General features: G+C 39.0%; 4 protein-coding genes, 1 non-coding gene and 2 pseudogenes across 5 annotated transcripts; 1 reads left to right on the forward strand and 6 right to left on the reverse strand.

Moving 5' to 3' along the window:
- Window positions 1-4,988: 4,988 nt before the first annotated feature.
- Window positions 4,989-5,095, reverse strand: LOC146903875 (small nucleolar RNA R71). Its single transcript, XR_015020766.1, has one exon. It is a non-coding gene; the product is annotated as a small nucleolar RNA R71 (small nucleolar RNA).
- A 13,390-nt stretch (window positions 5,096-18,485) lies between these two features.
- LOC146903876 (uncharacterized) lies at window positions 18,486-21,691 on the reverse strand. The gene is made up of 2 exons (XM_085728169.1): window positions 19,226-21,691; window positions 18,486-19,031 (listed from the first exon to the last, which is right to left on the reverse strand). Exons 1-2 carry the CDS (start codon window positions 21,594-21,596, stop codon window positions 18,655-18,657), a joined length of 2,748 nt encoding a protein of 915 aa, XP_085584295.1. The 5' UTR covers window positions 21,597-21,691; the 3' UTR covers window positions 18,486-18,654.
- Window positions 21,692-23,456: 1,765 nt separating this feature from the next.
- Window positions 23,457-27,177, reverse strand: LOC146903877 (uncharacterized). The gene is made up of 5 exons (XM_085725657.1): window positions 26,908-27,177; window positions 26,508-26,805; window positions 24,693-26,387; window positions 24,069-24,526; window positions 23,457-23,954 (listed from the first exon to the last, which is right to left on the reverse strand). The coding sequence occupies exons 1-5, from the start codon at window positions 27,175-27,177 to the stop codon at window positions 23,457-23,459; spliced, it is 3,219 nt and encodes a 1,072-aa protein (XP_085581783.1).
- A 15-nt stretch (window positions 27,178-27,192) lies between these two features.
- On the reverse strand, window positions 27,193-30,739 carry LOC146903878 (uncharacterized; annotated as a pseudogene).
- Window positions 30,740-32,614: 1,875 nt separating this feature from the next.
- On the forward strand, window positions 32,615-40,136 carry LOC146903879 (uncharacterized; annotated as a pseudogene).
- A 1,128-nt stretch (window positions 40,137-41,264) lies between these two features.
- LOC146903880 (MDIS1-interacting receptor like kinase 2-like) lies at window positions 41,265-44,577 on the reverse strand. Its single transcript, XM_085728178.1, has 2 exons — window positions 42,180-44,577; window positions 41,265-41,871 (listed from the first exon to the last, which is right to left on the reverse strand). The coding sequence occupies exons 1-2, from the start codon at window positions 42,970-42,972 to the stop codon at window positions 41,486-41,488; spliced, it is 1,179 nt and encodes a 392-aa protein (XP_085584304.1). The 5' UTR covers window positions 42,973-44,577; the 3' UTR covers window positions 41,265-41,485.
- Window positions 44,578-58,926: 14,349 nt separating this feature from the next.
- On the reverse strand, window positions 58,927-60,014 carry LOC146903881 (uncharacterized). The gene is made up of 2 exons (XM_085728182.1): window positions 59,663-60,014; window positions 58,927-59,570 (listed from the first exon to the last, which is right to left on the reverse strand). The coding sequence occupies exons 1-2, from the start codon at window positions 59,989-59,991 to the stop codon at window positions 59,072-59,074; spliced, it is 828 nt and encodes a 275-aa protein (XP_085584308.1). The 5' UTR covers window positions 59,992-60,014; the 3' UTR covers window positions 58,927-59,071.
- Between the last annotated feature and the right edge of the window lie 1,219 nt (window positions 60,015-61,233).

Here is a 61,233-nt window from a genome sequence, read left to right on the forward strand (position 1 = left end):
AGGAGCGTATTGCCTTTAGAATCGTCTAAGCTTCATTTTCATTTGCTCTTTATTTGCTCATTCAGAACCAATTAATGTTGTAACTTTTTAACTGTGGTCCTGTACACTTGAACAAATATTAGCTAGTCCAATTTACAATTTTTAATACCTTGTTATCATCAAAACTCTTTGAGGTTCATTGTTAAACAGATTTTGTTCCAACAACATCAAGCTAGTGCAAGAACCAATCATTGATGGAGGCCAAAGCAAGAAGCAGTCTAACAGTGGTGATCTTTTCTACTGGTGAAAAAGTTTTAAAATAGTCAAGACCTTCAATTTGACTATACCCTTTAGCAACCAATCTGGCTTTGTATCTTTCAATGGTGCCATCAGAATGATACTTGATTTTGAACACCCATTTGCTCCCTATAGGTTTGACTTTGGGAGGAGAATCAACTAATGTCTATGTACCATTCTTTACTAAAGTCAGGATCTCAGCATTCATTGCCTCAACCCAGTACTCAAATTGCATAGCCTCTTCAAATGATTTGGGCTCAGTGTGGGAAGTAACAGAAAAAGTAAAATGTGATTGTGAAGGAGAAAGAAAATGAGAAGAAGTAAAATTGGACAAAGGATATAAACTACCTAAAGAAGATGAAGATGGTTGATCTGTGAAAGAGTTACAAACATAGTCTTGAAGCTTAACAGGAACATTTTTGACTCTTTCAGACCTTCTAAGAACAGGTTCAACATCATCTATAGGATCAGGTAAATTAGGTATATGAGGGTTTATAATAGGAGAGGAAGAATCATTATGATTGATAGGAGGAATGGGGAGAGAGTCAGAGAAAGAATCCTGATTATGATACGCTACACGTGGGACAGATGCAGGAAAACTATCAGAAGCAGAAGGAGGATCAGAAGCAGAAGTAGGATCAGAAGCGGAAGTAGGATCAGAAGCAGAAGTACGATCAGAAGCGGAAATAGGATCAGAAGCAGAAGTAGCATCAGAAGCAGAAATAGGATCAGAAGCAGTTTTATAAGGCAAAACATACTCATAAAAAACAACATTTCTAGAAATGAAAAGTTGATTAGACTGTAAGTCAAAGAGAACAAAACCCTTGACACCAGTCTTATATCCAAGAAAAACACTCTTTATTGCTCTAGAAGCAAGCTTAATTCTGTGAGAACAAAGAGTAGAAGCAAAACACAATGAACCAAAAACTTTAAAACTATCAAAATCAGGGTTTTGATCAAAAAGAAGTTGATAAGGAGATTTTTCCTTTAAAATGGATGAAGAAACTCTATTTATGATATAAGTGGCATGCACAAGAGCATAAGACCAAAATTTTTTAGGAAGTTTTGATTGAAAAAGAAGAGCTCTCCCAACATTCAAAATGTGCTGGTGTTTTCTCTCAACCCTCCCATTTTGTTGGGGAGTTTCAACACAAGATTTTTGATGTAAAATTCCTTTTGAAGCATAAAATTGTTGTAAATCAAACTCAGGACCATTGTCACTTCTGACAGTTTTAACCTTGCAATCAAATTGATTTTCTGCAAAAAATATAAAGTTTTGAACTTGTAATTGAACTTCTGATTTTGATTTCAATAAAATGACCCATACAAATCTACTATAATCATCCACAACAGTCAAGAAATAACTATGACCATGAACCCGGCAAATTTAGCAGAACATAACCAAAAACCCGGCAAATTTACCAAGATTGAAGCAATTTTCAAAAGTTAGGGTTTCGATCAAAGTGATGAAGTTGAAGATGAGGTAAATACGAAGATCTTATGCAGAAAATTCACGGTGAAAACGAAGCTTCCATGGAAATGGTTGGGGCACTACAAGAAACATTACCTTTTGCCAGGGGCAAAATCCCTGAGAAAAGGACAGAATCCCTGGCAAACTGGACGTTTGTGAGGGAATTTCCCAGGGGCATAAGCACTCGCAAAAGCACTCGTCGCTAACCTTTTGACAGGGGTTACACCCCTGGGAAAAAAACGAGGGGCTAAACCCCTGGTATATGGCCTGACATTTTCCCTGGCATATTCCCTCACTTTCTTCTGCAACTTTGCAGGCTCTGACTCCGACTGCGATGACTGACTGACGACTGACTGATGGAAAGTCAAGTCAGATCCCCAAAAAACCAGGGACTTGCGAGGGGTTTAACCCCTGGCAAACGTCCATATTATTTTTTTTAAAAAAAATGTTTTATTTATAAAAACGTATTTTTTATTAATTAATTAAATATTTTAAAAATAATTTTAATTAATAAAATGCATTTAAATTAATTAAAAAATTGATTTTTTTAAAAGTTGTTTTTTAAATACAATTAATTTTTTAAAAAATCATTTTTTTAAAGAAATATAATTTTAAAAATATTTAAAATTATATTTTAAAACACAATTAAATGCATACAAATAAAGCAACATAACACATACAATATTGTATTGTTTTATTTTATAAATTGATAAAATATAATAATAGATTTTAATTTATCAAAAAAACAGATTTTAACATAATTTTAATTTTAGAAATAAAACTGATTTTTAATACACTATTTTTAAAAAATGTTTTCCAACAATAAATTTTTTTAGTATATTATTTTTTATGAAGTATTTTTATTTTAAAACCAGTTTTTTAAATTAGAAAAATTTAAAAAAAAAAACAGATTTTTAACAAACAGATTTTATTACACAAATTTAAACAGATTTTAAAATTTTAACAAACAGATTTCATTTTAAAAAATTTCAGATTTTTTTACTACACTACCGATTTTGGCTAATTTAAAAAAAAGTTTTTAAAACCAGTTTTATTAAATTAACAGTAGTAATTAAAAAACATGCATTTTTTAAAAACCGATTTTGGAAAAAAAAAAAAAGGAAATTCCAAATTATTTATTTCTATATAACATTCTATATAGTTTTCTTTATTTATTTAAATTCCGAATTAAAAAAAGGAAAAAACGTTTATACATTTATATATATTTAAATTCCGAATTAAAAAAAGGAAAAAAAATGTATTCTTTAATTATACAATTTTAAAAGTAATTTTCTTTAATTTAAATTAAATTAACAGTATTATTATTTTTTTCTTTAATTATACATTAAAATAATTTTTAAAATTTATTTTAACAAATAAAAAACTGATCTTGGAAATCCAGAGAAGAACAAATTTACTAACTGATGAGTCATAGATAGTATTATTTATTGCCTTATTTAGTTTAGTTTTATTTTAGATTTGATTTTATTTTATTGCATTTTATTTTAGTTTAGAATATTTTACTTCAAATTGTCTTTTATTTTATTTTAGGAATAAATATATGGTGGAAGGTGCCTTGGAGCAAAAGAAAGAGGACTGGAGCAAAATACAGCGCAAGAATACGAAGATACGGGGCAAAAATACATTTCCCCTTACCAGAAGCTTGGCACGGCCCGTGCCAACATGTGGCACGACCGTGCCCGTCCCCAGAACCACTTTTGCTGCTTTTTCTTCAAGGCCAAGTTACCCTGTTGCAGCTTTACCGTTTTATCCTTTTAGTTGCTTAGTTTCTAAGTCGAATGTAAAGCTATAAATAGAGTAGCTCTCCACCATAAACAATCATCCTTTACTTTGTTTATTTCAAGTATTATTTTAATAAAAGTCTTTATTTTCCTTTTACTTTCCTCGCAATTTATTTTACCGTATTTCTCTCTTCTTCCTCCATGTCTACGATGAACATGAGTGAGTAGACTTCTTAGTCTTAGGATTATTGGGGAGTCTAATGACTCAATCCTAAACAAAACATGTCTAAACCCTAATTTCTATGTAACCCTAATTTCTAATCTAGATTCACCGTCTTAACGTGGATTAACAATTATCAAACTGTGGAAGCGAAAGCGGAGGGTTTGATAATCGTTAATCCATCATCCCAAACATCAATTCATAAAGCGAGAGCGGAGTCTTGATGTTGGAACAAGTGAATCTAGACAATAGTTGCAAAACAGTGAAATAGTCTTTGCAACTATTGAGACAAAGAGTAGTTTCAATCCTCTATGCATCTTCTAGTAATCATGTCAGTGAAATAGGCTTGGTTGCTAGAAGTAAACTCTCACCGGACTTTCATCGGAAAGGTGAGGGGCTAAGGGAAACCGGTCTTTAGAAATTAGTGTGTAAACCATGAAATTAGAAGTTTAGGTTTTGTCTAGTGAAGGATTAGTTATTAAGATGAACCAATGATCCTAAGGCCCCTTTATTATTATTGTTTTTACCTTCAGCAATCAAACCCTTTCTAATCAGCTTTCTCTTCTCTAATCATTCATTAAAAGTTAATTAAATTGACCAACTCCCTAGCGGAACGATACTCTACTTACTACTATTACTTCGATAGGCCGTGCGCTTGCGGTTTGGCTCTATCAAGTTTTTGGCGCCGTTGCCGGGGAGTTAACTAATTTGATTAGCTTTTTCTTAGTGATTAGAATTCTCTCTTCTTCTTTCTCTTTTCTTTTTATTTTTATTTTTACCTTTTTATTTTTCTGTTATCGTTAACTTCTTGGGTTCTCAACCTTGTATGCGAAGAACTAGAAATCAAGCGGTATTCATACCCGAGATCGAAAGGTTCTTACATAGAAGGAGGAGAGCAGCACAAAATAACACCGCCATGGCCAATCGCACTCTCAAAGAGTATGCAACGCCGTCTACGGCTGAGCCACAAGCTGTTATTGTGTACCCAACGGTTGAGGATGACAACTTTGAAATCAAGCCTGCCCTACTTAACTTGGTGCAGCAAAACCAATTCTCGGGATCCCCCACAGAGGATCCCAATCTTCACATCTCTGTTTTCCTACGAATTAGTGGAACCATGAAGGAGAACCAAGAGGCCGTAAGACTTCATCTCTTTCCCTTTTCCTTAAGGGATAGAGCTAGCGCTTGGTTCCATTCCCTCGAAGTCGGTTCCATTACTTCATGGGATCAGATGAGGCAAGCATTCCTTGCCCGTTTCTTTCCACCATCTAAAACCGCTAAACTTAGAGACCAAATCACACGGTTCAATCAAAAAGATGGGGAATCTCTCTATGAGGCGTGGGAGCGTTTCAAAGAAATGCTAAGACTTTGTCCCCACCATGGCCTAGAGAAGTGGCTTATAGTCCACACTTTTTATAATGGCTTGTCTTATACCACTAAGATGTCTGTTGATGCAGCTGCAGGTGGAGCACTTATGAACAAAAACTACACGGAGGCGTATGCCCTAATTGAAGACATGGCTCAAAATCATTACAAATGGACCGACGAGAGAGCCATCTCTAGTTCTTCATCCTCCAAAAAGGAGGCAGGTATACACGAAGTCTCTAACTATGATCACCTTGCCTCTAAAATTGATACACTAACTGAAAAACTTGAAAAATTCAATGTTAGTGCTATCAATTCTGCATCTACTCCTTCTTGTGAAATATGTGGTATAGCTGGTCATGCTGGTGTTGATTGCCAACTAGGTAGTGCTACTAATGGTGTTGAGCAAATGAATTATGCTCAATACAACCAAGGGATGCGACAAAATCAAAATTTTTTTAAAAACCAAAATCTCTATGGACAAGTAGCACCACCCGGTTATGCAAACAACCAAAGATTCACTCAAAAATCCAATTTGGAAATTTTGTTGGAAAATTCTATTGCCAACCAAAACAAACAACTCCAAGAACTTAAAAACCAAACTGGATTTCTGAATGATTCTCTTTCCAAGCTCAATACCAAGGTTGATTCTATTGCTACTCACTCTAAAATGCTTGAAACACAAATCGCCCAAATAGCCCAACAAGTGGCTACATCTTCCCAAACACCGGGAGTCTTTCCTGGTCAAACCGAAGCCAACCCCAAAGCCCAAGTTAATGTCATATCTTTTAGGGGTAGTAAGTTAGGTGAAACTTTTGCTAAGGTTAAAAACATTGGGAAAGAAAATGTCAAGCCCTTAGGTGATAAAGTTGTGATAGAAGAAGCTAAACCACTTGAAGAAAACAAAACTCCATCCCCCTTAAATCCCGAAAAGCTTAAACTAGAGGGTAAATTTGAAAAATTTGTTAACATACTTAGGAAGATTTGCATTAAACTTCCCTTTGCTGAAGCTTTGTCTAGGATGCCTCTTTATGCCAAGTTTTTAAAGGAAATTTTTTCAAAGAAAAGGGCTATAGAGCATAATGAGACAATAGCCTTGGCTAAGGAAACTAGTGCAATCATCCAAGAAGCACCCCCTAAGCTTAGAGATCCAGGTAGCTTTGCCATACCATGTGAAATTGGGAATGAATCCATAAACAAAGCCTTATGTGACTTAGGAGCTAGTGTTAGTTTGCTGCCTTTGTCTCTGCTTAAAAGGATAGGGATAGGAGAGTTGAAACCTACCGAGATGGAATTAAAAATAGCTGATCGTTCTACCATGAAACTTGTAGGATTTGTCGAGGACATACCTGTTAAGATAGAGGGGATATACATCCCCACTGATTTTGTAGTCGTTGACATTGAAGAGGACGATGACGTCCCTATAATCCTAGGTAGACCGTTCCTCGCAACTGCAGGAGCCCTCATTGATGTTAAACTTGGTAGGATTGTCTTTCAAGTGAGTGATAAGATGGTAGGATTTGAGTTGGAAAACGTTATGAAAGGTCCCGCTCTTTACTCTTGTTGCATGCTTAACGATCATGTTGTGAAAGAACGTTTTATAGCGCCATCTACACAACATGATATCTTTGATCCATTCTAAGGACTCTTTCTAACCGTCAAGCTAATGACATTAAAAGAGCGCTTCGTGGGAGGCAACCCACGCATTTAATTGTTTTTGTTTTGTTTTTCTTTGTTTTAATTTGTTTTGTAGGTAATTGTCCAAGTATGATTCGAGAAAAATCAAGAAAATGAAAAATTTTGAAGTCCCTCTGACCAGAGTGTTGGCACGGCCCGTGCTGGATCTGGCACGGCCGTGCCAGTGTTTTTGAAGAAAAGAAGGTTGGGAGCCACAGAAAGTTGGCACGGCCCGTGCCAAGGTTGGCACGGCCGTGCCCGTGTTCTGGCCTTTTTAAACCAAATTTTTCTTCTTCTTCTCCATTCATTCTCAAACCACAAACCTCTCTCTACCTTCAAACTTCTCTCTAAACCTCCATAACCTTCAAACCTTCAAACCTCCATATCTCACTCAATTCTTCATCAATCTACTCCATTCTTTCACCAATCAATCACAAACTTCATCCAAAACAAAAATCACCAATCAAAAACAACTTTCATCCACCCAAACCCATAATTCACCAAAACCCTAATCCTTCAAAACCTAACCCAATCACCACAAAACCTCAACCAATCTCCATAACTAAACCCATAAACCTTACTTAAACATCCACCCCAACCCTAAACCAATCCTTTCCACCAAAAATCTTCCCAAACCCCAAACTTTCATACCAACCACAACCAAGGTCAAATGGCTTCAAGAAGAAGAAGTGGAAAGGAACCAGCAAGTTCTTCCGGTCCTCCCCCAAAGAAGCAAACACAAGTCAAGAATCATGGAATTCAGTTCAAAGACAACAAACAAAGGGACAGGTACAAAATTCTTACTTCTAAAACCTTACATCCCTCTAGATATCCTGATTCCTATGATTTGCAAGTGCTAGGGCTTAGAGATGATGTTTTTAGGTTGATAGGTAGGCTAGGTTGGACTGATATGCTAACACCTTTGAGGGGTTATGAGAATTTTACTTATGAATTTTTAAGCTCACTTGTTTTCACTAAAGATAAGTTGAATTTTGATAACCCTAACCATAGAGTTGTTTTCCGGTTAATGAACATTGATTATAATATGTCTCTTCAGCACTTTTGTGAAGCCTTAGGTTTTGTCAATGAGGGGTATATTCATGATCATTGGGATGATAGTCTGAAACCGGATAACTATGACCCAGCTGCCTTTTGGAACCGTATCACCGGCCTTGATAACTATGTCCCTAGAGCCAACAAAGCTAGCAACATTCACAACCCCGTACTTAGGTACCTTCAGAGGGTCATGGCTTGCACTATTTGGGGAAGAACCGAGCTAGGAAACACTAGAACCGATGAGTTGTTCATGTTATGGGCAATGCTCTATAACCACCCCGTCAACACTGGCTTTTATTTGATTGATTACCTAGACTTTGTAGCTACTAGACCAGCCGGTAGGGGAGACATAGTGGTGGGTGGCATCATTACATACATAGCTCGATGTTTTGGTGTGAGTGAGGATGAGGGGATCAAACCAATTGAGGGAAACAATAAGCTTAACCGGGAAACCCTCATTGCTATGAATTTCATTAAACATCGTCCACCACTACATTACCAACTTAAGCTAAATGTGCCAATCGTGTTTTTATTGCCTAACCCATCTCGGACTACCACCGAGGTGGAAGAAAATTGGTTGTATGTTGATGATGTGCAGGTTCTAGAACAACAAGATGATGAAGGAGAGGGTGCTAGCTTGCACCATGATGAAGGAGAAGGTGCTAACTTGCACCAAGAGGGGCACCATGGCCATGAAGCCGATGAGCTTAATGAAAATCAAAGATGGACATGGATTCACAATGAAATCGAGAGGATGAGCACCGAGCAACAAAGGCAAGGTGTTGAGATCTCCGGCCTTCGCAATGAAGTTCAAAGGGGCAACCGTGTCAATGATGAAAATAATGAGATGCTCCGTCGGATGATGCAACACCTCCAACTTCAAGGTCCTCCTTACGGACCTCAATAAACAAATGTGAGCTTTCCTCTTCCTCTCTTCCCTTCTTCTTCTCCCTATATCTCTCATTATTCTACTCATCTCCTTCTTCTACCTCCTCTACTCCATCTTCTTCTTACTTCTTCTTCTTCTTTTAATTTCTTTTTCTTTTGAATCATTGAGGACAATGCTTCCCCTAAGTGTGGGGGGGGCCTAATAAAGTCTCTAGAGTCGTAGTGTTCCCAAACTCCCTTGAACTTTATTCTTTTGTTTTGTTTTTATAGCAAGAGGCATGACTAGTAGCTTGTTTTTAATGTAAATATGGCATGAAAATTTTTGTTTTGTCTCTTTCTTAAAGGTTGCCTCTTGTACATGAAAGTAGTTTCTTGTGTTTCTTATGTTCTTGCTATACCCATGTCATGTTTTATTGTGAAAATCTCCAATGAGAAAAGCACCCAGTTGCAATCCTTGAGTAAATGTATGAATAGGTATTTTAAGGAACACGTTCTATCTTTAGTGTTAACTTAGACCCTTTAAAGTCTTAAGAGTAAAAGTAGTATAAGTTTGTGTGGGAAAATTAATCAAATTGTTCTTAATTGTTATATTCTTATTAATTTGTTAATGTTAAATGGGGCGGGAGAATGGCACCAACATATGGGGGAAAGGACAATTACATCCTGACTTCCTAATTGTGGTGGTGACTCCTTAATTTGAACTTAAAGTGAAACAAATTCATCAATGCTAGGGGGAAAGGACAATTACATCCAAAAAGACTTCCTACGCGGAGATGAAACAAATAAATAATTTTGCAGCACTACTTAGGGTGATTTTGAATCTAGGGGGAAAGGACAATTACATCCGAGAAGACTTCCTACGAGGATAGATAGCCCCTAAGCATCTGCAGCCCCTTTGTGCTTAATTGTTATATCTAATCTAATTTTAACTCAAATTCCCATCACTCTTATATGAAATGAAGAAAGGACTTTTCTCGGTTACTTTAGCACTAAGGATAGAACCTATTCCTCATAATATCTGTCTTATACAGGAGCAAGAAAAGGGTTGGACTGCACACACACACTCACTTGAGACTTGATGTTGGGTAGAATAGGTTCATGAGAAGTGTTTGAAATTGAAATTAGTGTACTTGAGGCAAAACCTTTCTTTGAGACTTATGTTCTTAATATTGCCATAAATCAATCTTCGTTGCTGCTATGTTTGCTGCCTTTTGCTTGAGGACAAGCAAAGATTCAAGTGTGGGGGAGTTTGATGAGTCATAGATAGTATTATTTATTGCCTTATTTAGTTTAGTTTTATTTTAGATTTGATTTTATTTTATTGCATTTTATTTTAGTTTAGAATATTTTACTTCAAATTGTCTTTTATTTTATTTTAGGAATAAATATATGGTGGAAGGTGCCTTGGAGCAAAAGAAAGAGGACTGGAGCAAAATACAGCGCAAGAATACGAAGATACGGGGCAAAAATACATTTCCCCTTACCAGAAGCTTGGCACGGCCCGTGCCAACATGTGGCACGGCCGTGCCCGTCCCCAGAACCACTTTTGCTGCTTTTTCTTCAAGGCCAAGTTACCCTGTTGCAGCTTTACCGTTTTATCCTTTTAGTTGCTTAGTTTCTAAGTCGAATGTAAAGCTATAAATAGAGTAGCTCTCCACCATAAACAATCATCCTTTACTTTGTTTATTTCAAGTATTATTTTAATAAAAGTCTTTATTTTCCTTTTACTTTCCTCGCAATTTATTTTACCGTATTTCTCTCTTCTTCCTCCATGTCTACGATGAACATGAGTGAGTAGACTTCTTAGTCTTAGGATTATTGGGGAGTCTAATGACTCAATCCTAAACAAAACATGTCTAAACCCTAATTTCTATGTAACCCTAATTTCTAATCTAGATTCACCGTCTTAACGTGGATTAACAATTATCAAACTGTGGAAGCGAAAGCGGAGGGTTTGATAATCGTTAATCCATCATCCCAAACATCAATTCATAAAGCGAGAGCGGAGTCTTGATGTTGGAACAAGTGAATCTAGACAATAGTTGCAAAACAGTGAAATAGTCTTTGCAACTATTGAGACAAAGAGTAGTTTCAATCCTCTATGCATCTTCTAGTAATCATGTCAGTGAAATAGGCTTGGTTGCTAGAAGTAAACTCTCACCGGACTTTCATCGGAAAGGTGAGGGGCTAAGGGAAACCGGTCTTTAGAAATTAGTGTGTAAACCATGAAATTAGAAGTTTAGGTTTTGTCTAGTGAAGGATTAGTTATTAAGATGAACCAATGATCCTAAGGCCCCTTTATTATTATTGTTTTTACCTTCAGCAATCAAACCCTTTCTAATCAGCTTTCTCTTCTCTAATCATTCATTAAAAGTTAATTAAATTGACCAACTCCCTAGCGGAACGATACTCTACTTACTACTATTACTTCGATAGGCCGTGCGCTTGCGGTTTGGCTCTATCACTAACTTGTTGAAGCTTGATATGAGAGAAGAACAAATCCAGAGAGCAAGTTTAGCAAGGATCCACAAGAGGAGGCAATACTTGAACACTGATGCAATAAAATAATTTATATATCAGTAAGTAGTAAAAAATAAAAACACAAATAAAATAAAAGAATAGATTTTTACCAAATTAGAAAAGTTTCTTGATGTTGAATAAGAGTAGAGTGTAGAAGTGAGTAGAAGTGTATGAAGAAGATTGAGTTGTATAAATTTTTCTAAGTCTGAAACAAGGGCACAAGGTTACGTTGGTTTTTATAGAGGGAAATAATGCCAGCGGTTTTCCCAGGGGCTGCCCCTCACAAATGGCAGTCAACTCATAGTTGTTTCTAGGTGCAGATAGGTACATAATGGTAGGAAAAAAAACCAGGGATTTGTGCAATATCCCAGGGCTTTAACCCCTGGCATGTCAACTTTTGCAGAAGCTTTTCAGGCTCATGTCAAGTCAACTGAGAAATTGCAGAGATTCATCACCTTTTTGTCCATCCCAGGGGCTTTCCCTGGCATATTCCCTCGGTTTTTGCCTGACAATCACCTACTTTAGTCACTTCAAGCCTGCATGCAACAGATTCTTGAATTTCAATTTCCCGCCTTGCAATAAGTGAGGGGTTTTGCAAGGGCAAACCCTTGTGTTATATGCCAGGTGTTGTCCTTGGCATTTTCCCTGGCAAATTTCCCAGGGGTTCCAAACCCCTGTCAAAATCCCTGGCAAAATGTCATATTTCTTGTAGTGGGAACAAGTGAAAGAGAAAGTTAAGCGAATTTCTTTGGTGAGAATGTGTCTCTGATAATTTTTAAAATAAAATTTCATTGTTTTAATTTTTCTCTTTTGTACTACTAAACTGAGTAAAAAAAACAAATTAATAAACTAGTACAAATAGGGAACGGATTTTATTTTTCAAAAGAAAAAAATGTAACGAATTTCCATAAGTGTTACAAACATGTGTTACCAATTAAGAATCAGTAACAATTTTTTAGATATTACCGAAAAACTGTTACTGAATACCATATATGTCGTAGTGCATGCTGAATACCTCTGTCAGCACTCTTTCGTTAGCATCATAAGGTGATGCCACTCTATCATATTAGTTATTTAACTGTTTTTTAGAGTCATTTAGGGTGGTTAGTAGTCAAGTTTGTTTTATCTTGGTTTTTCGGGTGTCAAACATTGATTAAGTTTGAACCTTTTTAACCTTTGATATCTCATTTTTTCTTGGGAAGGGAAAAATAAGAAAAACGCTTGAGAATCGAGGTTCGGGAGTTGTTTTCGTTATGGGAAGGTGTTAGGCACCCATAACGACTATAGTATCCTATAGGAACCGTCTTTACTTTCTACGCGCGCGCTTTATTTTTAAATGCTATTTGAAAGTGTTATTCATGCCTAAGGGTTTACTAAGTGAAGAATTGGAGGGAGAAGAATGTTTGAATTTTTGTTTTATTGGACTTGGAGAGGTTTTGACCCCTTGCCTACATACCCTTTTAAGGGATCAAACTCCATGTAGTTCTCTTCCAAAAAATGTTTTTGTTTTTGTTGGTTGATTTTAATTCTGAAAATGGGATTTTGAAGAATGAGAGAGAGAGGCCTCAAGGGCATAAGATTGTGAAAATATGAGGTTGAATTAGTCATTTTGCAAAAGAAATCCAAGTATGATTAAAATTCATTAAGATTTTTGTTTAAGAAAATGAAGGGAAAATTCAATAGGATTTTGATCCCAAGGTTTATTTGGAAAATTATTTGAGTGAAGTTGTTCATATTTTTTGGAAAAAAGAATTTTTGTCTAAGTTTCAAAGTTCCTAAACATACATCTAAGCATACATTCCCTAAACATACATCTAAAGCATGCATACCCTAAACATACATCTAAAGTATCCATGTGATGTGTGTGCATGTGTCGGTGCTTGTGTCGGTGTACATCATTAGAGTCCATTGTCCTTTACATATGCCCTAGTTTACATGCTATGGTCTTGCAAGAAATTAAAAGCTTAAAGTAAAGTACAAAGATCCCTAAGTTTTTACATGCAAAGTCTTGGCATGAAAATTAAAGTGCAAGAAATAAAAGCTAAGAATATAAGATGGAGGATGAGATGCTTATGGATGAATGAAACATGAAATAAGAGGGTTAGTAGCATAAGACATAATAGGATAGAGATTATAAGCAAAAAGGAATACTAAACAAAGTAGCAAAAACTTGACAAAAAAGCAACAAAACTCTTAACATAAAAGTAGCAAAATATACGTAAAACTTATCACAATGTCCAAACAAGTGTATGACCTATAATCCTCATTATCATGTCAATTTTTCAAAGGTTTTATTACAGCAATAATATTGAGAATTATAGGAACATATTTAAATCAAGAATTATGATACATTTTAGGCATATTTGGCACTTTATTTTCACAAACAATTATTTATACGACTTGTAAAACAAGTAATTAATCACACATATTCACATACAACAAGAAACACATTCAAACAGTGACAAATCCATCACCAATTCACACATCACAAATCACAAACATGTATCAAAAATTGGGATCAAAATTATGCACATTTTCACAAGTTTTTAACATAAAATTCAAGAAATAAAGCAAAACACAACACATTATTTTTATCCATTTTTTAATACAAAAATATCATACAAAGGTTGCAAAAATAATAAGAAACATTCACAAATTTTTATAGAATTTTCTAAAAGATTTTAGGTATGTCAAGAGTGTAAAAACCACAAGACTGTGTGCAAATAGCAAGAAAATCAATAAAAACGAAAAAAACAGTAACACAAAGCCCAGACCCAAGTATATGTTGGATCTGGATCATCTAACAACCTCAGAGGCATTGGATTGATCCAACTCCTTCAAAACCCTAGATCTAAAGGCCAGGAACACGTGGTGCACCACAAGTCAAAGAAGGAACACACAATAACTAGATCTACACCATACACGCAATTAAGAAGCAGATCAAACGGCCAAAAACGAAGAAGAGACCGGTTTGGGAGTGAACCAGCCTGGTTCAGGTGAACTGGTCCGGTCCACCCCCTATAAAAGCTTGTGAGCCGGTCTCACTTCATTTCCAACCGATCTTTCTCTTTCTTCTTCTCATATCTCTCTCGTTCTCTCTTCTTCTTCTCCGATCTAACCTAACGGCGCTGTAAGGTGGAGGAACAATGACAAGTACGCTGTAATCTTTAAAGAACGACGGAATTGTCGTCTTCTCCGGTGAGAAAGACGGATTCCGTCCACTCCTCTTTTATCTTTTCTGAAAACGAAGATTAAACGGTGTATTTCCATTGTTCTTCGTTCTATAACCCTAGATCCATGAAATACGAAGCATAACAAACACACATCACATCCTGGAAATAGATTTTGAGAAATTAGGGTTTACCGGAAGTTTGATCGGAGAAGAGAGTTGCAGAACGCCGTAACACTTTACGTCGTCTTCTTCATCTTCTCTGGTAAGTGCTTTCACTGGAAATAAACCAGTTATTTTCTTCTCTTTCTTCACCGGTGTGATTCTGCTTCGTTTTCACTTCGATCCTCTTCTTCTCTTCCTCAGTCTCCTTCTTGTGATCGCATTCGTGCTTGAATTGCAAGAAAAAGGTTCGGTGATGAAGATTCTCGCAGAGAATCACTGAGAACCAATGCGGCTTTGATCGAATTTGGTAAGAATTTGTTGAATTGGAATGGTTTCAGCTTAGGTTTTCTGGAAATTCATGTTGAATTTGTATGATTGGTGATGAATCTGATGAAGATTTGAGTCGGTTAGGGTTTGGAATTGAGAATTTCTGAGAAGTTCTTGATGAACTTCGATGAAGTTCTTCAACCTCTGGATTTTGATCGTAACTAACAGGAGAGAGAAATGTGTGATTCTGTTTGTGATGTGTTGGCACTCTCTGAATGGGACTGTGATGATTGTGCCTTTATATAGGTGACATGTGTTCTTGATAGCCAATGGGAGCTTGCCACTTATTCTGGACTAAACTTGGACTGAAATTTGGACTTGGGACCTTTCTGCAATTTTTGAAAGTACGAGGACCAAACTGCAATTTTGACAAACTGGACTAAAATGTAATTCTCAAGACTTAAAAGGGCTAAAATGTAAATTGAAAAAAAAGACTTTAAAAGAAAAATGAAAAAAAGGACTAAACTGAAAATAGTAGGAAATGAGGACTAAAATGCAAATACTAATAAAATTGGGTAAAAAATGTAAATTGAAAATAACGTAAAGTGAAACCAATAAAAAACACAAAAAGGACTAAAATGAACCAACTACACAAATGAGGTACTTCAAAGTAACCTCTCTCTGCCAAAATTTCATGTGAAATGACCAAAATGCCCCTAGGGACTAAACTGACTCAAAATGTCTCAGATGCAATTTTTGAAATGGATTTTGACAAGAAATTGAAGCAAGAGTTTATACAAACTAAATGAAAAGACTCAGAGACAATTTTCAAAGATTAAAAGAAATTTTAACACAGGTAATGACTAAAATGCCCCTAGGGGCTAAACTGACTCAAAATGGCTCAAATGCAATTTTTGGAATGGATTTTGTCATGAATTAAAACAAGAGTTTATGCAAGCAAATTGAAAAGACTCTGAGACCATTCTCAAGGACTAAAATGAGTTTGAATGCATGAAATGACTAAAATACCCTTTTTCATATTTTTGCAGATAATATTGAAATAAAATGCAGAGAAATGTGCAATTGATCAGAGACAATCTCAAATGACTTGATATGCAAGAAAAACCTTTTGGATGGCTCTAAATGCAAGAAATCATAGACAAATACACAGTTGAAAAAGATTTTTAAAGCAAAATTGGAAGATACAGCAGGGTAAAACAATAGCAAGATGGCAATCCTTTAAAAGGTCAAAGACCATATCAGAGATGAAAAACATTTTGAGCAAGTATTTTTAGGTCCAAAATTAGGGTATAACAAAGTTACATGGTGTTTTAGTTGTTTTTAGCAACAGATAAGTTTTATTACAAATATGTTTCATAGGCCAATAACGTGGGTGTTGCACTAATGAAAAGGAAGCAAAGACAGAAGTAGAATAATTGAAGAAATAGCGCCATGATCAAAATCAATCCCGGTGTGATTTGAGCTACGAAAATTGGGTGCATTTGTCGAAAATTGTGGTGGACATGATTCGGGACACTAAAGCATTAACACGTGAAGTAGTTTTATATCGCAACGCGATCAGTATAAATCTTGGCGCCATCCTAACGCTATAAAATCCAAATGTCAAATAGAAAATTAGGTTTGGTTTCCAAAGGTTATAAAGGCGGCTGCAAGCTTCAAAGAGGCGAAAATTGATGTTTAATACAATTTTTAGTCTTTGAAAAAATAAACCATAACAACTTAGTTTCAACTTATTTATAGTTTATATGGTTGATAAAGAAAAAAAAAGGAAAGAAAATATCGTGCAAAGAAGCTAAAAAAATCATATTATTATTTAGAAGTTTAGCATGCGACACCTAATCAGGATAAACATAGTTATAGCAAAAGAGAAACATCAATTTATAACCTTTGGAAAACAAACCCCATTTTTACTTTTTCACCATTGCTCTGTTTATTTTGTTGAACTCATCATAGATGATTGTTTCTGTATCATTCAAGTACAATCATACAAAGGATTATGGGAATGAACACAAATTGAATGAGAGGAAAAGGGCAACATTGAATTTGTTTAACTAATTAATGTTTTTTATCATTTTGATTTTGTATCACAGGATTGTCAACTTCCCTTCTGTTGAGTTTGGTTTTGGATACACAAGCAATTTGTTGAAAAATATATTTTCAATTTGGTTTCACATTATCACCGTAACAAAGAATTATATTTCCAAATAAAGTTTAAAGTTAAATAAGTTTTTAGTCCCTGTAAATATAACGAATTTTGTTTTTAGTCCTCATAAAAAAAGTGTCATGTTTTGGTCACGATAAAAAAAAGTTGTACCAAGTTTTAGTCCATGTTAAATTAAAATTGGTTTAATTATGTTTAAACTTACAAATTTTTGAATGATTTTTTACATACATGTTGAAAACATTATAAGAAACCTTTTTTTTTTTAATAAAAAAATTATATATTTTTTTTAACATTTAATGAATTAAATATGAATTTTTCTAAACACACAAATTTCTAAATTATTAAGGCAATGAAAATTTGGACCTAATAAATCAAATTTAAAACTAATTTTTTGCGGAGGAACTTTGTATAATTTTTACGCAGAGTAAATTTGATGCAGCACTTTCAACATGGCTGTACCTAAAGGTTTGTTATCTTCTCATACCACTTGTACTCAATTGTATGCATCGTATGAAGCTTCTTAAACAGTTAAGATAATAGATTAATCTTCTTTGACTAACAGGTCAGAGACTTCTAAATTTTATGTTAACCTACATGATTAATAGTGTAAAATACGTTTACACCAAGACAAAAAAATCGAAAAGAAATTATCCTTGAGTTGAAATGTGCGACACCTCTTCAATTTTTTGCTTGGTGCATGAGTGTTACAATTCAGGATTCAAACCATTTTTTCTTCCTACATTACAAGGATGGTTAGTTGGTAACCACTTTACCAATTTCGATTACGTTAAATTTGTTTTCTTCCTATATTCATACATTTTTAAATCTCTTTTCACCTTTCCAAAAAGTTCAAGATTATGTAAAGCTTTATCACCGAGCATATTGGCTTTGGAGAGTAAAGCGAGTAATCGCAACTTTATCACTAGCTAGTGATAACAAAGTAAGTGTGACCACTATTAAATTGCTTTAGAATTGGTTAACAACAATGTGATATTGTGTGAGTGTGACTTCTTTGGTTTCTAACATTTGGATCGCATAATCAATATCAGTTTTTTTTTTTTTTTTAGGGGTGTTTTTCTATAAGGGAATGTAGTGACGATGGACGGTGTTGGACATCGTTTTCACAGTGGTCGTTTTCGTTAAGGAGTCTATTTTAGGTGGTGACATGAATTTCGGTGGGTGTTGTCTTCAGGGGTGTTTTTAGGGTGTTTATTTTCAGGTGTTACGCCTATATACGACGTCTTATGTTTGTATGCTCAATTTCACCGATCTCTGTTCGTCTTGAGCAGGGATCTGGTTGTTTAATAAAATTTGCTATTTCAAAAAAAAAAAAAGATAAATGAAGTATAAAAATAAAAATAATCATTCAGTTATTGAAGTGATAATCACCATGCACTTAAAAAAATTTCTTGTTGAATTTGTAAACCTTGAGATTTTGATTGAAGCAATTGCAATACCTTTTATCTTTTAATTCAATTAACATAATAATTGAAACAGAAGTAGTTCAATTTTATTCAAAAGCAGAAATGAGAATACATATATACTTATTTTTGATATATAAGAACAACCAAGTTTTACAGCATTTTTCAACAACTTTTGGAAAAGAAAAAAAAAAAGACAATGTCTTTATTATTGAATAATAACACACTCAACTTAAATATAAAATAATGCTTTGAGTTCTTCACTCATTAGTTGCTGCACTGAAATTTCACTCAAAGGAATGCTTAATGGTGTGAGCTCCGTGACAAAACTTTGTGACACACGTTTCATTGCTGGTCGAGAACGAGGATTGATATTTAAGCATGCAAATGCAACCACGGCAACATGAATTATGTCACGTATAACTACGTCGTTATTTGGAAGTGGAAGACGCTGGTCTAATACTTGACATAGTTTGACACTTTGTGTCGATGTTGATTGAAGTGATGACAATAAATCCCCAGGGTGCCTTCCAACTAAAGTTTCAAGTGCCACTACACCAAAACTATATACATCACACTTTTCATTCACAGCCAGAGTATAGGCAAGCTCTGCATTGATCAAATCGCTATGAATATTTAAAAGAATCCAAAGAAAATAATTTAAAATTACTACTTAGCATGAAAAACTAATGAACATGTATATTATTTTTGTGGATTATGAATATACATGTTGTGCTTCATATAAAAATGAACGGAAAAAAAAAACATAACAAGAAAAGAAAAAATAGCAATGGTTAATTTACCTGGAGCTATATATCCAATAGTTCCAGCAACTATAGTTCGATTGGATGAATCATATTGAAGGAGTCGAGCTGTGCCGAAGTCACAAACACTGGCCTGCCACTCAGAGTTTAGCAAGATATTTCTGGTAGATATATCTCGATGCACTATTGGAGCGGTGCAATCATGGTGAAGATATGAAAGAGCAAATGCAACTCCTTTAATAGTGTTAACCCTTTTCCTCCACTTGAATTCCATGACTTTTACATCATCATACAAGACAGAGAACAAGCTTCCTTTCTCCATGTATTGATAGATCAAAAACATGATTGTTTTGTGCAAGCAAAATCCATAAAGCTTCACGATATGTCGGTGCTTTATTTCTGATAATATTCTCACTTCATTTCTGAAACTCTCATCAATAGATGGAACCTCTGCTTCATAGCCGTGAAGTTTCTTTAAGGCAACAACCTTTCCACTTGGTAATTCAGCCTTGTAAACACTTCCATATGCTCCTGTTCCAATGCAATATCTCATGTCAAAGTCTTGTGTTGCTTTGATGATGTCATCATATGCTATCTTCCCATCAAAATTCCATATACAAAACATATCTCCATTCTTTGTTTTTGTTGAGTTTCCGTGCGACTTCTCAGTAGAATTATGATGACGATACAAACATATGAGAAGTGAGAAGACTAGGACTAAAACAATAAGGATCGGAAAAACAATGAAAACAATGTGTTGTAATTTTTTAATTTTCTTGTGTGTTGGCCAAGGATGGAATTGGTGAAAAGACATTACAGAGAGATTACAAAGAGATTGGGGAATTGCTCCATTGAGATTATTATTTCCCTTATTCTTTGTATAAACCTGAAGACAATTTGGAATGGGACCCTCCAAACAATTGTATGAAATGTCCACATAATAGACATTACAGATAGATTGGGGAATTGTTCCAGTGAGATTATTATTGCTTAAATTAAGTTCATGAAAACCTCGAATATGAGAAGGGATTTTACCACTAATGAGGTTGTGACTGAGGTCCATGGAAAATAAATTATCATTAAATGGAAACAAATTAGAAGGAAACGTACCTATGAGTAAATTATATGAGATGTCAAGGTAATTTAATTGTGTAAGATTTGTAAGAAAAATAGGCAGGTTTCCATTAAGTCTATTGTGAGATAGATCTAATTTAGAGAGATTTTTCAAGAACCCCAACTCATGAGGAATGGAACCTTGAATGTTGTTGTGAGATATGTTTAACTCTTGTAACTGTTTGATATTGCCTAGTGAAGAAGGTATCACACCTTTGAATCTATTGTTAGATAGACTTAGCGCAGTTAGTTTTTTCAAGAACCCCAACTGATCAAAAGGAATATGACCTTCAATGTAGTTATCGGAGATGTCTAGGTCCTCTAATTGTTTTAGATTTCCTAGTAAATATGGTATCTCACCATTGAATCTATTATTAGATAGATCTAAGAAAGTGAGATTTTTTAGAAACCACAATTCGGGAGGGATGGAACCATTAATAAAGTTAAAAGAGATGTCCAGCTTCTGTAATTGTTCGAGATTTCTTATTGTAGAAGGTATCTCACCTTTGAATCTATTGTTAGATAGATCTAAGAAAGTCAGATTTTTTAGCAAGCACAATTCAGGAGGGATGGAACCATTAATATTGTTAAAAGAGATGTCTAAGTACTTTAATTGTCTAAGATTTTCTATTGAAGGAGGTACCTCACCTACAAGAGAATTGTGAGACAAATCAAGATAAGTGAGTTTGATGAGATTTCCTAGTGAAGGAGGTACCTGGCCTACAATATTAGTGAAATACAAATCAAGATGAGTGAGTTTGGTGAGATTGCCTAGTGAAGGAGGTACCTTGCCTTCAAGAAAATTGGCAGACAAATCAAGATGAGTGAGCTTGGAGAGATTTCCTAGTGAAGAAGGTATCTCACCTTCAAGATCATTGTTAGACAAATCAAGATGAGTGAGCTTAGAGAGATGACCAATTTCTTTTGGGATAGTCCCATATAGTTCAACTGAGCTTATAACAAGGCTTTCTAAATTGTTAAAAGCAGAATAGTCGAGAGTAGTTAAGTTAAGTGTTGCAAGTTGATACCCCCAAGGGTCTATGTTGATTGCTTTTATGCTTCCAGCCTCGTTGCAAGATATAATATCATACGGCCAATTACAACGATCAGAGATATTGAAACCTGCATCAGACGTGTTCCACCATCCACTGTTCAATATTGCATTTGCTTCCATTTGAAGTTGAGATGTCACAGTAGAAGCAGACTGAGTTCCCACAATGAAACTGCAAATAATAAGAAAGGCAATCCACATTTTTGGACCAAAGAAATTAGAAACTAAATATTTTATCAAGCTCATGTTTTCCTTCTTTGAGATCTAATGAATGGCCATCAAAAACCTTTATAATGATGTTGTGTGACCTCGTCAGTCACTCTAATTCTCACACGCCAATTCATTACAGGAGAAAATGATTGCAAGCTTTGAATGAGACATCATTATTGGTTATGTGAGGGCCCCAATGAAGGAATCTACCCCTCCATTTACGTTCAAATTTAACGCTGCACTGTTTAAGTTTTTTTTTTCGATCCTAAACATATACTGTAATCTCTTTATCTAAACCCCTAAAAAATAAAATAAAAAATTGACATATATTACTCCGCTGTCATTTATAATAGAACTTTAATTCTTTAGATTCATTAAATAAATTATGTATGTAGTCTTTATTAGAATTTATCTCGAAGTATCTTTATTCAAAATCGATTTATCTCGAAGTATTTATTGTTGATTATAGTATGTTAAAGCAACTAAAAGTCACGGTTAAAGTGCGGATAATGAGTGCGGGTATGGGCACTTAAGTGCCTATAGGGTATGGGGACGGGCCCTAAAGTTGTTGCCCACGATGAAGATGGGTACTATAATACCCTACCCATTGGGTACCCATTGCCATCTTTAATTTATCATCTGTTTAATGTGTTTTACATATACTTTAATAATTTTATTAGTTTTTTTACCCGGCGTTGCCCGGGTTAGACATATAATTAAGGATATGAGCGAAATTCGCTATGTATGATATCCGAATTTTTTGTTACAAAATTACTTTCATCTTTTGATATTTATTTTCTCCTCCCTCCCATAAAAAACATAATCTTAATATCTTTTAATTTGAAATTGTTTTTAGATTTTTTTTTAGATCCTGGTTTTGAAAAAACAATAACAAAGAGAAATAATGCTCTTAAAAGTGATCTTTTTAAAAGTTATAACTAACAACCACATAGACCCTGTGTCTATAAAGAAATTTAAATAAAAATGATTTTGACATTCAATAATTTAGAGATTTTTTCAACTATTAATTAACATTAAAAATAATCAGAGAATGTTTGACATTCAAAAATCTTACGGGTCATTAACTTTCAAAAATAGTGTTTGGTAGTATGAATTTTTTAGTGGACATGATAAAAATTTGAAGAAAAAAATCAGTTTTGAAAATAATAGCAAATTTTCCTTCAATTTTTTCTTAACAAATTTGTAAATTCAAAAACAAATAAAAAACTACATTTATCGAAGCAAATAATGCTGAAATTGAAGTAGCCATTAATTCATTAAACAAAAAATTATTTAACAAATGAAAATTTACCATGGTTTAGGGTTTTTATTTACCACGGTTTAGGTTTTTTATTTTTTAGAGAAACACGGTTTTGGGTTTGCTGTATATAGCCGAGTTTGCATGCAAATTAAAGCAGCCGAGTTTGCATGGAAATAAGGGTATTCTGTTTGTAAACGTATTAAATAAGTGTACAAAATATTTATAAAAAAAAAAGATGCATTTTTTTAGTATTAAAGAAGTGTACAAAATATTGTCACAAAAAAAAGGCAAGAGGATAAGAACGACGCATTTTTTTAGTATTAAATAAGTGTACAAAATATTGTCAAAAAAAAAAGGCAAAAGGAAAGGAACGATGCATTTTTTTAGTTTTAAATAACTGTACAAAATATTGTCAAAAAAAGGCAAAAAAATGCAAGAGGATAGGAATGAAATTGGTGCGGGAAAAAATTAGGTTAAGTTGTTGCAGATTTTTTTTTTGAACAAGCCAAAATGGAATATATATAACAAAAATAGTAGCTTCCAAGCACAAGAAGTGCCTAGAATACCACTCAAACTATACAACAAGAGTCAAAACAAACCAGCAGAAATTGAAAAACAAAACCTATACTTGGTGGTTAGCCAATACCTAGACAATCCAAAGGGCTTGACCACCACTTCTGAGTACCACAAACGAAAATAGCCTTTTTAGCCAAAAGCCACGCTAGAGACAAAGATTTAATCTTATCAATCAACCTAGATACATCAGAAATAACATTGTTGAAAAGGTGGTTATTGCGTTCGTTCCACAAAACCCAAACAGAAAGAAGCCAAATTAATTGTAGAAACGAACGCTTAGTTTTACCACCACATGACATATGCACAAACTGAATCAAATGATGAGCAACATTATTAATATCCACTCCCACAAAACCAATCCACTGCCGCAATTGCTGCCACAACGCAACAGAAGTAGGGCAAGTAATGAACAAGTGATCAGCTGATTCGACCTGACCACACCCTGCTACGCAAAGAGGCGCATCCGACTGAAGAACACCTCTAAATGCCAGATTTACTTTCGTAGGTAACCTATTCCGTAAAAGCCGCCAAGCAAAGATCGACACCTTAAGCGGAACCTGATGATGCCACACGAGATCTAGAGGGCTATCCAAAGGAGCAGTGTCAGTAGAGGTTAAGAATTCATAAGCACCTCAAACCGAGTAACCCCCCATGTGATCAGGGAGCCATACCCAACTATCTGAAACATTAAAAACAAGAGAAACATCAAACAGTAAAGCCCTACACTCATCTAGTAAATTCTCCTCCCAAACCCACAACCGCCTCCTCCACCGCCAACCCCCTCCACCCTGGTCAAGGCCACGAGAGAACATAGTAGTAACAGTCTCCAATTTGTTCTCAGCCAACTCAAATAAACGGGGAAAGCGATCACAAAGAGCTATGCCACCCAACCATCTATGAGACCAAAACAGTGTTTCATTCCCATCACCCAACTTCCTCACAACATTGTCACAAAAGCACCTACCCCCAACATCACCAACACCCTCTCGAATCCTCCCAATCTCCTTCCACCAAGAAGAACAACTTCGGCCCCCTACCTCCAGCCTCCCGCCGACAGCCCCATAACGGGCAACTAACACTTGAAACCACAACCCTTCTCTATCCACCAACAACCTCCAACACCATTTACCTAGCAAAGCTACATTAAACTCCTTCAATTTCCTAACCCCCAGACCTCCAGACTCCTTTGTGGAACAAATAGTATTCCACCCTATCCAAGATATTTTCCTATGTTCCTCACACCCCCCCCCCAAAAAAAAAATTATTCAACACAGATTCAATGGAAGAGATTATACCTGATGGAGCTTTGAATAAAGAAAGTGCATAGACAGGCAGAGAAGCCAGGACTGATTTTAGGAGAATCAAACGACCGCCAAAAGAGAGGAACCGACTATTCCAACCCATCAGTCTAGATTTAATCCGATTCACAACCGGGTCCCAAAACGAAAGTCTCCGAGGATTTCCCCCAATAGGTAAACCAAGATACAAGAAAGGAACCTTACCCACTTTACAACCCAACGCTGAAGTCGCCTCTCCCAGCCACGAGCTCTGAATATTAACAACCACCAGTAGGCTTTTGTTAAAATTAACCTTCAAACCAGACATCATCTCAAAAATAACAAGGTTCGCCCGAAGAGCACGGACATTCGCCCAACTTTTCTGACCCACCAACAAAGTATCGTCAGCATATTGTAAATGAGATATGACCACCGGGTTGGCTGCCCCAATCGAATAGCCCGTAAACAACCGATTGTCAACCATAGATTTCATCAGGATGTGAAGACCCTCGGCCGCAATAAGAAACAAGAAAGGGGAGAGAGGGTCCCCCTGCCTTAATCCTCTATGAAGAGTAAACTCATATGTAGGGCTGCCATTGACTAAGACTGAAGCTGTAGCAGTACCAATACATTCTCGAATCCATTTCCTCCACAAAACAGGAAATGACATACACTCCATGACATTATCCAGATAATTGAAATCAACAGAATCAAAAGCCTTTTCAAAGTCCACCTTAAACAACAGGAGCTCCTTTTTTAGCTTACTAGCTTCATCAACCACCTCGTTAGCTATAAGGATACCATCAAGGATTTGGCGGTTCTTAATAAAAGCATATTGAGTTTCAGAAACAACACTATTAATCACCATCCTCAATCTGTTTGCCAACAATTTTGCTAGAATTTTATACATACTCCCCACCAAGGATATAGGTCGGAACTCATTAAGTCTCTGCGGATTTTCAACCTTTGGAATAAGAACAAAGAAAGTTGTATTAATACCTTTTGTCAATTTACCGTTCCGGTGAAAGTCCGACACAAACCGCATAACATCATCTTTTAGGTCAAGCCAAAAATCTTTTATAAAACCAAAGTTGACCCCATCAGGTCCCGGACTTTTGAAGCTCTCACAATCCCACACAGCTCCCTTTACCTCATCCACAGAGAAAGGCTTAATCAAACCCCCACCCTCGGCCAAAGAGAGAGAGCGAAAATGAAGATTAGAGACGCTAGGACGAACCACATTTTGCTTCTTAAAATGTTGCTCAAAATGATTAAACACAGCATGCCTAACAGGCTCAACTCCTTCCATCAACACACCATCAACCGCAACTGAACATAAAGCATTATGACGACGACGGAAAGATAAAATAGAATGGAAAATTTTTGAATTTGCATCACCTTCACGAAGCCATTGATTCCTCGATTGTTGCCAACAGATACTGGTATTAAGCCTGGAAAGAGAATGAATATTGGCAGACAAACCACGAAGCTCATCACAATCATCCGCAGACAACATATCAATTGCCCCTTGGTCGTCCAATTCGGCCATACGATCTTTCAAGTTAGCAATTTTCGCATTTAAATTACGAGTATGAGAAGCATGCCACTCTTTCAAAGCAAATTTAATAAGTTTGAACTTTTCTTTTAGCACAAAACCACCCCATCCTTCTACATGCATTGATTTCAACCTCTCCGAGACAAATTGCTTGTAACCTGGTAAGTCCGACCAACACTTCAAGAAACGAGTAGACCGAGGTCCCCAATTTTCTTCATCAACCGAGAGAATCAACAGACAGTGATCTGATAAACCTCTTAACTGAGCAACTTAAGTACAATTTGGCCACACCAGACACCATTCTTCAGAAACCAAATACCTATCAATCCGACTCATCGATCGACCATCCCCTTTAAACCAAGTGAATTTACGTCCCCACAATGGTAAATCTATCAAAACATTTTCCTCAATGAAAAGGTTAAACGGGCCATAATCAGCTCCCCCATAAACCGACGTTGACTTCCTTTCCTCCCTACACCGGACAGCGTTAAAATCACCACAAACACACACTTTTTGACCTCTCAAAGCCTGAACGCGAACCGACAGATCATCCCAAAGCAATTGCAGCGCATTAGCCTCACACGGGGCATACACATTAAAAAGATGGAACTCTTCATTAGAAGAAATAAACCGCCCATGAATACACAAGACATGATCAAAACTACTAGTAGACTACACCTCCACTTCTGAAGAATCCCACATAGTCAACAGCCCCCCTGACGCCCCTATAGACGGACGAAAAGAGAAGGCAAATTGCTGCCCTTCCCAAATAGACAAGCACAACCTGGCATCACATAATTGCATTTTAGTTTCTTGCAAGCACACAATCAACGGACGCTTTTCCTTCACAATAGAACGAACTTCCTTCCTCTTCTCAAAGCCTCCCAACCCCCTTACATTCCAAGAAAGTAGCTTCATCACACACACCCTCACCCACCCCCTCACCATTATCATCTATGGCAACTACACAACACCCTCTAAAGAAGAGTTGACACTCTCCTCAACAACAACCCCCCGCCTCTTTCCTTTCCTTGACTTAGCGAGCACCCCAAACATATTGCTACAACCACTAAGTTGAACACCAATAGACTCCCCTAAATTCAAAACATCCTCCCTCACCACTTTCTCGCTCCCATGTAAAACCACCCAATGTTTCAAATCATTGTTAACTGAGCATGAAGAAGAAGAATTATCCGTTAAATCTTTGGAAATCATAGTTACCGCCTTTTTCAATTTAGATGAACCTTGATGCTTGCGCTCATTTCTCCTTAAGTATTTCAAAACTGCTACTCTATCCTCCTTAGGGAGTCTTGCCACTTTTTTCATGTTATGCACATTATGGTGCATTACACCATCGACCTTCTTCCGACGTTGAACAGTTGCCTCCCCTTTAAAACAACCATCACTATTCCTCATCCCTGTAAATAAACATTGCCTCGGTGAAGATACATCCCCTGCATTACTATGATGATGGGCGCTTAACACTTCCAAGCTCCATGGGCCGGGAGGCAGCAAGCAATCAGCCCGGGGTGGGCAAGACTTTGAGCGAATCTGCTACCTTTGAGTGGCATTTTGACCCTGATTAGGAGGCTCCACAATCTGCGAGTGAATGTCAGAAAATTGGACAGCCGTTGGAGCTGCAGAAGTCACTTCTACATGCGGAATAGACTGGGCAGACTGAGATGCTGCTTCTGCTGAAGGCGGCACATCCTTGTTTGCTGAAATATGCCGCTGTTGACTACTGAACAGATCTGGAATTGCTTGTGAAGGAACAGCTTGAATCTCATTTACATCAGCGCCATTGTTGAACCCCTCTGACTCCGCAAAGTCTTGCGCAATTTCATTAACCAAAAAATCAGCATTAACCTCATTATCCTTTTCTAACCGGACATCATCCTGTTGTGATTTCTCTCCATCAGAGCCATCATCATCTTCAAACAAACAAACATCATCACCAATATTGAAGCCCCATTCTTCAACAATTTTGACGGTCACCAAAACGTCGTCTATTAAAATTGTTTCTTGACAATTAATAATCTCAAGCTTTGAAGTAGCAATCAAGACCCTAGCATAATCAAATCTCTCTTTCTCCACCGAACAAGAATCCAAACGAAGGAACCTACCACAATCAACGATGCACAGTTTGAAAAATACTTCATTCCAAGCATGTAACGGAACGCCGTACAATCTTAGCCAAGCACCCCATTGGAAAGGCACAATACTCTTCTCCCACCTCACAATATTGGTAAAGAAATGATCAAACAAATCCTTAGCTTCATGCAAAATAGTAGTGATATTAACCTTCGAAGAGCTACGGATAAACACTTTGTCAGCCGTAGCGGTATTATATCAATATTGTCGACACCTGCATCAGCAATTCTATTTTGGACCGCTGGAATGGTTTCCCCATTAGTCACTGAAGCCAATACACCAGAACGAGCCCACAACAGATCTTCCTCACTTGATTTGTACTTCCGGATTAACTTTTTGATTATAGGTTGCTCCCCTTCTCTCTGTTTGACTCCTTTAACACAACCAGATAGCTTCTTTTTTACACCACCTACCTTACTTACTTTACCTCGACCCTTCTCCAGCCTGACTGTAATACCTCCTACCTTCACACCCACCACCGGATGAACAGGCTCTGTCACGTCTACATTGTCCCCTGTCTCGCCTCCTGCTCCCTCACCCTCTACCATACCACCTCCTTTCACAATCCGCAAGCTCGCTTTTTTAATTCCTTCAGCCGTCTTCTCAACCGCACCAGCCTTCATCACTTCCTTGTTTACCAACTCTCCATCTCCTCCACCCTCAACAGACCTCTCAACCTCCGCCGCTGCCCCTTTGTCAAACTTAGCCACCTTTGCTTTGATTTTGTAGTGACCAAAACAAACAGCGTTTACCGCTTTCAGTAATTTCGAAACATCACGAACGTTGGAATAGCGGACAAAGCCATAAGATTCCCCACTCACATTACGACGTCTCGGAACAACCACCTCTTCCAACATCCCACAAACCTCAAAGCCTTTTCTCAGATAAAAATTCGATAGTTGAAGAGGAAAATTTGTAAAATAAAATGTAACAAACCTTCGAGTTTGATTGCCAGCCTCTGTTGTGTTGTTGTTTGTAGTTACCAAAGGTTGTACTGGTTTGTCGCTACCCTCAACTCTCCGAGCTTCTTTATGCTTTCCGTCACGCATCATACAAGCATCCCGGCGCCGAGAGTTCCTTGAATACCTCCGACCCTGACCACGATGCCAATCTTCCTCAGTTTCACGAGCATACCGGTCTTCAAACCCATCTTGATAAAAACCCACATCACTGTCGTAGTAACCATGGCCTGAATCTCTAAATCTAGACTGACGGTCACCAGCTTCAACCCATCCTCTGAACCTGTTGTCCTCCAGCTTCCAGTCCCGATCTCGATCTGCCTGACGACGCACCTTCCTTCTCCTTGGTCTCACATCTAGCCAATCCTCCCCAACCCCCCCTTTTGGTGGCACCCTGCCTGGCCCCCTTCCCCCCAATTGGATCTCACATCCGGCGAATAGGAGCGCCTGTAAGCCTGCCTACGGTAGAATTAATAAATAAGGATGTCATAAATTTTCGTAATTATTGTTATAAGAATGTTACAGACGCTCTATTTCAAATACTCTGTAAGATTTATCTTTTTTTTAGGGAACTTTTTTTTTTTGACGCACCTTTTTTATTTTATTTTTATGTCCCTTAAAAAAAATCATTTTTAAGTCTATGAGTGTTTCACCCGAGGGAGCATTAAGAAGAATGTTAAAGAACACGGCTTAAAAAAAAAAAAGTTAAAACGAATCTTCTACATTTCTCTTATTTTATGTAACAAACTCTTAAATGTTTATCTTTTTTTGAGGGGACCAACACTTAAATGTTGACCAGCATGATATCTTTTCTTCCTCGTTGGTTACGTCTAGACATGCATATGTGTCTCGTGTTGCCTATTGACTTTGTCAATATAAAAAATTTGTGCATGTGTGTTTTCCTCGTTTGCGAGTTTTTCTACGTCAATGGGCTAACTTTAGTGACTTTTTTTTTTTTTTGAACTATAGCTTCTTTTTTGGTTTCTAAACATGAAATTAAACAAATAAAGGTAAATATGTTGGCTTAAGTAATTCATTGTGGATCTGTGATCTGTGTTTAAAATTATTGCTTTAATCAGATCGATATGATTTACGTTGTTATTTTAATTATAAATTAATGTAGATACCGAGGTATCAAACACGGGCTAGAATTCCGTCAAACATGACGGAGATAATCTTGTGATGTATCAAGTGTCAGTTACAGTCCAACATTGAGAAGAAAAATAGAGGTTGACAAATATATAAGTTAAAAAACTCATACACTTAGTGCCTTAAAATATTGTGTGAAAAGATGGTATCATTCTCATTTGTGTGGTTGCTCTCTATCTATGACTCAACTCACACCAGCGTTGGCTCCCTTGGAACAGGGGTGTAGCCCTCCAAGACAATGTGGTAGCCATGGCTACCCCAAAACAATTATTTTTATTGAATGAGTTGGTATGTTTTTATATTTAGCTACCCTCAATAATTTCTTATTTTGGATTGCTTAAAGAGTGCCCTGGGATACTTTTAACAAGACCCATAACTTATTTGTTATCATTGAAAAAAACATTATTAGTCTTGTTATCATTGAAAAAAACATTATTAGTCTAGTTAGTATACAATCAATTGTGAATAAAATTGACTTTTTAAAAGGCTTTGTGTCCAACATTTCTAAATAGCTATTGTCAATTTTTATTTTCTTTGTTATTGTTTTAGTTACATTTCATGTAATTAAAAATTATTGTGATTTTTTTTATAACATATTGGTTAAGTTTAGGATTAAATTTGTTTTTAAATAAAATTTCATTTTTCTTTAAATTTGGCCCCCGCGTAATATTTATGCTAGCTTCGCCATTGCCTCGGAAGGCCCAGTCGTGAGAACATAGCCCGATTCAACTCTGTGGGGGAAGCGGGTGTGGTTCATGATGATAGATCACAGATGCATAGAGTCTCATACTTAAGGAAGAGATGTTAGTCTGTCAAGTGTGAGTTAAAGTTTTGCATTGAATACAAGAGTAAATGTTAGAGAACATTTAAATGATATACCCCCATACCTAATTCCTTAAGGTATAGGATGAAGATGCAATGTCAATCTCATTTGCATGGGTTATGTTAGTATAATGAGATGATTAAACTCAGTGTAGGATCCTCCAGAAGTCACAACGTTATGATGAGCTGTCTTTTAAGTTTTTGGATGTCATTTGTTTAAATTTTTATCTTAAAATTTAATTTTTGGATGTCTATTCATTCACGCAATTTTTTTCATCCAACCCCTATTATTTCAAATTCCTTCACTTTTTGGTCTTTGGTAGCATGTGACAATTGAAAATTGCATAAGTGTTATGTTGAGTTGACAAATTACATATGAAAATTATGTGATTTTTTTTATCGAGTCTAATTTTTTGCTAAAATAATAACTCGAAAATCTAAAACTTCTTCAACAACCCTATAAAATTACAGACAATTTACACTATTCCTTATATTGTCACAAACAAAATGTACAATATTTACTTTATCATGTTCAAATTCCTTTTTTTAAATTCGTTTTTTGTCTCGTCTAAATTTTTGTCTCCCTTCTTATCAAAGAAAAGAACATAGGCTAAGGGTGTGTTTGGGAAGAGGGTTTATGAGGGGAAGGGAGGGGAGAACTTACATTCCTTTTTTACTTTAAAGACATTATAAAATGATTTTTAAAAAATTGAATTAACAACATGATAAATGATTATATAATCATTCAAAAACACTTAATTTATCTTAAAAAGACATTTTACATTGTTCGTAATTTAAAAAATAAAAGTGAGTCCTCCCCTCTCTTCCCCTCCTAAACCCTCTTCCCAAACACACCCTAAGTGTTTTCAGACAGAAGCTATACTGTAAAAGAATTTGAACCTGTGTTGTCAAATGACAGCCATGGCGCCGTCACATTAAAGAGAGTTAGGAAGAAAAAAAAAATAGCAGGTGTAAAAATCGCGCTTAGACTTAAAAGCAACTAATGCTAAAATCAACTTTACTTTAGACTCATCAAACATGTTAAAATCAATTTCATACCTCTAAAATCAATTTTGGCTGCTTAAAAAGTGGAACTAAACATAACCTATGTGTTGTCAAATAGCGGCTATACTGTAGAAGAATTTGAACCGTTGAATAGGGGCCACGGTGCCTCCATGTTGGAATGGCGTTGTATATTTTTTCACAACCGGGAATCGCGATGGGTAATTTGTAAAGGGATGTTTGCCATGATGATGCATTAGCGTGTTTATATGGTGGGTTTTTTGCATTCTGCCATCGACAACACTGATTTGATTGAAAAAAACACTATATATTGTGATCTGTGATTGACCGCAGCAGTTTATATTGGATATTTGTACTTGCTAGTTTGATGCAATAGTAATATACTCTTGAATACACTTTGAACAAACTGTTGTCGAATTGTGGCAATAGGCCTATAGCACTGTAGTGTAATTTGAACAAACTTATATTTTCTTGAATTTGTTGCTGACAAGAGTGGTTAGTTTCATGCCCCTTTATGCAGTAGCAATACACTCATCTTTCAGAATTTTAAATGGAACGATGGAGTGGAGTTTTGAGCGTGGTTGGTTTCTAACAGGGAGACATTCCATAGAGTTGGTGCATCTCTTTGCCTTTCTTCTGAAACAAGAACTTTAAGTGTAAGTTAGAAAAATGAAACAGTTTATTAAAAAAATCCAAAAGCTTAGTCTATACAGAATTTTCATTTCACTTTATGAAAAAATGAAACAGTTTTCTTACCTGAGATTGTTCTGATTTGTTACAGGTGCCTATAGCAAATGCAATCTTTTTCTGTGGTGTTGTGAATTCGGACAAAATCACACCAATGAATAACAAAGATGTGTGGAGCAAAGGAAGTGGTAATCAATAGATAAAGTGTCTCCAAGCAACAACAACAAAAACAGATCTAAATCTAAGTGTAGAGCAACACCACAAGCATAATCAAAGCAATAAAGATAAGCAATGAAAGAAAGGAACAAACACACCAAGATGGTAACCCAGTTCGGTCCAATATGACCTACTCTGGGGGAGAGAGCAGCCCTCCAATCCACTAAGATGAAAGTGATACAAATGGGTTACAAGAAATTAGCTTAAAAGCTCACAAAAGAACAAGACCTAATTTCTACCCATTTTCATGTCACCCACACTCACAATGAATCCTAAGAGAAAACACAAAAGGAAGCTTTTGATCCTTCCAATGGTGAAATCTCACTACCCAAGGTGTTTACAATGTTTCCCAACCCAAGAGATCCTCACTACAAAGACACTCAACCCTAAAGTTACCTCCTTTGTAATCCAAGTTTCTCTCTCTTCAAGCTCTCCTTCAAAAACTGCAAAGAAACACTTATATAGCAGTCTTCAGCTGTCAAAATCGTGTCACGTTTGTCCAAATCGTGACACGTTTGATACGTACGACCCAAGGTACGACCAACCTTATCCTGAAAACGTGCCCAGCAAGCCGAAAATCGTGTCACGTTTTCCCAAAATCGTGCCACGATTATACACCAGCAAAACATGCTTTCGGCATAGCCAAAATCGTGACACGTTGATGAAATCGTGTCACGATTTCTCTGTTTCTCAAAACCACAAATTTGAAGCCAAAACAACATTCTCCACCTTGACTTCTAATTTGGTGATGATGTCAGTTTAACCATCAACCACCATGCTGCTCTCTCCAAAAGGGAATTACTCTTCAACAAACTTGATCAAGTCCAAGCAATGCTTGAACCTTGATCTAGGCAATGACTTGGTAAACACATCCGCCGGATTCTCTTCCGATGCCACTTTTTCCACCACAATCTCTTTTGCTTCAATCATGTCTCTAACAAAGTGCAAGCGAATGTCAATGTGCTTTGTCCTCTCATGATACACTTGATGATTCGCCAAGTGAATGGCGCTTTGGCTATCACAATGTATTTTCACACATTCTTGAGTAATTCCTAACTCACCAATCATCCCTTTCAACCATATGGCCTCTTTCACCCCTTCAACAAGGGCAATGTACTCCGCTTGAGTGGTAGATAATGCCACCACGGATTGTTGATTTGCCTTCCAACTAATAGCCGTGCCATAAAGAGTAAACACAAAACCCGATAGAGATTTTCTTGTGTCCACATTGCCCGCATAGTCCGCATCAACATACCCCTCCAAAGCATCTTCATCTTGAGCTGCTCTTGTGTATTTCAAACCGCACTTCAAAGACCCGTTTAAATACCTCAACACCCACTTCAAAGCTTGCCAATGCACAATACCCGGATTTGCCATAAACCGACTCACAATGCTAACCGCATAAGCTAAGTCCGGCCTACTACAAACCATTCCATACATGATGCTTCCAACCCCACTTGCATAGGGAGTACTTTCCATCGCTTGCTTCTCATCCTCGGATTGAGGACATTGTTTTATGGACAACTTTGTGTGGTGACCCAAGGGAGTGCTCACGGTTTTAGAGTTTGTCATTCTAAAACGCTCCACCACCTTCTTCAAATAACTAAGTTGAGATAAGAAAAGTTCACCTTTGTCACGATTCCTCAAGATATCAATTCCAAGAACTCTCTTTGCCGGACCAAGATCTTTCATCTCAAATTCACCATTTAACTTTTCTTTGAGCTTCACAATCTCATCCTTGCTAGAGCTTGCCATCAAGATATCATCCACATATAGAAGGAGATAGAGAATGACTTTCTCACCCCTCTTCAACATGTACACACAAGAATCATACCCGCTTCTCACAAAGCCGGTCTTCAAAAGAAATTCATCAAACCGACGATACCATTGCCTTGGGCTTTGCTTCAACCCATACAAAGATTTCTTCAAAAGACATACCTTAGACTTGTCCTCCACAAAACCTTCCGGTTGCTCCATGTAGATTGTCTCTTCAAGGTCACCATGTAAGAAAGCGGTCTTTACATCCATTTGTTCCAACTCAAGATTGAATTGATTCACAATAGCCATAAGTATCCTTATGGAACAATGTTTCACCACCGGTGAGAAGATCTCATTGTAGTCGATCCCCTCCACTTGAGTAAAACCCTTGGCCACAAGTCTTGCTTTGTACCTAGGACCTTCAACTCCCGGAATACCTTCCTTTTTCTTGAAGATCCACTTGCATCCAACTACCCTTTGGTGTTTAGGTAGCTTCACAAGTTTCCAAGTTTGGTTCTTTTCCAATGAATCCATCTCTTCATTCACCGCCTTCAACCAATACTTGCTTTCTTTGCTCTCAAATGCCTCCTTGAAGTTTCTAGGCTCCGAGTCTTGCACATCTTCAGCCGCATTTAGAGCAAAACACACCAAGTCCGCATAACCATATCTTCTAGGTGCCGTAATGGTCCTCCTTTCTCTATCTCTAGCCAAAAGATAATCGGGATCCACTACCGGTTGAGTTCCACTTGTATCCGATGTTGAAGCTTCATCTTCCACATCATCTTTCTCTTCATTTGGAAGCTCCACCTCAAACTGAGTTTCCTCCACCATTGTTTCCGGTTCTAAAGTCTCTAGGTCTTTACACTTCATCCCCATACGGGTCTCATCAAAGGTAACATCCCTACTAATCAAGACTTTTGATCCTCCACTAGAGTCCAATTTCCACAACTTGTAACCCTTCACACCTTCCGGATAACCAATGAAGACACATTTCAAAGCTCTAGGCTCAAGCTTGTCTTGCTTGATATGCGCATATGCCAAAGCTCCGAAAACCTTCAAAGAGGAGTAATCTGCCGGTTTCCCACTCCATACCTCCATAGGTGTCTTGAAGTCTATTCCCGTTGATGGACATCTATTGATCAAATAAGCAGCAGTTGTCACTGCTTCACCCCAGAAACTCTTAGGTAACCCAGCTCCTAGAAGCATGCACCTCACCCGCTCCAAAAGGGTCCTATTCATCCGTTCAGCAAGACCATTTTGTTGCGGTGTTCTCGGTACGGTTCTATGCCTCTTGATTCCTTTTAACCTGCAAAACTCATTAAATTGCTCTGAAACAAACTCCAGGCCATTGTCAGTTCTCAAACCTTTTAGTTTAGTTCCCATTTGATTTTCTATGAGAGTGTGCCATTCCTTAAACTTCTCAAAGGTGTCACTTTTGTTTTTCAAAACAAAGACCCACACTCTCCTAGAATAATCATCAATGATGGAAAGAAAATAGGAACCCCCTCCATGAGTAAGAGTCTTGGAAGGACCCCAAAGGTCCGAATGCACATACTCAAAAGGTCTACTAGAATGATGCATACCACTACCAAACTTCACTCTATGTTGCTTGCCTAGTATGCAATGCTCACAAAATTCTAGCTTGTCCAATTTATCTTTTCCTAGCAAACCTTGTTTAGCTAGTTCAACTAAACCTCTTTCACTAACATGCCCCAATCTCAAATGCCACAATTCAGAATTATTATGAGGTACAACACTAGCTACCGATGCATTACCAATTACTATGGAACCATCTAAAATGTATAAGCCATTCATTTTAGACCCTTTAACCGTAATCAATGCACCATGCGAAATTTTACAAACCCCATGCTCAATTCTAGTGCTATAACCTAGACTATCAAACATGCTAAGGGAAATTAAATTTCGCTTAAGTTCGGGAACAAACCTCACATCCTTTAAAAGGAATTCACGGCCATCAAACATCTTTAGACGAACGGTGCCCATGCCTTGGACTTTGCACGCTTTGTTATTTCCGAGTCGAACAACTCCTCCTTCTTTTAGAGCCAAAGTCTGAAAATATTCCTTCCTAGGACACATGTGATAAGAGCATCCCGAGTCCAAAACCCAACTCTTCTCCGGTTCCCAACTTGTGACCACTAGTGCACCCGCACTCTCATAACCATCTTCATCGGACGCCACCGCAACTTGAACGGAAGAACTACCATTGCCCCCTTTATCCGGGCAATCCTTCTTGTAGTGACCTTGCTTATGACAAAGAAAGCATTTATACTTTGATTTGTCAAAGCCCTTGGACTTAGACTTGGACCTCGACTTCCCCTTGCCTTTTCCTCTTTGCTCACTTCTCCCTCTTGTAACATTCAAGCCTTCACCACCATCATCAATCTTCAAGTCCTTGAACTTGGTCAATTCCTTGGTTCTCAAAGCCGATTGGACCTCCTCCAAAGTAGTGGTGCCCTCCTTACCATAAAGGATGGTATCCTTGAAATGCTCAAAAGACTTTGGTAATGAACAAAGTAACAACAAAGCCTTATCCTCATCTTCCATATTAACTTCAATGTTGGCCAAATCATCAAGAATTTTGTTAAATTCCGCCAATTGCTCCGAGATTGTTTTAGACTCCACCATCCTAAATGAATAGAGTTGTTGTTTCAAGAGTTGCCTATGAGCCAACGATTTCGTCATGTACAATGACTCCAACTTAGCCCACATCGATGCCGCGGTAGCCTCCCTCGCGACATCCCTTAAAACCTTATCTCCGAGACATAAAACAATGGCACTCTTTGCCTTGTCTATCATCTCACGCTTCTCCGCTTGTGTCAAATGTGCCGGCATCGCCGCTTCACCCTTCAATGCTTCTACACACTTTTGTTGTGTCAAAACCGCTTGCATCTTAACCTTCCACAACCCGAAATCATTACTTCCGGTGAACTTCTCGATGTCCCACTTTGAACCCATGATACCAACTTTACCAATTCACGCCTATGCCCCACGGTGGGCGCCAATTGTTGTGAATTCGGACAAAATCACACCAATGAATAACAAAGATGTGTGGAGCAAAGGAAGTGGTAATCAATAGATAAAGTGTCTCCAAGCAACAACAACAAAAACAGATCTAAATCTAAGTGTAGAGCAACACCACAAGCATAATCAAAGCAATAAAGATAAGCAATGAAAGAAAGGAACAAACACACCAAGATGGTAACCCAGTTCGGTCCAATATGACCTACTCTGGGGGAGAGAGCAGCCCTCCAATCCACTAAGATGAAAGTGATACAAATGGGTTACAAGAAATTAGCTTAAAAGCTCACAAAAGAACAAGACCTAATTTCTACCCATTTTCATGTCACCCACACTCACAATGAATCCTAAGAGAAAACACAAAAGGAAGCTTTTGATCCTTCCAATGGTGAAATCTCACTACCCAAGGTGTTTACAATGTTTCCCAACCCAAGAGATCCTCACTACAAAGACACTCAACCCTAAAGTTACCTCCTTTGTAATCCAAGTTTCTCTCTCTTCAAGCTCTCCTTCAAAAACTGCAAAGAAACACTTATATAGCAGTCTTCAGCTGTCAAAATCGTGTCACGTTTGTCCAAATCGTGACACGTTTGATACGTACGACCCAAGGTACGACCAACCTTATCCTGAAAACGTGCCCAGCAAGCCGAAAATCGTGTCACGTTTTCCCAAAATCGTGCCACGATTATACACCAGCAAAACATGCTTTCGGCATAGCCAAAATCGTGACACGTTGATGAAATCGTGTCACGATTTCTCTGTTTCTCAAAACCACAAATTTGAAGCCAAAACAACATGTGGTGATCGAGTTGAAAGGACCGGTAAAACAGCGATTGAGAAACTATCAGATATACAGAAACTATCTGATTTATCTTGTCCAAATTTGGTCCTTTCATAAATGCTTGGGTTATTGAAGCTTCTGTTTTGAATGGACCGTTTGCTGTCTATAAGGACATTATACCATCTATGAATCAATATGGAGAACCAAGGTCATACCATCCAACTGGATTACCGGCATCCACATCAACCGTCTCACTTCTATCTAATTGCATTCAAGAAGTAAGAAATGTTTCTTCTCATTCTTATATGCTACAAATTCCTGCCTTAAAATTTACTATGATTATGCTACTTTTGATGGTTTAAAATCTAAACCGTTGTTAATTTTCATGTCCTAATGCTTTTATTATTTGGTTTTGATATTTTATACGACAGCGTTGTTACATAGTGGCGCTATGGTGCAGCGAAATTTGAACAAATCCCCATTGTTCCGCGATACACTATTTAGTACAAAATGTTGTCAAGTAATGGCCTATAGCACTGCTGTCAAGTTGAATTTTAACAAACATTATTTTGTACGATCTGCGATTGAAAACATTGCTATAGTATGTCACGAGCCTAAGGATTATTTTGTATGATATGGACACCTATGAACCAAGGCATGAACCAATATGCTAGATTGCATGATGTATCACTTGTGATTCTTCGATACTAAAAACAGTCATGCTTTTCATATTCTGAATTTCCTTGTAATGCAGGTAAAAAAATCATTTCAGAAAGGCAAGTAGACATACCTTCCTGTTGTTTTCATCAGCCAAAGAAAATCATCTTTGTATTTAGCAAAGGTGGAACAGTACTTAATCAGATAGTTACTGAAGAGATTTCCATAGTACCTCAAACAAAGGAAGCCTTACTGAACAGCATCAGTGAGATTCATTATGTTGATGTTGGTTTGAACTCAACTGGTGCATACTTAACAAACCATGACGTATTTGAGAGAATCTCCAAAAGGCTCATACATGGAGCACGTCAACTCCGCTTTGTCCTTCATGGAACGCCGAGAAAATGGACTGACGAGCAGCGAGACTGGATACGGAAGGAAAAGGATAAAATGTTGCTTCTTCTTGAATTGGAAGCCGGCAGGAGCAAGGGGAAGTTAGAAGTTTTATCAAGGTATTATTTTGCTGATAAGCTTCCAAATATGCAGATGCACTTTGAAATAATTGAAAGCTTAGATGTAAGTTAGTACTCGACCTTGGGTCTCCTGAAATGTCATATGGTGTTTTGCTGAATATATGGGGCATCTACTTTTAAAATCCACCAACATTATTACTATCAGTGTACTTATTGGGTCTAAGAAAGTTAGGAGAACCTTGTGGTGATGACATTGGTGCTGGCTTGGTCTAGAGTATCTTTGTGGATCTTCTGTTGTACGAGCTTACAAGTCACTGAGAAGAGGAAAGAAACTCTTACTAGCATGTGTCATGAAAAAGCTAGGATGGTACCTAATCACTTTAATTTTATTATCAACCATATTCAAGCCATGTCTATGCTGACTTTAACTTTCCATTATGCCGAAAAGTTCCTCTGCCATTGACAAGGTACCTAATCGCTCTTCACTGTCCTGTAAATCAGGACCTAATTCAATTGTGTACTATTTAGTATTTCCCTGTGAAATGGCTTCTACATATGTGTATTTTTACTATTCAGGATGACTGTAAATATATCGTGTGCTGCTAGGATGATTATCTTTGAAACAATTATTTTCTCTACAAAACTAGTTTAATAGAAGATTCTCAATTGTGAACGAATGTCAATTCAGTTTGCAAGGAGTTGATTCATACCTCGCAAGAGCATGAGTTGAACTCCTGTTATATGAGAAGCTCTTTGGTGGATAATCCGTTAGTATGTACTAATCGTCGTGAGTCGCAACAACAACACAAGATGAATATGGATTCAAATAGAGCGAAAAATGTTTCAGCGTACTTCAATCATCAAAGAACAAACATCGAAAACATTACTTTGAAATCCATGTTTTCATTCTTCAAAACTCTCTTCAAAACAATCTCAACCCTCTCACCAAATTAATCTCTCCTTCCACTTCTCAATGTCTTCCTTCTTCCAACATCCTCGTCGTTTCTTCAACACCAACCCACCTCCTCTTGTATGTCCATGATTCTGGCCAAACAGAACTAATTTCTGTTTGGTTATCGCTCTTGTAATCCCTTGGCGCTTTTGGTATTTAACTGTTTCTGGTGACTAATAAATGGCAATAGTTTGTCCGAAATTATATGTAGGTTATCCATAACTCATAGTAGTTTGGTTTACTCAAAAAATAATATCAAAGGACATACAATGACTAAATGGAGTATAAAAATGAAAATATTCCTTCAGTTACTGAAGTAATAATCCCCAAGGACATCAAGATTTTTGTGTGGAATTTGTAGATTTTGATTGAAGTAATTGCAATACCTTTATTTTTTTTTAATTACATATTTACATTAACGTAATAATTGATGGAACCAAAAGCAGTTCAATTTTATTCAAGATAAGAAAACATGAAGACACATGTATACATATATTTGAAATATCTGAACATATATATAAAAAAAAAATAGACAGTGTCTTTATTGAAAAATAACACAAACAACTTAATTCATCATAAAGTTTTTCTTTCAAGGGTTTGCAATATAAAATAATTCTTTGAGTTCTTGACTCATGAGTTGCTGCACTGAAACTTCACTAAAAGGAATGCTTAATCGTGGAAGCTCGGTGACAAAACTTTGTGACACACGTTTCATTGTTGGTCGAGAACGAGGATTGACATTTAAGCATGCAAATGCTACCACGGCAACATGAATTATGTCACGTATAACTCTGTCATTATTTGGAAGTGGAAGACGCTGGTCTAATACTTGACATAGTTTGAGACTTGGTGTCGATGTTGATTGAAGTGATGACAATAAATCCCCAGGGTGCATTCCAACTAAAGTTTCAAGTGCCACTACACCAAAACTATATACATCACACTTTTCATTCACAGCCATAGTATAGGCAAGCTCTGCATTGATCAAATCACTATGAGTATTTAAAAGGGTCCACATACACACACATATAAGACAGTGTATTTAATGAATATTCAAAAGTGTATTATTTGTCCAACTTTAATCTTTCATAATAAACAAATATATAATTTGTTATAATCAACTCTGTAAGTACAAAAAACAGTAGTTTAAAAATTTAGTAGTACAGTTTTATGAACTTGTATGTTATTTGTCCGGACTATGAATATGCATGTTTTGCATCATACAGAAATGAAGAAGAAAAAAAAAACAAAATAAGAAAGAAAGAATATCAAAGATAATTTACCAGGAGCTATATATCCAATAGTTCCAGCAACTATAGTTCGATTGGATGAATCATATTGAAGGAGTCGAGCAGTGCCAAAGTCACAAACACTAGCCTTCCACTCAGAGTTTAGCAAGATATTGCTAGTAGATACATCTCTATGCACTATTGGAGCATTGCAATCATGGTGAAGATATGATATTGCAAATGCAACTCCTTTAATAGTGTTAACCCTTTTCCTCCAATTGAATTCCACGGCTTCTACATCATCATACAAGACAGAGAATAAGCTTCCTCTCTCCATGTATTGATAGATCAAAAACATGACTCTTTTGTGCAAGCTGAATCCATAAAGCTTCACAATATGTAGGTGCTTTATTTCTGATAATATTCTCACTTCATTTCGGAAACTCTCATCAAAAGATGGAACCTCTGCTTCATAGCCATGAAGTTTCTTTAAGGCAACAACCTTGCCACTTGGTAATTGTGCCTTGTAAACACTTCCATATGCTCCTGTTCCAATGCAATATCTCATGTCAAAGTCTTCTGTTGCTTTGATTATGTCATCATATGCTATCTTCCCATCATAATTCCATATACAAAACATATCTCCATTCTTTGTTTTTGTTGAGTTTCCATGCAACTTCTCAGAAGAATCATGATGACGATTTAAACATATGAGAAGTAAGAAGACTATGACTAGAATAATAAGGATCGGAATAACAATGCCAACAATGAGCTTTAATTTATTGTTTTTCTTATGTGGTGACCAAGGTTGGAATTGGTTAAATGAACATACATCAGAGTTGTACATGTACGTTGTATAAACGTGAAGACAATTTGGAATGGGACCCTCCAAACAATTGTATGAAATGTCCACATAATAGACCTTACAGAGAGATTGGGGAATTGTTCCAGTGAGATTATTATTGCTTAAATTAAGTTTGTAAAAATATCCAATATAAGAAGGGATTTGACCACTAATGAGGTTGTGACTGAGGTCCCCGGAAATTAGATTAGATTGAAACCAATTGGAAGGAAGCGTACCTACGAGTAAATTATATGAAAGGTCAAGGTATGCTAAGTCTGTGAGAGCTGCGAACTCAAGAGGAATGGAACCTTGAATGTTGTTGTGAGAGATGTTTAGCTTTTGTAATTGTTTGAGATTTCCTAGTGAAGAAGGTATCACACCTTTGAATCTATTATTAGATAGACTTAGTGTGGCGAGATTTTTGAGGAACCCCAACTCAAAAGGAATATAACCTTCAAAGTAGATATGGGAAATGTCAAGGGTATCTAATAGAGAGAGATTTGTTAAGGAAATTGGAAAGGTTCCACCGATGGAATTGTGATTTAGAATCAACACTTGCAAATTGGTTAATTGATCGAAGTTAAATGGGAGGAAACCATTGATAAAATTGTTAGAGATGTCAAGGTATTGTAACTTTGTGAGGTTTGTAAGGGATATAGGCAAGTTTCTATTGAGTCTATTGTAAGATAGATCTAATGTAGAGAGATTTTTCAAGAACCCCAACTCAAGAGGAATGGAACCTATAAGGTTGTTGTGAGAGATATCTAGCTTCTGTAATTGTTTTAGATTTACTAGGGAAGAAGGTATCTCACCTTTGAATCTATTGTTAGATAGATTTAATGAAGTGAGCTTTTTCAAGAACCCCAACTCAAGAGGAATGGAACCTATAAGGTTGTTGTGAGAGATATCTAGCTTCTGTAATTGTTTTAGATTTACTAGGGAAGAAGGTAACTCACCTTTGAATCTATTGTTAGATAGATCTAAGAAAGTGAGATTTTTTAGCAACCACAATTCAGGAGGGATGGAACCATTGATATTGTTAAAAGAGATGTCTAGGTAGTTTAATTGTCTAAGATTATCTATTGAAGGAGGTACTTGACCTTCAAGATAATTGTTACAAATCAAGATGAGTGAGTTTGGTGAGATTTTCTAGTGAAGTAGGAAGCTCACCTTTAAGATTATTGTCAAACAAATCAAGATGAGTGAGCTTAGAGAGATGACCAATTTCTTTTGGGATAGTCCCTAGTAGTCCAATTTCTCTTATAACAATGCTTTCTAAATTGTGGAGAGTAGACAAGTTGAAAGTAGACATGTTAAGTGGATACCCCCAAGAGTCTATGTTGATTGCTTCTATGCTTGCAGCACTGTTGCAAGTTATTTCATGCCAATTACAACGATCAGAGATATTGAAGTATGCATAAGATGTCATAGTGGCAGCACATTGAGTTCCCACATACTTCAAATAAGAAGAAAGGACATCCACATTTTTGGACCAAAGAAATTTGAAACTAAAATATTTGTAGTTAAAAAATTTGTTTTAGATCTAATGAATGACCATAAACAACCTTTATAATGTTGTGTGACTACTAGCATATGCTCGGTTGGTCACTCTCATCATCACATGCCAATTTTGATATTTTAATTCATGTATTGTTCTATGTATATGTCACTGCATAAGATAAGTCTAGTATATATGTGTGGATATGAAAAATTGAAAGCAACATCCCTAAAGAATGCAACTTCATCTTCTTAGCTACAAGTCTTTGAAGGAGACATCTTCCTCTTGACGTGGTCTAGATTTTGTGCATTAGTTTTCTTTAATGTGCGAGTTTTCTTCGTCAATGAGTCAACTTTAGTGTTTCTTGCTAACGAGTACTCTTACAATATTGACTAAGAAATATACTAATGGAAACTTAGTTTTTACAATATTGACTAAGAAATCTACTAATAGAAACTTAGTTTTGGTAAAATACAAGTTTATAGGTTTGTCCTTCGTCCCAAAATAACTGAGTTATTTGCACACACAAAAATTGTCTCAATAATTGGCACATTTAACTTTTCAATGTAGTATTAATTATTTTTACAATTATAACTTTAATTACTTTCATTACTCTTAATTCGATATATTCTACTTTGTATTTATAATAATAGAAAATGCACCAATATTTGACAAGACACTCAAAACTGTATTTGAGAATTGATGAAATCTTTGAGGTCTTGAAATAATGTATTTTAGAGAAATAGGATAAAAGGGTTGTGAAGCTTCATTCCATTGCATACATCCCAAATTGGCCAATGAAAATTTGAAGGATTGGATGGAATGGAATGAGTTCCATTGTGTTCCATTCCACTTCATTCATTATTTGAAAAATCCAAACAATGGAATCTAATAATTTACTGCTCTATTCCATTCCATTCCACGACATACCACCAATCCAAACATAGCCTTAAAGTAGAAAAAAATATTGAGATTCGTGTATTTAACACAGAATCATCAAAAAGCAATTTTTTCTACATAAAAAATATCAATTGTTTCTATTTTTGAATCCTTGACAAGTGCCCTTAGAAAACTTGTTAGCAAGACCCAAAATTAAAACCCATAAATATGAAAAATAACATCTCACTTCTTAATCTTCAAACCCATAATACAACTTTAATAAAGAGAATAATTTTGGAAGAGTAGTAACACTCTTTTTTACAAGAGTGTTACTTAAACCAACCACAAAGTGTCACTTATACTTCTCATACTTCAATTTTCTAGTTAAAAACTAACAACCATAAAGTTAAGGTAGAAAACAAAAACTGTATTTTCTGTTTGGTTATTGCTCTTGTAATCCTCAAGACTCTTTTGCCTATAAGCAAGTTACTGTATAATATTTAACTGACACCGATGCCAATAGCTTTGTAGAAACTGTATATATTGAAGTAATAATCTCCCAAGTACATCAAGAAACAGTACTTCCTTAAATAATATATTTCCAATAAATAAAAATAAAAGCATCCTTCAAGAAAGAGCATGATCCACATATTCACATAATGTAATAATGAACTCATTTCTTTGTGCAGCAAAATATATACCAACTATACCAGAATTTACACATTATCATTATGATGTTGTAACTCATTGCATCCACAAACTCTACGGACCAAACTTCCTCCTTACCCTCCTTGTGTTCCTAGGAAAATGTGTCTTGGATGTTGAACATGGTTTAATAGAATGAGCATTAGGAACAGCATTCTCAGTGACCATGTCAGAGTCTGAAATTTGAGCTGGAGAAATGGATTTCTGCTCTACAGCTGATTCATTGGATTTCTCCTCAAGCTGATTCATAACATTACAAGAAAATGACAACATTAGAAATTTACCATTCTACGAATGGGTCCATGACTAAAATACTATTGTATCAACTCCAAACTTTAAGTAAAGGTACCAGTGTTGTCAAATAGCAGCTATAGCATTGTCGAGTTTGAACAAGTTGTTATTTTTTCACGGTACGCTATTAAGTAGTGTTGTCAAATAAAGGCTATAGGGGGGCTATGAAACTAGTGTAAGAAAATTTGAACAAACTACAATTTTCTGTGATCCGCGATTGACAACATTTAAAAGTACACTACAAAGAATACATATAACATGTCAGGGTTATAACAGGTCAAGAGTATTTTACTACACACATGCGTAAGAAAATTTTAAAATCAATCACCAAGGACATTTACTTGGGATAACAAGAAATGAAAACTAACAAAAACTGGATTATAAAAGTTTTGTGGCATCTTAATTCTTGTGAATTGTGAACAACTTCCTTCATGGATAGATTGCATAATAGAAACTAAACAAAACCGAGAGCATGGTGCAGGCAGTGGAAACTAATGCAATAAAAATGGAAAACACGAATGACATACAAATTGTTGAAAAACTTCCAAATAATAAAGCTTACATTTTCTCCATGAATCTCAAACTGAGTCCTATTGGCAGATTCGATGGAAGGAGTTATCCCTTTTCGAGTTGATAATGCATTGTCAGTCAAAAGTTGATCTTCAGCACATAACTCAGATTTATGCTGGGATGAAGCATTAGCAAAACTACCTGGAACCGGAATTTCTTTACCGGCAAAACAAGCAGAATTATGACCAGAACGATTAAATCCATTAGATGGCCCAATTATGTTCGATTGAGTTGCAGAATAGAACTTTCCAGGATTTTCATATTTCACGGTATCAATCCGAGTTTTCAAATTCTCGATTTGCGACAACAACGCTTCAACAATATCAATGAGGTCAATGAAGGATTTATCATTATCTTTTTGATCATCTACAGAAGACCACATATCGTTCAACTTGATACAACATTACCTTTTCATAACAATGAAACAGAATGTGGGATTAAAAATTTAGAATCTCATGGAATGTAGAAACATATAACAATTGATTAAAACCAGTTTGAAAAATGTTCATAATCATATACTCAATAAACACATGAAAGTAAAGATGAATATTGTTTCGGGATATGCTATTTAGTTCTAAGTGTTGTCAAATAGCAACTATAACAGTGACATACCACTATAGCGTAGCGGAGTTTAAAGGTTTAAAGAAATTTATATTATTCTGGAACACTTTTTGTACTAACTGTTGTCAAATTGTGGCTATAGCATTGTAGTGTAATTTGAACTAAGTTCTATTTTCTGCAGTTTGTTGACAAGAGTGGTTTATATTGGACATTTGGACATGTTAGTTTCATGCTCCTTTATGCAGTAGCAATTCACTCATCTTTGAACATTTGATGTGCTTAATGCCAAACATTCTATGCAGAATTTTTAATGGAACGCTGGAGTGGAGTTTTGAATACGAGTGAAATTTTGGGAGTTTTGAGTCCCATTGCTTTCTGGAGTGAAATATTCGAACAATGAAAAGGAGCTAATGAGGAAGCTAGAGAAAAGATGTTTGCCGAGTGGAATAGTGGCACCACCAGCAGCCATAGTGGCTAAAAGAACAGCAGAATAAGAATGCCATAGTGTTTGCACCTGCACTTGCTCTCATTGCACCTGCACTTGAAACTCCACATCAACTCCACTCTTGAAATTTTCTGGCAGGGTGATGTGCCAAAATTCAGGATTCTAACCAATAGTTAATAAGGATAATTTGGTAAAATAACAATTTTCTTTCTTTTAATCATTGCATTTCTTAATATGTGTGTAAACACCTAAAACGATACTCATTTTGAAACGGAGGGCTCGTACCTTTCCCAGATATTTGGTGAGTTGAGGGTCCTTCGTCTGGTACTCGCCCGTAATTTGGCTTGTTATGAGCTGAGAGTCACTTTTTGCTCGTAAATTTTCAGCCCCCATTTCCTGCGCCAAAGTCATGCCGGCGATTAGAGCTTCGTATTCTGCCTGATTGTTGCTTGCTTTGAATTCAAACCGGAGGGATTGTTCTATGACAATATCGTCGGGACCTTCCAGGATAACGCCCGCGCCACTTCCTTTCAAGTTGGAGGAGCCGTCAACAGATAAAAGCCATACAAATGGGACCTCCTCTGGGGACGGGGAGGTGAGTTCTACCACGAAATCTGCCAGGACTTGGGACTTTATGCTTCCTCTTGGTACGAACTGGATGTCGTACTCTGATAGTTCTACGGACCAGGCGACCATCCTACCGCAAGGTCCGGTTTCCCAAGCACTTGTCTGATGGGATAGTCTGTTTTTACGACTATTCTGTGGCTTTGGAAATACGGACGCAGTTTCCTTGCTGTAACGACTACGGCCAGAGCCAGGCGCTCTAACTTCTGGTAGCGCAGCTCGGCGCCTTTGAACACTCTGCTGACGAAGTAGATCGGCCTTTCTCCTTCTTCTGAATCTTCGACCAACACCGTACTCATAGCATTTGCGGAGATCGCCAAGTATAGAAAGAGGATGGAGTTTGGGTTTGGTCTCTGAAGGATTGGCGGGCTAGATAAAAACTTTTTTACTTGTTGAAAGGCATCCTCGCACTCTGGTGTCCATTCAAATTTTTCCTTCCTTCTAATTGAAGCGAAGAAGGAGAAAGCTTTGTCGCCGGCGCAGGATAAGAAGCGGGACAGGGCAGCCAGCCTTCCTGTCAACTGTTGGACTTCCTTTATGTTGGACGGGCTTCTCATGTTGATGATCGCCTGACACTTATCTGGATTTGCTTCGATACCTCGCCTAGTTAAGAGTAAACCTAGGAATTTCCCAGCCTGCACTCCGAAAGAACACTTTGATGGGTTTAATCGTATCCGATACTTCCTTACTTGCCCTAAGATTTCTTCCAAATCTTCTGTGTGGCTCCCTCCTTCTTTTGTTTTTGCTACCAGATCGTCGATGTATACTTCCAGGTTACGTCCAATCTGGTGTGTGAAAGCGGTGTCTATAGACCTTTGGAAAGTGGCTCCAGCGTTTTTTAGGCCGAAAGACATGACTTCATAATGGTAGTTCTTGGTGTTAGTCATGAAGGCCGTTTTGGGGGCGTCTAAAGGGTCCATTCGTATCTGGTTGTAACCAGAGTAGGCGTCCATGAAGCTCAAAGTGTTGTAGTCGGAGGCACTGTCAATCAGATGGTCAATGTTTGGGAGCGGGTAAGGATCTTTTGGGCATGCTGAGTTCAGATCCGTATAATCCACGCACATCCTCCACTTCCCGTTCACCTTCTTTACCAGGACGGTATTGGCCAGCCATGTTGGGTACTTTATTTCGCTGATGAAGCGGGCGTCTACTAATTTCCGCACTTCGTCGTCCACGGCTTTCCTTCTTTCCTCGCCCATCTTCCTTTTCCGTTGCACTACCGGTTTCACTCCAGGCTTGACTGACAGATGGTGACAGGCGATGTCGGGGTCCATTCCTGGCATTTCAGATGGGTGCCAGGCAAAGAGATCCAGGTTTCTCCGTAGTAAATCGACGAGGGCGATCTCTTCCTTCTGGTTCAGAGACGTGCCGATCTTAGTTGTCTGATGTGCTTCTGGACCAATGGATACTTCCTTCAAGTCTTCGATGGGCTCGAGGCGCTCTTGCTGGAAGTCCTCTCTAGGATCGAGGTCTATCATGTTGACCTCGTGAGTTTCTTCATTACTAGACTTCTTCCTTGCCTTTTGTAATCTCAGGCTATTGTGGTAGCATTCTCTGGCGGTTTTCTGGTCGCCTCGAATGGTCCCGATCTTTCCGTTATCCAGGGGATACTTCATGACCAAGAACTTTGTAGATAGGAACCTCCCAAAAGGTTGAAGGCTGGGCGACCAATGATAATGTTGTAAGAGCTTGGCGAGTTCACGACGAGGTACCTTACTCGGATGGTTTTTGAATGAGAGCCGCTCCCGAACGTTGTTTTGAGTGTGATGTAACCTCTTACGTGTACCTGTTCGCCTGTAAAACCTGCCAGGGTTCCCTTGAAAGGTTGTAGCAGTTCCGGGTCCAAACCCATTCGATCGAATGTATCGTAGTATAGGATGTCTGCCGAACTTCCTGGGTCAATCAATACTCTCTTCACATCCCACTTGAATATTTGTAAAGTAACGACCATGGGGTCGTCGTCGTGCGGTATGACGTCTTGGAAATCTCTGGCAGTGAAAGAGATGTCAGGTTCACGCCCAGAGTTTGGGGTTTCGTATTCTTGACACAACATCACCTGCCTGACGTATTTCTTTCGTGATGAATTGGACTCTCCGCCACCGGAGAAACCGCCCGAAATGGTGTTGAGCGTGTGTCTCTTCCCTTCGCTCCCTTCATCTTTTTTCCTTTCCATCTTGTGTTCGCTCTCGCCCTTCCTGTCCTGAGCGTATCCTCTTAATTTTCCATTCTGTATCAGCTTCTCTATTTCTTGTCGTAGGTGTATGCATGAGTCAGTGTCATGTCCCCGTATTCGGTGGTACTTGCACCATTTGTTTTTGTCCTTTCCCATGACCTCGTATCGTGGCGGAGGCGGGTCTGGGATCAATTTGGCTTCATAGACTTCCTTCAAAATGCGCTCCGGTTTCGTGTTGAGAGGGGTGAATTCCTCCGGACGCGGGTAGGGCCTGTAATTTGGTCTTCGGTAAGGAATGCGATCCCTACTAGATGATGGTTGATAAGGTCGCCGTTCTGAATTGGACGTTCGTTCCTTGGCGTCTCTCGCCCTCTTCTCAGCGTTGCTCTCCTCGCCCTTTATGTAACAATCTGCCCTTGCGATTATTTCCTCCATGGAATCAGCGGGCTTTTGAGCGAGTGATTCATTGAACTGTCCTGCCTTCAAACCGTTCTGGAAGGCGCCTACAAATACTTCTTGGTTGGGATTGATGACTTTTATGGTCGTATCGTTGAATCTCGCTAGATAGTCTCGCAGGGACTCATTGGGTCTGGACCGTCATAATATTCCTAAAGGCTAAAGATCCCTTCATAAAGACCTGGGCGCCCTCCGTAAGGGTCTGGGCGCCCCCCAGAAGGGCCACAGGCCCAGGCGCGTCTTCCATAAGGACGCCGCCTCACTCAGTCTCTAGAACCCTCCAAAATCATCAAAAGTACGCCAATACCCCTGTTGCTTGGAAACCAAGCAACCAAAGCCCAAACCCATAAACAGGCTATAAATAACACTCTTGAGAGCAGTCTCAAGGCATCTAATCATCAGTCTAAAACCCTAATACACGATTCTTAGCCCTAGAATCCTTACCGTACTTTTCTGCAAGTACAGTTGGCGCCGTCTGTGGGAAACGGTAAAACTAGCCTCGACCACGTTTCTAAATCGCGAATCGTGATTTGGAAAACCTGAAACCAGACCTCCGAATCGTAAGACCACCTTACGACTTCGAAACCCCTTTTCCTTTACAAACCTAAATCGCACCTCACGTACGATTTAGAGAAAAGCCTTTCATCATGGCGACAGCCGAAGAGTTAGAATCCATGCGAACTCAACTCGCACAATTGCAAGATCGCAACGACGCCTTACAGGCTTCGATGGAGAACATACAACAGAAACAACTGGAGGAAAAAGAGGAATCACACCACGGCGAGATGGACGATCCAGAGCCGCAGCCTCTGTCCGCCGAGATCTGGGGAGCGCCGGTTCCAGAGAACTTCAAACCAGAGATCTGGGGAACCGGCGCTCCCCAGATCTGGGCGGACAGAGGCTGCGGCTCTGGATCGTCCATCTCGCCGTGGTGTGATTCCTCTTTTTCCTCCAGTTGTTTCTGTTGTATGTTCTCCATCGAAGCCTGTAAGGCGTCGTTGCGATCTTGCAATTGTGCGAGTTGAGTTCGCATGGATTCTAACTCTTCGGCTGTCGCCATGATGAAAGGCTTTTCTCTAAATCGTACGTGAGGTGCGATTTAGGTTTGTAAAGGAAAAGGGGTTTCGAAGTCGTAAGGTGGTCTTACGATTCGGAGGTCTGGTTTCAGGTTTTCCAAATCACGATTCGCGATTTAGAAACGTGGTCGAGGCTAGTTTTACCGTTTCCCACAGACGGCGCCAACTGTACTTGCAGAAAAGTACGGTAAGGATTCTAGGGCTAAGAATCGTGTATTAGGGTTTTAGACTGATGATTAGATGCCTTGAGACTGCTCTCAAGAGTGTTATTTATAGCCTGTTTATGGGTTTGGGCTTTGGTTGCTTGGTTTCCAAGCAACAGGGGTATTGGCGTACTTTTGATGATTTTGGAGGGTTCTAGAGACTGAGTGAGGCGGCGTCCTTATGGAAGACGCGCCTGGGCCTGTGGCCCTTCTGGGGGGCGCCCAGACCCTTACGGAGGGCGCCCAGGTCTTTATGAAGGGATCTTTAGCCTTTAGGAATATTATGACGGTCCAGACCCAATGAGTCCCTGCGAGACTATCTAGCGAGATTCAACGATACGACCATAAAAGTCATCAATCCCAACCAAGAAGTATTTGTAGGCGCCTTCCAGAACGGTTTGAAGGCAGGACAGTTCAATGAATCACTCGCTCAAAAGCCCGCTGATTCCATGGAGGAAATAATCGCAAGGGCAGATTGTTACATAAAGGGCGAGGAGAGCAACGCTGAGAAGAGGGCGAGAGACGCCAAGGAACGAACGTCCAATTCAGAACGGCGACCTTATCAACCATCATCTAGTAGGGATCGCATTCCTTACCGAAGACCAAATTACAGGCCCTACCCGCGTCCGGAGGAATTCACCCCTCTCAACACGAAACCGGAGCGCATTTTGAAGGAAGTCTATGAAGCCAAATTGATCCCAGACCCGCCTCCGCCACGATACGAGGTCATGGGAAAGGACAAAAACAAATGGTGCAAGTACCACCGAATACGGGGACATGACACTGACTCATGCATACACCTACGACAAGAAATAGAGAAGCTGATACAGAATGGAAAATTAAGAGGATACGCTCAGGACAGGAAGGGCGAGAGCGAACACAAGATGGAAAAGAAAAAAGATGAAGGGAGCGAAGGGAAGAGACACACGCTCAACACCATTTCGGGCGGTTTCTCCGGTGGCGGAGAGTCCAATTCATCACGAAAGAAATACGTCAGGCAGGTGATGTTGTGTCAAGAATACGAAACCCCAAACTCTGGGCGTGAACCTGACATCTCTTTCACTGCCAGAGATTTCCAAGACGTCATACCGCACGACGACGACCCCATGGTCGTTACTTTACAAATATTCAAGTGGGATGTGAAGAGAGTATTGATTGACCCAGGAAGTTCGGCAGACATCCTATACTACGATACATTCGATCGAATGGGTTTGGACCCGGAACTGCTACAACCTTTCAAGGGAACCCTGGCAGGTTTTACAGGCGAACAGGTACACGTAAGAGGTTACATCACACTCAAAACAACGTTCGGGAGCGGCTCTCATTCAGAAACCATCCGAGTAAGGTACCTCGTCGTGAACTCGCCAAGCTCTTACAACATTATCATTGGTCGCCCAGCCTTCAACCTTTTGGGAGGTTTCCTATCTACAAAGTTCTTGGTCATGAAGTATCCCCTGGATAACGGAAAGATCGGGACCATTCGAGGCGACCAGAAAACCGCCAGAGAATGCTACCACAATAGCCTGAGATTACAAAAGGCAAGGAAGAAGTCTAGTAATGAAGAAACTCACGAGGTCAACATGATAGACCTCGATCCTAGAGAGGACTTCCAGCAAGAGCGCCTCGAGCCCATCGAAGACTTGAAGGAAGTATCCATTGGTCCAGAAGCACATCAGACAACTAAGATCGGCACGTCTCTGAACCAGAAGGAAGAGATCGCCCTCGTCGATTTACTACGGAGAAACCTGGATCTCTTTGCCTGGCACCCATCTGAAATGCCAGGAATGGACCCCGACATCGCCTGTCACCATCTGTCAGTCAAGCCTGGAGTGAAACCGGTAGTGCAACGGAAAAGGAAGATGGGCGAGGAAAGAAGGAAAGCCGTGGACGACGAAGTGCGGAAATTAGTAGAAGCCCGCTTCATCAGCGAAATAAAGTACCCAACATGGCTGGCCAATACCGTCCTGGTAAAGAAGGCGAACGAGAAGTGGAGGATGTGCGTGGATTATACGGATCTGAACTCAGCATGCCCAAAAGATCCTTACCCGCTCCCAAACATTGACCATCTGATTGACAGTGCCTCCGACTACAACACCTTGAGCTTCATGGACGCCTACTCTGGTTACAACCAGATACGAATGGACCCTTTAGACTCCCCCAAAACGGCCTTCATGACTAACACCAAGAACTACCATTATGAAGTCATGTCTTTCGGCCTAAAAAACGCTGGAGCCACTTTCCAAAGGTCTATGGACACCGCTTTCACACACCAGATTGGACGTAACCTGGAAGTATACATCGACGATCTGGTAGCAAAAACAAAAGAAGGAGGGAGCCACACAGAAGATTTGGAAGAAATCTTAGGGCAAGTAAGGAAGTATCGGATACGATTAAACCCATCAAAGTGTTCTTTCGGAGTGCAGGCTGGGAAATTCCTAGGTTTTCTCTTAACTAGGCGAGGTATCGAAGCAAATCCAGATAAGTGTCAGGCGATCATCAACATGAGAAGCCCGTCCAACATAAAGGAAGTCCAACAGTTGACAGGAAGGCTGGCTGCCCTGTCCCGCTTCTTATCCTGCGCCGGCGACAAAGCTTTCTCCTTCTTCGCTTCAATTAGAAGGAAGGAAAAATTTGAATGGACACCAGAGTGCGAGGATGCCTTTCAACAAGTAAAAAAGTTTTTATCTAGCCCGCCAATCCTTCAGAGACCAAACCCAAACTCCATCCTCTTTCTATACTTGGCGATCTCCGCAAATGCTATGAGTAAGGTGTTGGTCGAAGATTCAGAAGAAGGAGAAAGGCCGATCTACTTCGTCAGCAGAGTGTTCAAAGGCGCCGAGCTGCGCTACCAGAAGTTAGAGCGTCTGGCTCTGGCCATAGTCGTTACAGCAAGGAAACTGCGTCCGTATTTCCAAAGCCACAGAATAGTCGTATAAACAGACTATCCCATCAGACAAGTGCTTGGGAAACCGGACCTTGCAGGAAGGATGGTCGCCTGGTCCGTAGAACTATCAGAGTATGACATCCAGTTCGTACCAAGAGGAAGCATAAAGTCCCAAGTCCTGGCAGATTTCGTGGTAGAACTCACCTCCCCGTCCCCAGAGGAGGTCCCATTTGTATGGCTTTTATCTGTTGACGGCTCCTCCAACTTGAAAGGAAGTGGCGCGGGCGTTATCCTGGAAGGTCCCGACGATATTGTCATAGAACAATCCCCCCGGTTTGAATTCAAAGCAAGCAACAATCAGGCAGAATACGAAGCTCTAATCGCCGGCATGACTTTGGCGCAGGAAATGGGGGCTGAAAATTTACGAGCAAAAAGTGACTCTCAGCTCATAACAAGCCAAATTACGGGCGAGTACCAGACGAAGGACCCTCAACTCACCAAATATCTGGGAAAGGTACGAGCCCTAGCCAAAAGATTCGTTTTCTTTGAAGCTATCTACGTGCCCCGAGAACAGAACTCCAGAGCGGATATACTAGCAAAGCTCGCCAGCACCAAACGTCCGGGCAACAACAGAACCGTCATTCAAGAAGTAATCTCAGCGCCCAATACCAGCGTTGAAACGGTTCTCCACATCGCTGAAGAAGGTGTAGGCTGGATGGAGCCGCTACTCAGGTATCTAACCGGCTCTTTTACACCCAAGAACAAAGACGAAGAGCAGATAGTCAGAAAAAGGGCTTCAAAGTTCACTATCATCTCAGGCAAACTCTACAAGTGTGGTCGAACGAGCCCCCTGCTGCGTTGTCTAGCGGAGAGCGAGACCCACCTAGTGCTTCTTGAAGTTCATGAAGGCGTGTGCGGCAGCCACATAGGAGGGCGAGCTCTAGCTGCAAAGCTCCTCCGCGCAGGATATTACTGGCCCACTATGCTCCAAGACAGCTCAAACTTCGTCCGAAAGTGTGACAAATGCCAAAGATTCTCTGATAAAAAGCACGCCCCAGCAGTAGAACTTACTTCAGTATACTCCCCTTGGCCTTTCCATAAATGGGCGGTTGACATCGTAGGACCTTTTCCTCTCGCCCCAGGACAACTGAAGTTCCTCATAGTAGGAGTCGATTACTTTACTAAGTGGATTGAAGCAGAAGCCGTCGCCAAAATAACAGCTGAGAGAGTCAAAAAAATTTACTGGAAGAAAATCATCTGCCGTTTCGGTCTACCCAAATTCATAGTGTCTGATAATGGGACCCAATTCGCAAGCTCATCCGTGGTAGAATTCTGCAAACACCTGGGAATACAGACAAAGTTCGTCTCAGTAATACACCCGCAAGCTAATGGGCAGGCCGAGTCAGCCAACAAGGTCATCCTCAACGGCATCAAGAAGAAGCTGGAGGCCGCCAAGAGTCTCTGGGCAGAACAACTCCACGAGGTAAGGACATGGTCAATTTAATTTCTATTCTCAATTCAATTTCTCCACATTTCCAATACAATGTGTCACACGTATGAACGTCGCCTTGGTCAAAATAAGCACAGGTACTATGGTCTTACCACACTACACCACACTCTTCGACAATGGAGACGCCATTTACGATGGTTTACGGCACAGACGCCATGCTCCCAGTAGAAATTGATACCCCCACTTGGCGGAGAGATACCTTTTCTAAAGAAGGTATCAAGTCTTATATTTATGCATCTAACTTGTTGTTTCGCAGGCAGACAGATTTCCTTTTTACAGTTTCACCTCTTACAACTCCACCGTATGAATTCATGAGTTATTTCTTTGAAAAGCTAATGAGACAGGTCTCGCTGTTAGCATGGACGTGATCGACGAGGTGAGAGAGCAAGCTCACATAAGAGAATTCGCCGCAAAACAGAGAGCAGCCCGCCGCTACAACTCAAAGGTGGCGCACAGAGAAATGAAAGAAGGCGATCTCGTGCTAAAGCAAGTGGTCGCCCCTACAAGAATAGGAAAATTGTTCCCCAATTGGGAAGGCCCGTATCGAGTTCGAGAAAAATGTTCCCATGGAGCTTACAAGTTGGAAGAACTGAGCGGAGAAGCTATCCCCCGTACTTGGAATATAGCTAATCTGCGCCACTATTACAGTTGATTTTTCGCTTTTCCTTTCTTTTTTCGTAGTTTGTCATCTTTGAATAAGGCTGGCTTAAAGACCACCATTATGACTTATGATTCCTTTGAATAAATTGAATAAACAGACGGTTAGGGTAGCACTCTTTTCCCCTGCAAGGGCAGGGGTTTTTAACGAGGCGCCCTCTCCTTTTTTCAAAGTTACTAGCTCCTACTATTGCATGAAATATTATTGTCAAAAATTTTATACGCAGGATCGCCAGTACCGTCAACCCTGGAAGGGCTCTGACGAAGATGATTAACTTCAACCCTGTAAGGGCTCTGATGCTCGCCCAAAACGCCAACCCTGTAAGGGCTCTGGCGGGGTTCGACTGAAAGTTCCGTCAACCCTGGAAGGGCTCTGACGTAGATGATTAACTTCAACCCTGTAAGGGCTCTGATGCTCGCCCAAAACGCCAACCCTGTAAGGGCTCTGGCGGGGTTCGACTGAAAGTTCCGTCAACCCTGGAAGGGCTCTGACATAGATGATTAACTTCAACCCTGTAAGGGCTCTGATGCTCGCCCAAAACGCCAACCCTGTAAGGGCTCTGGCGGGGTTCGACTGAAAGTTGCGTCAACCCTGGAAGGGCTCTGACGTAGATGATTAACTTCAACCCTGTAAGGGCTCTGATGCTCGCCCAAAACGCCAACCCTGTAAGGGCTCTGGCGGGGTTCGACTGAAAGTTCCGTCAACCCTGGAAGGGCTCTGACGAAGATGATTAACTTCAACCCTGTAAGGGCTCTGATGCTCGCCCAAAACGCCAACCCTGTAAGGGCTCTGGCGGGGTTCGACTGAAAGTTCCGTCAACCCTGGAAGGGCTTTGACGAAGATGATTAACTTCAACCCTGTAAGGGCTCTGATGCTCGCCCAAAACGCCAACCCTGTAAGGGCTCTGGTGGGGTTCGACTGAAAGTTCCGTCAACCCTGGAAGGGCTCTGACGTAGATAATTGACTTCAAACCTGTAAGGGCTCTGATGCTCGCCCAAAACGCCAACCCTGTAAGGGCTCTGGCGGGGTTCGACTGAAAGTTCCGTCAACCCTGGAAGGGCTCTGACGTAGATGATTAACTTCAACCCTGTAAGGGCTCTGATGCTCGCCCAAAACGCCAACCCTGTAAGGGCTCTGGCGGGGTTCGACTGAAAGTTCCGTCAACCCTGGAAGGGCTCTGACGTAGATAATTGACTTCAAACCTGTAAGGGCTCTGATGGTCGCCCCAAAATAAAGGCTCGCATAATTTTGATCAATGTAACGTGAACCTTAGAAAGGCCCTAATTAAATTTGACAATCACAAAGCCTCGAAAAAGCTAAAGCGCATCGTCATCCAGAGGAAATTCACGCAACATAAAGACGATAAAATAAAAACAAACGGCAGGCTCATACAAGTGCGATAATATGATCAAAATGCATCAAAATTTAAAAACTACGAAGTTCCCATACGGAATCCAAAAAACAAGCGTTAAATGTAGTACGTCACCATGACTTATGTTACAAAACCATATGATCAATGTAGTACGTCACCATGACTTAAGTTACAAAACCATAAGATTCGACATAAAATCATTCATCGTCGACGAGCTCGCCGTCGACAATCACCTTAAATGGATCAAGATCTTCCAATTTGGCGTCAGGGTTGAAAAAGTGCGCTTGCTCCTTAGCACGCCTGAAGCCGTCTTCAAAGTAGATCGCCAAAGCTCGCCTACCTTCGTCCACCGCCGCTTCCGACTTCTCCAAGGCGGACTTGGCCTCATCCCTCGCCGCCTCTGCAGCCTCTTTGGCCATCTTCATCTCTTCCAGAGCATCCTCAGCAGCCTTCTTGTCCTTCAGCGCCTCCTTCAGGCGGCCATCTAGCCCGCTAGATTTATGTTTCCACTTCTCGACGTCCTCGGCAGCATCTTTATATTTCTTCTCCACCAGATCCTGCTTAACCTCCAGACAATGGGTCAGCAACAGAGTCCTCAAAGCAGCAGTACCAATATCAGCCACCAGGTAACTGCACTTAGCTTTCACCCCGGCCTCGACATCGACCTTCGCAAAAGGTACTTGTTCTTTCATGTACCTGCAAGACGCCGCGTCACAATGTCATCATAAGTCACCTCTCGTTTGAAACAAATAAAAACAATCAACTAGAAAGCAGCCAAAAAGGCTTACCGGCGAATGTCAAATTCCGAGTGCCAGAAGGACTCCATGACCTCATCATTCAGCGACGTCCCACCGACCTCTTTCCCAGACGGAGGGCGACCTCCAGCACCCTTAGCGCCTCGCGTGGTCCTGGACTTTTTTGACAAGGGAGATTCAATGGCAACAGGGTTGTGCGCCCCACCAGCACCCTCCGAATCATCCACCTCTATAACCCCAGCTTCGCCCTTTCCAGAAGGCTCTTTACGTTTCAGCTTCCGCAAAGAGACGCCAGCTGAGCCACTGGACACATAACCATCAGGATTCTTGTTCCTCTTAAGCTCGGCGAGGTACTTCTTCATCTCCGCTCCAGTCAGGGGCAACATCTCCTCTGAAAATAAAACCAAATTCATCCAGTCAGTAAGACACATATGATAACCCACAAGCGAAACCCAACATAAGTAATCAAGAAAACACTCACGTAAATAAGCATTCAGACGAACCAAGTCGCCCTCCCTATTTAGCAGCTCGTGAATATTGGTTAAAGGGGCTTCCTCCAAGAAATCCACAAGTGCACGCTCATAGGGCGACATGGCGTCACGAGCATAACCTTTCACAGCCAAAGGAGCACTAGTCCACCTAAGAGGAAACTTGGGTACTCCATTCACCAGCACGGAAGATGTAGAACATTCCGGTGCACCCTGTACCCTAACAAATGTGTCTCGCCATTCTTTCTTAAAATTGCAGGCATAAGTAGGAAACAGCCTTTTTCCAGAATGGGCCGAAATAGAGATCCACGTGCCCTTGTTAACATCTTTGGTCCCATAGAAGTGGAAGAACACCCCAACCGAGGGCTCGAGACCCAGGGCTTTGCACAGAACCTCGAAGGCGCGAATAAACGCCCAACTGTTAGGGCGTATTTGAGTAGGCGCCATATTGAGGAGCCTCAAGACATCCATCTCGAAGGGCGTGAAAGGGATTTTCACGCCAAACTCCTCCAAAACCGCAGTATAGACGAAGTAGGATTCGTCGCCCTCGCCCATCATCTCTTGGTCACAGGCACGCTCATCAGGGTCACAGGACAATAAAACTACGTCCTCCTCTCGCCCAGTTGCAGAGATATCAAACTTGCTCCTAAAGTAGTCAAGAGCAGAAACATCGACGTACAATGATTCTTCCAGCCGCACTTCCTCGGCGAATAGGGCCATTTCTGCGGACCTAGAAGCGTTTTCGTCTCCAACCAACCCTAAGGGAGCCTGAAACGGACGAATCTCCTGGCACTCGTCCTCCTTGTGATTCGTCCCTGAAGTGGCAGACAAGAACACACAGTCACTATCACTACCCGAATTAGCGCTAGATTCGCTAGACAAATCACTAAACAACTCCTCTCCAAATAAACCGTCATAATAAGTGTCCCAATTTATCATCCCATCAGGACCGGTGGCATGTTTCAAGCATTCCTTCCTCAAACGATTTTTCTCAACTGGATCAATGGGTTGAACCAATCTCCCTTTCTCATCGCACTCCCTAATCAACACCATACCTAATTTCTATTTCAAACTCTCACGAAGCATAACAGTAAAGAAAAATGTGAGAGAGGTTAA

The sequence above is a fragment of the Medicago sativa genome, chromosome 7, assembly GCF_051527215.1.
Source record: "Medicago sativa cultivar Bolivia chromosome 7, Bolivia_mono, whole genome shotgun sequence".
In the NCBI taxonomy this organism is placed as follows: domain Eukaryota; kingdom Viridiplantae; phylum Streptophyta; class Magnoliopsida; order Fabales; family Fabaceae; genus Medicago; species Medicago sativa.

What these genes read in the sequence shown, in the direction of transcription:
- LOC146903876 (XM_085728169.1), bottom strand. Translation starts at nt 21,596, where the DNA reads ATGAGCTTGATAAAATATTTAGTTTCTAATTTCTTTGGTCCAAAAATG. An exon ending in TATTGGATATATAGCTCCAG is followed by an intron (nt 19,032 to 19,225) that starts GTAAATTAACCA and finishes TGATCAATGCAG; the next exon opens with AGCTTGCCTATACTCTGGCT.
- LOC146903877 (XM_085725657.1), bottom strand. Translation starts at nt 27,177, where the DNA reads ATGGTGAGGGGGTGGGTGAGGGTGTGTGTGATGAAGCTACTTTCTTGG. An exon ending in GGGATTCTTCAGAAGTGGAG is followed by an intron (nt 26,806 to 26,907) that starts GTGTAGTCTACT and finishes GCCCCGTGTGAG; the next exon opens with GCTAATGCGCTGCAATTGCT. An exon ending in TTAATGTTTCAGATAGTTGG is followed by an intron (nt 23,955 to 24,068) that starts GTATGGCTCCCT and finishes TGGCATCATCAG; the next exon opens with GTTCCGCTTAAGGTGTCGAT.
- LOC146903880 (XM_085728178.1), bottom strand. Translation starts at nt 42,972, where the DNA reads ATGTACAACTCTGATGTATGTTCATTTAACCAATTCCAACCTTGGTCA. An exon ending in TATTGGATATATAGCTCCTG is followed by an intron (nt 41,872 to 42,179) that starts GTAAATTATCTT and finishes TGATCAATGCAG; the next exon opens with AGCTTGCCTATACTATGGCT.
- LOC146903881 (XM_085728182.1), bottom strand. Translation starts at nt 59,991, where the DNA reads ATGAAGAAGTACCTCGCCGAGCTTAAGAGGAACAAGAATCCTGATGGT. An exon ending in TCGGAATTTGACATTCGCCG is followed by an intron (nt 59,571 to 59,662) that starts GTAAGCCTTTTT and finishes GGCGTCTTGCAG; the next exon opens with GTACATGAAAGAACAAGTAC.